This window comes from Ailuropoda melanoleuca, chromosome 16 (assembly GCF_002007445.2).
Source record: "Ailuropoda melanoleuca isolate Jingjing chromosome 16, ASM200744v2, whole genome shotgun sequence".
In the NCBI taxonomy this organism is placed as follows: domain Eukaryota; kingdom Metazoa; phylum Chordata; class Mammalia; order Carnivora; family Ursidae; genus Ailuropoda; species Ailuropoda melanoleuca.
Window position 1 is genome coordinate 40,032,791 of NC_048233.1, and position 70,256 is coordinate 40,103,046.

The window sequence follows — 70,256 nt, forward strand, 5'->3', positions numbered from 1 at the left end:
TGGCCTTGGAGCTAGAAGGCAGGCGTTCTAACCCACCCTCCCCTTGCAGCTCAACAACAACACAACACAGGGCCAGGCTATGGTAGTGGAGCTGATTCTGACCTTCCAGCTGGCCCTCTGCATCTTCTCCTCCACTGACTCCCGCCGCACCAGTCCTGTGGGCTCTCCGGCCCTGTCCATTGGCCTTTCCGTCACACTGGGCCACCTCGTGGGGGTGAGCAATGCTGCCACTTGGCTGGAGTTGCGGGGAGTCAGGGCAAATAATGGGGCCCCAGAGCAGCACCCTTCTGTACCAGGAAACCCAGCAGTGAAGGCCCGGAGTGGGGTTGCTGTACTCTCTCCCAGGCTGGATCCCCCCAAATCTCCTCTAGCCTGAGAGATCATGGCAATAAGTGGGAGTTGGGGTGAAAGGAGGAAATCAAGCCCAAGCACAGGACTTGAGAAGAAGGAAGGGTGCAGGGGGCCCAAGGAGGGAGAGGTCACCAGCCTAGGAACTGGGAGACTGGATTCAGAGACCTGGCTGAGCCCTGAACTTCTGGGTGACTCTGGAAAAGACCGGGCCCTTAGGAGTTGGACAAGCATGTTGCCCTCCTCACCACCTCCCTCCCTCTGTCCAGATCTACTTCACCGGCTGCTCCATGAACCCAGCCCGCTCCTTCGGCCCTGCAGTGGTTATGAATCGCTTCAGCTCTGCTCACTGGGTGAGTGTCAGCCCTACCCTGGCTCCCCGGCAATGAGGGCCTGGAAACCCAGCCAAGAGCCCCTGGACTATCTGGATGCTATGGGCCCAGAGCTTGGGGGTGGCCCCGGGAGGTGTGGCTGGAGATCGAAAGGGATATTGAAGGGGATGGGCCACAGCCAGAACAAGGACGAGGGTAGTTAAATGGCAGAGGACCCTGGTTTGGGGCTGGGGGGTGGGGGGACTACCTGTATCTGTACCTCTGAGGAAGGGAAGGAGATCTGTTCCTCTGTGTAGATCGCTGAGGATTCTGTGTCTGTCCGTCTGGGCTGGGACGGAGGTGGGGGGGTGCACTGCGTCTGTGGGTCTGTCCTCTCTGATGTTTTACTTCCCTGTTCCAGTTGACGGGGTTGAGAGTCTTCCTTCCTGTGGGCCTGTCCCTCTGGACAGTCTATCTGTCGCCTCCTTGTATTCTCTCTCTCCAGGGCCTGTTTCATTTCCTGTGTGGGAGGGAGAGTTCTGTTGTCTCTCCGAGAATCTACATGTCTGTTTCCTTCGAAGAGTCATTTGTCTCTCTTTAGGGTGAGGCTGGGTGGCCCTGTCCTTCTGGGGATCTGTCTCCTTTGAAGATCTGAGTGTCTGGAGGCCAAGTCCCCGTCATCGCGGAATAGGGTGTCAGTATATCTGTTCCTTGGGCAGGAGAAAGTCTCTCTGGAGGTCTGGAGGTCTGGAAGTCTGTATGTCCTCTTCCTCTGGTGGTCCATAGGTCTGTCCTCTGGAGGGGAAGCTGTTGGTCTCTGAGGTCCAAGACTCAGCCCCCTGACCCTGCCATGTCCCCGCCAGGTCTTCTGGGTCGGGCCCATCGTGGGGGCCATCCTGGCCGCCGTCCTCTATTTCTACCTGCTCTTCCCCAACTCCCTGAGCCTGAGCGAGCGCGTGGCCGTCATCAAGGGCACATATGAGCCTGAGGAGGACTGGGAAGAGCAACGAGAGGAGCGAAAGAAGACCATGGAGCTGACTGCCCGCTGACCAGTGTCAGGCAGGGGCCAGCCCCCCAGCCCCTGAACCACAGGGGCAAAAATATTATATATATAGGACAACAAACCTTCCTTCCCCTACAGCTGGGTCCTCTGGGCTAGGGAGGAGGGGCTGGCTCCCCCAGCTTCACAGTTAGGGAGGGGAGCAGGAACCCATGATGGGACGCTTGAGTGGGGACCAGGGGCTGGTGTCTGATGGGGAGGGGGTCTCTCTGGGACAGGGCAGCCTGCTGCCATGAGGTCAGACCTCAGAGACTGTGAAAGTAGCACCAAGCTCACAGGCTGCGCTGGGACCACGCTAGGAAGGGGTGGCCAGCAGTCTGTATGCCCCTACCTTCCCCCACCGCCCCCTCTTAAGAGCCAGAGGGGTCCCAGTCCCTAGGACAGCAGAGGCTGCCCCTCCCCGGATTGCCTTAGGAGGGAGACAGACTGGTTCATTAAATGCTACCTTATTTATTTCTGCTCGAGGATGCACGGGGTAGGGCTGCTGGTGTTTGGGGGCAGGGGCTTACCAATAAACCACTGACATTCATGTTCTGCCTCGTCTCTCCCCAGAGCCTCTCCTTGGGACACTCTGGCTGATCACCTCTGTCCCTCTGGACTGTTTCCTCTTTGTCATCCCCTATGTACTCCATGGTCTGCACAGTTCTCTGTGGAAAGACAGGGAAGCTGAGGCCAGGGGAGGCTTAGGGAGGCAGAGAGATGAGGTTGGGAAGAGAGAGGGAGGGAGAGAAGGAGATCGAAACATAGAAACAGAGCAAGAGGTCAGGAGGGGGTCGTGGGAGTAGAGGAGGGGTCCTCACTAAGCCGCCCTCCTGCTCGCCCCTCCCACCTCAGCTATGTCAAGTCTCTGCCACTTGAGGAGGGCCTGGCCCCAGTGCCAGGGTGTGCCAGGCAGGGTGGAGGAGAATTGAACCAGCTGGCAGCCCCTTGAGATGCCAAGGGGGTGACCAGCCAGATCTGTCATCAGGAAGGAAACACAGCCCTGGACTCCCCTCTCTGCACCTCATTCTTCCAAAAAGGGGCCATGTTGGGAGCCTGTGGTCAGAGGGAGAAACCCCCTGCCTCACCCCCCAACACACCCAGAAGCCACAGCCAGCCCCGCCTTTTTCTGGGTCTCCTCACTCCGGCCTCTGCCAGCCTCTGTTCCCACTGTCTTCCCCTCTGGGCCTGTGGCTCTGCTCTGCCCTTGTCCCCTTGTCACTGACACTGCTTAGGAAGCCGCCTGAAACTCTCTGAGCCTCCGTCTCTTAAGCTAATGAAACAAGGATAAAAAATGCTTCCCTCACAGGGTTGCTGTGGGATGATTTAAGGTTAGGGGAGTGAGGTACCTGGGACCAGTCTGCTCTCTGTAGGGAAAAAGGTGGAAGTCACACAGAAGAGCAGCTCAGGGCACAGCCCTGCCTCATAGTTAAGGAGTCTGGCTTGGAGTTCAAATCCTACTTTGCAACTTTGGGTAACATAGGTTCTCTGAGTTGTTTGGGTTTTTTGGTTGTTTCCGTTTTGGGGCGCTTTTTTTTTCAAGATGTTTTATTTATTTATTTGAGAGAGAGAGCCCCCACATGAGCATGGGCGGGGGGGAGGGCAGAGGGGGAAGCGGACTCCCCACCGAGCAGGGAGCCCTCATCTATAAAATGGACATGCTTGTACCCACCTCATGGGTTGTGGTGAGCACGAACTGAGACAGTGGATGGAAGGAAAACGCTTGTGCAAGCAGGGTCGGGCGCCTCAGAGTGAGCGCTCAATAAACTAGTGTGAAAAGAACACAGCACACACATCTGGGACCCCAGCCACACTCCAGTTCTGGGGCCTGCTCTCCTGTTTGAACCTGAGTTCCTGCTTCCCCGGAATGGGAACCTCTCCGGTGGTCTTACAGTTTTGCCTCCAAAGAGGAGGGGCCAGGACGGTCAGGAGACGGACTGAGAAGAGGTGGAAGAAACCGTAGACCCTGGCTGGCCAGCGTCCGTCCCAGGGAGGGTGGGTGAGGAGGGCCAGACTTCCCAGCCTAGTGTGGGGGAACCAACCGCCCCTGCCCTGCCCGCCCACTGACTTACAGTTAACACCAAATGGCAGTGTGCGTGCGTGTGCGTGTGTGTGTGTGTGTGAGAGAGAGAGAGAGAGAGAGAGAGAGAGAACCTCAGGGTCCCCTTAAAGGAAGATCCTCACCTGCCCCATCCACCCGGCCGCTACCCTCAAACCAGGCCGCAAATACCAGCTCCGACCAGCAGGGGGGGCCCTCGTCCACCGAATCCGCAGCTGCGGGGCTTCCTCTAACACAAATCCTGGGTCTGGGCCCTAGCCACATGGGGGTACGGGGAGTCTCTCAGGCTTGGGTCCCCTAGGCCACCAGGAAGCAGCTACTCCCAGTCCACTATCCGGGAGGGGGTGCAGAAGAGAGGGGATGCCTCTCCCTCTCGTCCCCACAGGACTCAGGTACAGGTACAGACATAAGTGGGAGGCTGGGCTCTCCGTCCAGCCCAGCAAGGTGCGTTCCTTTTTTTGATGGGTCGGAAGGGGAGCATAACGTGGTGAACGGTGGGCCTATGGGAGACAGACCCTCAGGGATGGGCGGGGCACCCAATTCGAGGAAGTTACAGGCCTGGCCTGGCCGGAGGGTGCGGGTCCCCATAGGGCTTTGGGCCTACAAGATGCGACGGCGGCTCGTTTGGCCAGCAGGGGGCGGTGTGTCCCTTGGTGTGTGAACTTCCAGGAGGGTCTGGAGCCCATGGAGGCCCGCGCACACGTGAACACGCACATGGCAGCCCTGCACATCTACACTGACCTTCAGTTGTACTCAAGGGGCTGTGTCTGCTGGGCATAGACTGCTCACTCTGTGTGTGTGTGTGTGTGTGTGTGTGTGTGTGTGTGTGTGTGTGAAGAGCCACACCAACCCTGACCTGTTCTCTCACAGGGCCACAGGGCTGCTGGGGACCAGACCTAGGAACCTGGCTCGGTGTGTTCTCAGAGAGGTATATGTGTGTGTCACACCCAAGTACACACGTGCTCAGTCACCCCTGAGCCTCTGCTCCACGGGGAAATGGAACCCGGGAAAAGCCTTGATTCTCCTATGGGAGGTTTCCTACTCCTCCCCCTCCCCCTCTGCCCAGGGGCTGCTGGTTTTCACCAGGTAGGAAGGTGGACATGGGGACACGATGGGGAGATGGGGGTAAAGGCAGAAAACAGCTGCAGGGTTGGCCGTCTAAGGGGATGGGAGGAGAGGCTCAGGGGTGGGTTAGCTCTGGAAGACCCTCCGGGGCCTCAGCTTCCTCTGTCAGGTGTGATCGGGGCTTCCACAGTCTGGGAGGGTTGGTGAGATGATGTGAGGGAAGATACCTTGATTCTTTTATTTTTTTTTTAAGATTTTATTTATTTATTTATTTGACAGAGAGAGAGACAGCCAGCAAGAGAGGGAACACAAGCAGGGGGGAGTGGGAGAGGAAGAAGCAGGCTCCCAGTGGAGGAGCCTGATGTGGGGCTCGATCCCAGAACGCCAGGATCACACCCTGAGCCAAAGGCAGTTGCCTAACGACTGAGCCACCCTGGTGCCCCTGAATCCTTCCCTTTCTGATGTGCTTCCATTCTCCCTCCTCTTCTTTCCCAGGACCTCCCTCCTTTCCCTCCCTTTTGCTCCCCCTCTGTTCCCCAAGCTGAGAAGACCTCAGTCAGAGCCCACATGGCCCCTTGTGCACACACAGCTACACCCCCCACTCCCCGACGGAGATAGCCCCACAGCAGCTAGACAGGCCTCTAGGAGGTTAAAAGCCCACGGCCACCTGACAGGCAGCTGTAGGCAGCCAGGAGTGGGGCCTTGGCAAAAGGCCTCTGAGCATGAGGGACCCCAGAGCTTAGCAATAGAGCCCAGGACTGACGGGGGAGGGGGTGCTGCCTGGAGCAAAGCCCTGGCCAATGCCCACCTGGCCTCAGGGGGTAAACGACCTTGTCCTGGACCAGACAGCTTCCCAGGAGGCTCTGCTCTAGGCCAGCTGGAGACAAGGGTTGCTGCTGCACTTGATTCTCTTGGCTTCCAGGGCCCAGAGCAGGAACCTCAGGAGCTGTCATAGCAACCAGGACCCTTCCCACCCCAACCCAGCCCTCACACTTGTCGCCCTGGAGGGGTGAAGGAGGGCAATCCTAACAACCAAAATTTTCTTGGCTCAGAGACACTGTCCTAGGTATCAACACATTTACCCCAATGACACATGGGGAAACGGGAATTATCTCCATTTATAAGTGGGGAAACTGAGCTCACAGAAGTTGCCCACTGGTTAGGGGTGCAGTATGCATGGCAATGTGCAAATGCTTTGCCTTATCAAAGGCCCTCGACAGCTAGGCACTAGTGCTGTTGGGTGCTTGGCATACAGGAGCACCTCACCGAGCCTAGGTAGGGTGTAGGGAAGCCCTCTGCGGCCCCGTCTGCAGGAAGGGAAGGAGAGAGATGCCCTGAGGTTCCCTGGGACAGCCCCTAGATACCCCACCGTGCCAGGGAGGAGTGTCACCCCACACTGCTCCCCACGGCCACATTCCTTCATTCCTCGAGCATTTCTTGAAAGCCTCTTTGATACCAGGCAAGCACGGGAGTCTGCACCGGAACAGGGGAGGCACTGAGAGGTCAAAGCCAGAAGTCGCCACTGGCTGGAGAGGAGAATCAGGGCAGCCTTCACAGAGGAACTGGACCTGAGCAAAGTCTTGAAAGAGAGACAAAGAGGAAAGGCGTAACAAACCCATGGTCTCTCCACTACTCGGGGATTACCCAGGCCCCGTTGTCAAGTAGTGGCCAGGAGGGGAGAAGTGAAAACCCCAGATGAGACTGGGACCGGCCCAGAGAGGATCCCAGTCGCTCAAAGGGAGCCAGGAGCACAAGGAAAAGCCCCTGACAGGACACAGGAGAAGGGCCAGAGGGAAGCTGGTGAGGGCATGGAGCAGCTGCGGGTGAGTTTGTGGCTGGGGAAGAAGGATGGGAAGAAGTCTTACCCTCTAGTTTCTCTTTCCAGGTAGGACAGGGGTCAAGCTGAGCTGTGGAAGAAAGCTGGAGTAAGGCACGTGGAGAGCATGGGCAAGGTTGGAAGTTGGCCTTAGGAGAATGGGGAGAGAGAGAGAGCCGACTGAGGACGATGTAAGGATTGCTGAGCAGAGCTGTGACCCCCGCTGAAGCCAGAGGCCATGGACTCGTCATGGCAGCTGTCTGCACGGCTGGGCGAGTTTCTCCAGCAGCGCTCAGCAGTGCAGATCCGGATGGGGGCGGGGGGCTGTGGAGGAGACTGGAACGGAGAGATGCACAGGCTGGGGTAGAGAAAACGGGGAGCCGGGACAGTGGGGGCACTGACGCCAGATGATCGGGCTGGGGAGGGGAGGGTGAGGCCAGGAAGGCTGGAAGAACGGAAAGGGAATGGGGGAGGGTGGGGGGACAGAGCCTGTAAGCAGCGCTGGCTTAGTCCACTAGAAGATTTCAGAGGGCTCAGTCCCAGGTGGGGTAGGTACAAGGAAGAAGAGCTGGCTGGTAGTAAGTAGATATGAAAGCCACCTGCCTCCTGGAGGTCCAGAAGCTTTTATTCATTCTTTCTTTCATTGATAAATATTTATCGAGCGCAGGACGCCTGGGTGTCTCAGTCAGTTAAGCGTCTGCCTTTGGCTCAGGTCGTGATCCCGGGATCCTGGGATCCAGCCCAAGGTGGGCCCCTGTGCCGCAGGGAGCCTGCTTCTCCCTCTGCCCCTACCCCTGCTTGTGCTCTCTCTGTCAAATAAATAAATAAAATCTTTAAAAAATATATTTATCGAGCACCAACTATGGCCAATCCCTGTGCGAGACACTAGATGTAGGGATGAGCGAAATTTGGTTCCTGCCCCCCGAGGGGCTCACTGCCCCATTAAGGAGGCACATTAACACCGTGACAGCTCTTGCGGTGACTGAAGTGTACCGAAGTGCCTGGGTGTGCTGGGAGCACACGGAGGGTCACCACCCAGACAAGGAGACCGGACACTGAAGCTGAGCCTTCGGGATGAGTTAGGAGTTACCCAAGCAAAGACGTGGGAAGGGCTGTGCAAGGAGAAGACTGGGCATCCTCCAAGGAGCAACCAGCATGGCGTGTTCCAGAACCACTGGCCATTTGGTGAGGCCACAGGGTAAAGCAAGGAGTGCGGACAGGTGAGGTGGGAGGAGCAAGATCCTGGAAGGCCTTGGAAGGGATTTTAGCAAGGGGGCAGCAGGATCAGATTTGCATTTTAGAAAGATCACTCAGGCTGCAGTGCGGATAATTGATTGGAGCTGAGTGAGGAAGCCGACAGAGAGAATGGTTCAAGGCCGCAGGGCAGCAGGGGTGGCAAGAAGAGGGCACAGTCAAGAAATATTTAGGATTCCAAATCAGCAGGACTCCATGCCTTTCTTGGTTGGGGGCAGGAGGGAGAGAACTTTCTTGAGGATGCTTCCCAGGTGCCACCAACTGAGCTGGAGAAAACAGGAAGAGTAATTTGGGGGGTGGGGGGGGCCGCAGAGAGATGAGGATCTCATTTGGAGACAGGTCACATTTGAGGAGCCTAAAGACACAGGAGCTGTGGCAGGGGTGGGGGGGTCAGGGCACCCCGATGTGGTGAAGGGTAAGGACTTATTTCAACAGCTCCACAGATCCTTCTTATGGAGGGAACACCTTTGTTTGACGGAATATCTTGATAGGCTGCTGGGGTTTGAAGGGCAGAGCCTAGGGCCTGGGTGACCTTAGGGCCAGCATTGCCACAAAAATGGCTCAGCTGCCCTGTGTGTGGACTTGAGAGAGACTGTTCAGGCCCCTGAGAAGGAGGCAAGCAGGAAGTGGAGGGGAGAGGGGGTGAGAGGGAGGGGGCGGGCAAGGGAGACAGGACGGGGCAAGGACAAGCCAGTGGAAATTCCCAGCTCGCAGGGGAAATTCTCCACTGCCGTGTGTTAGCTGATCAGCTGTGGAATAAGGCCCTCCTCCCTCTGTGCCCCCTGCGCCCACACGGACCTCGGTCCTTAGTAAAGTTGACTCTGTTCACATCTGCTTTCTGTGAGTAGAGATTGAGGTGGGAATGGAGGAAAGAGCTTCCTTTCACATCCGGGTTTATGGGGCATAGAACAGTGTGAGCCCATTTGGAGGCAGAGCCCGCAGGCAGAGGGGGTCAGAACAGAAGCCCCTGGGAAGACACAGGACCCTGGGAAGCAGGCCTTGGACTGGGGGACCTGATGTGCTTGCTGCATCTAAGCGGACACGGGGATGTGAGCACCCTGGAATCCCATGTCCAGCACTCCTGCACCTGCCACCCTCAGGCCTGGCCTCTGCCTGCAGTGGCATTAGGCCTGTCCGGCTCGGGAACCCGGAGGTTCCAGCTCAGCGCCTAGGGGCTGCCCCCCCCCACCAAGCTGCGAGGCAAGCTCAGGGCGGAGCGAGCAGGGAGCACCACTCCTCATACCGGCCTCACGCCTCCCGCCCACCCAGACACACACAGTCTTGTCAGGCTGCTCCCTGCCAGTCTGACCAGCAGGTCCTCGGGTCAGCAGTGAAGGAGCAGGCCAGAGACAAGAGAGCAGAGGAGATAGCCGAGATCGGAGGCCAGAGAAACAGAGTTCCCAGGAGAAATAGAGGCCGCCGCCAAGGCAGCAGGACCCGCGCCCAGGGCAGCCCGGCGGCTGAGGCGGGGCCAGGATGCGGGGGTGCTGGTTCTGGGGGGCTGTCAGCAGGGCGCTGTTCGCAGAGTTCCTGGCCACAGGGCTGTACGTGTTCTTTGGTGTGGGCTCAGCTCTGCCCTGGCCCTCGGCGCTTCCCACCGTGCTGCAAGTCGCCATCACCTTCAACCTGGCCACGGCCGTGGCTGTGCAGATCACCTGGAAGACCAGCGGGGGCCACATCAACCCCGCCGTGACTCTGGCCTTCCTCGTGGGCTCCCAAATCTCCCTGCCCCGTGCTGTGGCCTATGTGGCTGCCCAGCTGGCGGGGGCCACGGTGGGGGCTGCTCTGCTGTATGGGGTCATTCCAGGAGACATCCGAGAGACCCTTGGGGTTAACATGGTAGGTGCAGGGACGGGCACCTGGCGGGGCCGGGAAAGGGATGCCAACACAGGTGGTAAGGGTGGAGGGCCGGGCCTGAGGAGAGGGGACAGGGAGGTGATAACTCAGCCACGTGCTCCTGGCCTGCTCTGGGCTGAGCCCTGGGACCCGGGGAACCAGACCGTGGCCTTAGTGCAGGCAGAGCAGGAATGGGGGTATGGTACAAGGGACAGGGGGAACAGGAGCAGGAGTCAGGCAAGGACCAGGTATTGAAGGGTCGGGGGAGCCAGGGAGGCCTGGGGCTGTGGGGAGTGCCAGGGGACCCGGCCTGCCCTTCCCCTCTCCCCGTCCACCCTGTGCCCTGCTTCTCTGCGTCCCCATGTTCCTCCTTCCCCAGCACCCTGAGGCCTGTCTCACTCCCCCAGATTCCCCTAATTATCTATCCTTCCACCTACTTCCCTAAGTCTCCTCCTTCCACTCCTACCCACGGTCTCCTCCCAGTCTGCTCGAAAACCTGCACACACACCGCCCCCTGCCCAGCTCTGAGCCTTCCCTTCCCCATCAGAGCTGAGCCCCTCACCAACTACTGGCCCCAGCCAACCGGTGGGCTAGGAGGGAGGCCGCTCCGTTCCGCAGGGAGCCGGCGCCCAGGGCTGACCTGAGCTCCACTGCACAGCTCTCCCCACTCCAGCTCCTTGGGCCCTGGACCCGGTGGTGGTGAGGCGTCCCCTCCTTAGAGCAAGGAAGTGAGGCCCAAGGGCGTCACCGAGCCCCCGCAGAACCGCATCACCTCCAGCACAGCCACCTCCCCCAGGTCCGGAGCAACGTCTCGACCGGCCAGGCCGTGGCGGTGGAGCTGGTTCTGACCCTGCAGCTGGTGCTCTGCATTTTTGTTTCGACCGACAGCCGGCAGGCATCGGGCTCCCCGGCCACCATGATAGGGATCTCTCTGGCACTGGGCCACCTCATTGGGGTAAGAGGCGAAGGGGACACCGTGTACCACACTGGTCCCTCCCTGAGGAGGCTGCAGGGTCCCTGAAGGCCAGGAAGGATCCCTCCCTGAGCCCCTCATGCATTGGGTCGAGGCTGTGTTCCCAGGTCCAGGGTGAGGCGCTGCAGTGGCCAAGGCTGGGACCAAGGCTCTAAGCCGGGGCAGAGGGGACTGTCCCCTCCCGGGCCTGCCTTAAGCCTCCTCACACCCCGAACCCGCACTCGCCCCCCAGGTCTACTTCACCGGCTGCTCCATGAACCCGGCCCGCTCCTTCGGCCCCGCCGTCATCATTGGGAAGTTCGAGGTCCACTGGGTGAGAGCCTCTGCGGGCAGCCATGGGGTGGGGCGGGCCTGGGGACAGGGGTGATAGGGACTGTGGCTTTCACCGGCGGGGGGGTCCACAGGGACTTGGGGAGACAGGTTCCCCCCTACCACAGACCATCTTGACCCCCAGTGGAGGTTTCCCTAAGCTTCAGAAGATGGAGGTGAGTATCCTGGCTTGTACTTTGTTTCTTTCTAGCTTCAGTAGCCAAGGGGACCCAGTGGACTGTCGATAAATGGGCCGGGGCGGGAGCTGCAGCCTTGGCCCCGGCCTCAAGTCCTGGCTGTTTCCTTATTCACTTCCTCCAGCTGGACCAGTTTCCAAACTTGGATAAAGCAAAAGACAAACAGAAATAGACACACACACACCAGCAGAAGCAGGAAGATCACTTAGCCGGGGCTCCAGGGAACAGGGGAGGCGAGAGGAGGGAAACAGGAGTGGTGAGGAGACTGGGCCCGCCCTGTGCAAGGCAAGGTCACCTCAACTGTAGCGACTCGGCGGGCAGGACACCTGTTTCTCCATTTTGCCACTGTGTAGACAGCTCGAGGGGTCCTGGGAGACCAAGCCAATGCTCGGGAAGCAGGTGAGGGTCCCAGAGCTACCCTATGATCCTGGTAACTCATGCCGCCTTCTGTCTGCCCCCTCAGATCTTCTGGGTGGGACCCCTGACGGGAGCTGTCCTGGCTTCGCTGACCTACAACTTCATCCTGTTCCCTGACACCAAGACCATGGCCCAGCGACTGGCCATCCTCATGGGTACTGAGGAAGGAGAGAAAGCGACAGAAGCGGAGCCCGAGAAGAGAGAATCCCAGTCCAGTTCGGGGGATACTGAAATGGGCAACGTGTGTCAGATAGTATAGGTTTCTTTGGGTTTCTGAGAGGAGCCCTTAAGGGGGGGTAGCATGCCTTGTACAACCAGACTTCAGGTTTAATAGGGGGTGGGGGCAGGGTGGGGGGATGAGAGCAGGAAGGCTGGGAGGCCAGGCCTCTTGTCCTAACAGGGTGGGCAGGGAATGTCGATCCCTATCCCTGGCATTATATTTCTAGACAGAAAGAATCTGGGGAGCAAATCTGTTCTGTTTCCTCCTCCTCCATCTTTTAATGGGACAGAGCAGAAGGAGGCAGGAAAATGCATGATCGCCCTCCCCATCTCTCATCTGTCTGGATCCTAGTGGGCTTCCCGAGCCTCCAGATTGCCTTGTCTTGGGTATTAGAGCCCAGACAGCCATTCAGCTTAGACACTAAGGGCTATAGAGACCTTGGGGACCCCCAACGTCTCACCCACCCTTGAGGGGAAAGCCAGACTTCCCAGAAGAATCGGGTCCTGGGACAGTCTCTGAGCACCTCGTAGGGCTGTCTCTGCTCTTGGGTATGGTTTGGGGCTACAGACCGGCCCTCAGCCTGGAGGCTTCCTGAAGACAGAGACTGTCCTTCCAATCGATCTTCATTCCTCATGCCTCTAAATGCTCAGGAGAGGACCCCACCCTTGGGAAGAGCTGACCCAGAGAGGAGTCTCTTCTAGGGCAGGCAGTGGGGCAGCATCTGGCGAGGGAGGTTTGGGCCAAACAGGCCTTTTCCAGGCAGGCTCTCCCCAGATGTCTGCCCACCCTCCACCCCACAGCCCCATTCATGGGAAGAATCCTGAGAGGGGGAAGTCCCTATCCCAGCCCCCAGTCCCTGACCTGCGCCACAAGCTGCCTCCAGCCTCATGCTCAATTCTCCCAGGATCCTCAAAAAGCTACTGAATAGGTCCCAAGGATGGTAAGAACTCAGGAATGACCCAAGGAATCAAGGTTGGCTGTCTGGTGCCTCTAAAGGATTACTAGTCTCAGCTGGTTTGTTAATACTGACAAGCTGCTCTAAATATAGTCTCCCCATGACTTGGGGCCCTATCTGGATCTCAGCTTCCTCACCTATAAAATGGGCACAGTTCTTCCTCAGAGCCTGCTGTGAAAACAAACAACAGACTGGAAAATGTTTTCAGAAGTTAAAATGCTAGAAAAACAAACCCAATAAATGATGATTATTGTCGCTGTTACTGTAATTATCGGGTTTGAATACAATTGCTGTTGGTAATGGGAGGGAGGAGGGAAGAAGGGAGAGGGGGATGATTGAGAGGGAGGGAAAAGAGAGTAGGCTTTTCTCCTTTCATCTGTTCCACTGACTCCCACTGCCTCCTTCTCTCCTGGATCTACTGACCCGGGAGCTTTGTGTGTGTGGAGGGGGTTGAGGAGGGCCCCTGGAACAAAGAGACAAGCCAATAAAAGTCAGTTCTTCTCATCTCTATGGTGCCCATCACCATGGTACCCTGAGATACAGCAACCAAATCCATAAAAAAGGTCGTTTTCCATGATGTCTCCAAAGGTGCTGGGGATGGGAGGGGCTACCACAGTCTTTCAAGGGCAGGGTAACAGAGCCCCGCCGGTGACCAGCGCAAGAGCTGAGTCCCCGAGTGCTCATGGCCACAGTGGCCGTGTTCAGGGTTCTGTGATATTGTCGGTGTGGAGTACTATTCACGTCTCTCCAAGCCGGGCCTCACTCCTCCATCTTCAGAATGTCTCCGAGCCCAGGGCTTCTTGTGCCCTTTTAGGAGCATGGACAGCTGGGTGGGGGGGGGGAGGGATGTGATTGACTTGCTAAAGGCCACCGAGCTCAGTACCACAGCCCCCTGAGGTCTCCTCAGCTCCCAGCTTAGAATTTTCCAAAATAGAGCTCCAGGGGGCTTATACAAGCTATAGCTGGAGGAAGGAAGGAAGGAGGGAAGGAGGCAAGAACTAGAAGGTTGACAAGGGCAGGGGGGTGGAGCTCCTGCAGTAGGCTCTGAAGCTCCTAGACAAATCATCTCTGCGTCCCCAGAGCGGAGCCCACACTGGGTGCTCAATGAAAGTTTGATGAATGAATGACTGAGGCTGGGCGACTGGGGAGGGAGGGGAGGCAGTAATTGATCACGAGAATTCAGGAGTTACAACTTCGGATGAGCCAGGATGAGAGCAGCCGAGACGCCTATGCTCGTGGGGAGGGGTAGCTGGGACCAGGGTGCACAGCCGCACTGGGGTCCCCACCCCTACTCCGGAGCGGACTGCAGAACCCGTCTCGGGAACTTCCGGGCCCAAAGGGTCAGGGTGGCTGCTTGGAGGGAGAGCTGGGGCTATTTTCCTGGACAGTTCTTTAAAGCTGTGCTCTGTCAGAACAGACTAGAGCAAGGGGAGACAAGCTTCATGAAAAGTGAGGAAATAGGTTAGAATCTGAAGAGCATCCAAAGTTAGACACGGGAATGAGTAACCAAAGGTTAGCTTCTCCTTCTCTGGAGCCCTTTAATAGGACAGCCAGCCATCTGCTTGGATGAGGGAAGGGCCGGCCCTCAGCCCTCAGGGAGCCGGAGTCACAGGTTCCAGCCAGGGGCAGCAAGGCTTCACAGTCCCGGCCCCTGGGCCTTGGGGCGGGGGAGGGGAGCGTGGGGAGGACGGAGACCCAACCAGGCAGACCCTTGGTGTGAGCTCCCTTCCTGCCGGTTGTCAGGGGAAGTTTTTAATTAATGGTGTGTAATCTGATCTGGCCCTTCTCCCCGCTGAGCACTGCCTTCAATCAGCAGAGCCATCTGCGGTGGCAATTCATAATTCTCCCGAAAGGGGGGGGTGCCTGGGTGATTAATACAATTAGCCTTTTATGTTGATGATTGTCTTAGCAGGAGCAGATGATGCGAGCCCAGAGCCCAGGCTGCCGTGTCCCCACTGGCTGGCAGGAAGCCCCTCTCCACTTCCCACCCCCACTGCTACCTCTGGCTGGAAAGAGGACACACTGGGACCACACTGTGCGGCGGGGGGGTGCGGGGAGCCCACGAAGGGGCCAGGCTCTGGGACACATTTGGGCTGCTTGGACTGAGGGGAGAGGAGAAGAAGACCATGATCCAGAGACTTTCACTTTCTGAAGAAAATCACTTTGACTTAAAGGATTCTGGGCACCATATTAAAAAAAAAAAAAAAGGAAGAAGACTACATAAAGGTATAATAGGGGTTGAGAGGGTTGAAAAAGTTTAAATACAGGCTCAGGCAGTTATAGCTGTGTGAACGCAAGCAAGTTACTTAAGGATCCTGAGCCTCGCTTTCCTCATTTGGAAAATGGGGTTATTCAATAAGGGGGCTGGAACCACACGGATGTATGTGGTTAGCAAGGCAACTAACACAGGTCTCGGTGGGTGGTAGGGTTGTCACCCTCACTGCCGTAGATTGCCATTCCCTCTGCCGATGGTTCAGCTGCTTTCCCGGCAGTTCCTAACACAGCCCAGCCAGCTAGTACTGCAGAAGGACCCACTTCCTCCCCATTCCCCAGCCTTCATTAGCAGAAGCAAAGGAGAGAGACAGAGAGAAAGAGAGAGAGAGAGAGAGAGAGAGAGTGTGTGTGTGTGTGTGTGTGTGTGTGTGTGTGTGCTGGGGGAGGATCCCAGAGGAAAGAGGAGTCAAGAATCACACCCAAAGGGCACCTGGCTGGCTTAATTGGAAGAGCACATGTCTCTCAATCTCTGGGTTGTGAGTTTCAGCCCCACGTTGGCTGTAGAGATTCTTAAAGATAAATACATTTTTTTTAAAAAGAAAAATAAAAAAGGAATCCAACCCAAGAAAGAAAGGAAGGCCTCCCCAGAACAGAGAGGTGGAGCCCTGGAGTGATGGTGGCTGAGGGCTGGTTTGCGGGAAGATCCAGGAAATGAGAGTAAGGAGGCCGGGTGGGTATAAAGGGGTAAAAAGACGCAGGACTTTGAGCATCTGGAATTTCATATGAAAGCTAAGGAAACAAAAGGGGAGCAGCCGTCAGAGCTGAGGGTTGAAGAGGTGGCACAAATCAAAGTCTGAGATCTCTGATCTACCCCAGGTCAAATGATCTGGAACAAGCTGACTGGGGACTTGCTGGGAGGGTGCACTGGGCTGGGAGAGGGTATCGCCTCAGTCCCTCCCAGCCCACAGCACTGCACTCCAGCACCCGGAGCCGCTCCTTCTCCACAGGGATGTTGACCTAGGGCCAATGCCAGGCACCGGCGATGTCAGGGGGAAGGCAGGGAGCAAAGAAGGGAGGGGAGACGTTAAGGGCTAATCAAGAAGAGGCATCCGGCTGAACAGCGGCCACTCTGGCAGCTGGGGCAGGGGGTCTGCACGGCCAAGATGTGCAATCGCTGCTCGGGGAGGGGCAGCTACGCTGAGGAGCATCGGCTGCCAGCGGAGCTAGTGAAGGGGGTTAGGAGCATGTGGAGTCTGACAGCACTAATTAGTAGGCCGCAGGCAGGTAATGGGCAGAAAGGGGGGAAATACGAACCGTTTCAGAGCTCTGATTAAGTCAGCGAATGGGGCAGTTATTGCCAAAACGGGGGCTGGAGGATGCCACTAGCGGCAGCAGGGACCAACAACTCGACCCCAGCTCCGTGGACGGATGGAACAAGGCCCAGCCAGGCCAGGGCTCGGCCTGAGATCAGAGGGGAGGCCGGGACGGACGTCGGGGTGCAGTCATGAGGCACAGGGCTGGAGGTGCCTCGTCGCCCGGAATGTGCCTCCCGGCCCCCTCCAGCTGCCCTGTGCACCCTGAGATGCAGCCATAACGGCATCACCTCTGAGGCTGCTAAGCCTGCAGCCGCTGCCTCCCGGGCACCCCCAGCCCTCTGCACACACCTCCATCCCGGCACGGAACGTACCGCTTCAGTTACTGGAACACGTCTCTCCACCGCAACACGAAGACCTTCTTAAACAAAGTTATATTTTTAGTCCACTGCTCGTCTCAGGGCAACAGTTTCCTTGACTGTCTGTCCTTTTCTTGTTGGTCCCCAAACCATGGCTTTCCAGTGTCACGGGAGGAAAGGCCTCTGGTATTCTGGATTTGGTGAGCAAACTGGGCAAAGGATTGCAATAAACACTCCCAGCTCCCTGCCCGAACAGACCCGTAACCTCCTTTGGGTTAAAGCACCCCAGTGTTTCGGCATTGTTCTCATTTCAGAGCTCCTCCAGGGAGGACTAGTGTTCTGGTCATAGCCTCACTGATTCACAATGGCTTTTTTCCTACACTTCCCTGACTAGGTGGTCACATGTAATGGCTCTAGGGGTCATGGCTGGGACAGATTTTGATTCTGTCCTACATGTTGCCTCTCTGTCTCATTGCCTGTCTGTCTCATTCTTCTTTGAGCCCTGCTTTTCCTATCCTGCAGCTTCCCTCAGACACAGGGAACTCCCTGTTTTAAACTCTTGGACCACAGCTAAGTAGCAGGTTCCCTGACCTCCACATCTGGTCTAGCCAACAGCCTATCTCCCTCGAACAGCTAACGCTTCCAGCCCAAATAACATTGATAATAAGATGCTTGACTATTTTATGAGTCACTAAAGAAGAAAAAACACTGCATTGTTTTTGTAAGATGCAACGGATTAAAAGATATTCCAAGTCTCAGAAATATTAAAACATGTTTTAAGTGCATCTTACAACCAAGGAAATGATCATTTCTCCTTCATATCTTCGCTCTTCATCGTTTTTTAGTATTTACTTATTGGAGAGAAAGAGTGCGCTCACAGGCACGCGAGTAGACAGAGGATCAGAGGGGGAAGGAGGGGAGAGGGAAAGAATCTCAAGCAGACTCCGTGCTGAGCAAAGAGCCCAACACCGGCCTCTATCCCACAACCCTGAGATCATGACCTGAGCTGAAACCAAGAGTTGGATGCTTAACCAACTGAGCCACCCAGGTGCCCCAGATCTTGGCTCTTTAAATCAGATTTTAAAGTGAAGGGGAGGGGTGCCTGGGTGGCTCAGTTGGTTAAGTGTCTGAGTCTTGATCTCAAGGTCTTGAGTTCGAGCCCCGCATTAGGCTACATGCCGGGTGTGGAGCCTACTATGAATGAATGAATGAATGAAGCGAAGCGGAATGTAAGGCCAAAGTGGGGACCTCACTTTGGTGAGGTCTCAGGTCTTCTTCCTCTAAGGGGGATGGGCACCATTGCCCTCATATGCTCTCAGCTCTATTGCAGTGTTTCAATACCCATCCAAGATGGCTAACATTCCTTCTCAGGGCCAGGGAGGCCAGTGAAGAAAAACCCACTTTTTTTAAGGAGACAAAATAAGACACAAACCATGCCAAGCAGGGAACACCATTTTTGAGGGGATAATCGCCTAGCCCTCCAACACCATTTATCCAACCACTTCCCACCCTACCGGCTTATCTTCCCCAGAGCCTCCAGGCCAGAGCCATGAGAAGATGCCGAGATTAGTCATTTCCTCCTAATCGGGCTAAGACAGCTCCTTTAAGCTGCCGACTGCAGGCAGTTCCCGTTAAAGCAAAGCAGCTGGAAAGGGCTTAGCCCTTTAATGCCAGCAGCTGTATCTCCACAGTGCGGCTTCTCTGCTGAGGGGCTGGACTCTGTCCAGAAGCATCAGGCATTTAGCCCCAGTCAACATACATTAACCCAGGAGGAGAGAGCAGCCAGCTCCCTGGGACGAGGAGAGGTGGTTCATGTAAGCACCCCACCTGAGGCCTTGCTTTCCAACGAGGAAGAAAAACCCCGGCCCCTTCATATGTCTTGCTCTACTATACCCGGACAAACTACCATCTTACAGGCAGGGGGGTGGTTCTCTACGGCAGGGGCAACTCCATTTTAAAAACTCACCTAAGGACAGATCCACTTGTTAGTTTTGACAACAAAAGACTTCAGGCCACTAACCACACAGGCGCATTCTTCTTTGAGCTGTTTTTTTTCCCTCTGAGGTCGAAAGTATTCTTCTGATCCCGGGCGTGCATATGTGTGGACACAACAGACTGACTACTTCTTCTTGGAGAGCACTGGGCCCTGGGGTTGCTGAGGAAGAAAGCCGAACAGCCCTCAGAAAGCCCTGGCACAGAGCAGGCTGCTGAAGAGAGATCACTCGACGACTTCTTACTCAAAGCCAGATGGTGAACATGAGACGGGGTGAGAGCTAATGCCACTCAGGGGGAAAGCCAATAAGCTAATCCACTGACACGTTTCTAGAAGCAGGCTGATGGCTTTGGCTCAGAGACCTGCCTGTTCTTGGCTCTGAGCTTCAGAGCCCACAAGATGCACCTGGGGGACTGGGGAACGGACCCCCACTGGGAGGGGCCTCAAACACTCACACCAGCCCCTCCACCTCCTTCCACACAGAAAGCAGCCCTGGGTCACCAACCAAGCCCAGGGCTCCCATTCGACAGGACAATAAAGCCCAACCATTATGAAATTTCATTCTCCTGTCCCAAATGTTTTTCCCAGCAGTCTGGGCCTCCCTGCTCCTTCTGGGTCATCTGTCAATAAGCACATCCGCAAACAGTCTTGAGAGGAATCATTTCTGTACCTAATAATGTATCAACAGACCCCACAATGCTCACCGCAGCTGAGCTCCAGGAGGAGCGGTAATCCCCAGGTTCTTATCCCCGCTAGACTATAGATTAGTTTGTGGGAATTTAAGCTGAATCACCCCTCTGAATTTGTCAACTGGGATAAGATTACCTGCCCACCCCACATGGATGTGGCGACATCAGGTAAGATGATGACTGAGAGCACTTGGTATACGGTCAATCACCATATTACATTTCCTAGAGACTTTACGAGGAATCGGTTAATTCCATCTTCACTGAAGACCAGAGAAGATATTAACTGACAAGTGCTTTATTAGAAATCTAAATATCCATTTATACGTGTCTGAGCCTAGCACGCAGATGGTGTCCAACTGTGTGAGATGTGCGAGCAATCTGTAGCAAAACAATGCTAAATGAAGCTGGCGAGAGTTATAGAGGGAGAAGGTAGACAAAAGGAAAATTCCTGCCTCCAACTCTGAGTCCCTGAAAAGTGGCCTCCTTTCCCATCCCACACGACTGCGGAGGACAAGGCTCCCACACACTACAAGGTTATTCCTAGTGACGTCAAACTGCCTTCTGCCTGACTTCGTGAATAGAAACCATCAACAAATACAGGCTCTGAGAACCAGAGTCTAATAAGTTATACAAGTGAAGGGTCCTGGCCCCTGGCCTGGGGCCTTCACTTATTTACAAAACAGATCAGCTACAGGGAGCAGATCTTTTTTAAAATCACTAAATTCCTAGGTTAAGTGACCATTCTCCAAATCCTGTTTATACAAAAAGCAATGACTAACATGCCCCAACTCTGCAGGCTTAAAAGCTTTTCGCACCAGTGGCTGAAACCGAGTCATGATCAGGCTATCATCGAAGCACGTGGATCGAGACCCTACTGTATGAACTGTGCCGACTTAAACACTGAACTCGGTGCCTCCCTTGCTTCTCAGATCTGGACCCCATAACAGCCCCTTCCTTGCGCCTTGCAGAACCTCAGAAAAGATGACGCCTGAGTAAGCAAACCACTGCTCGGTACCCCAGGCTCACCACAGTGGGTCTCCCAAATATTTTTCCAGTGGGAAATCACACAGTGTTTCACATACCGTATGTATAGGCATATGTCTGTGTGAAGCTTGAGGTGGGCAGGGGGGCTGGGACCAACCCAGCAGGGCTGACGGCTTTGCTCCCTGCACTCGGCACTCCCCGTCACTTTGTGCTGCCCAATAACTCAGGCAGGAATTTAAGAATTCAAGACCCCTTTCGATGCCACAGGTGCAGTTCATAGCCAAAAATGGCCATTTTTGTCATGGCAAATCACTTGAACACTCTATAGTCCTCTGATGGAAACTCAGATGCCTTCTATTTCTGCAATGAATTCACCTTCTTAAGGAGAAATCATTAGACACCTAGTAATAAATGCAAATTGTTGCTGCTGAATCAAACCATGTAATGCTTGCCCAGTTAAATATACATCAAACTTAGGAGTCTTACCTACACGGATGGAGAACGGACTTAAAACTTTTGATTCTGGTTATTAGCAAGTGAGAGAGTATTAAACTGCATTAAAGGCGGGGTAAGAGGCAGCATCAGAAAGGGTTAGAGGCGGGAGCCTCCCCTGTTTCTCCAAAGCACTGGACCCTTTCCTTAGATCTCACATCAAAGAAACACAATTTAATTAAGAAAACCCTCGAAAGTCAAGCTGTTCCACATGAAGTACTATTAAAGAAGTTGAAGGTGGGTACATATTTCCCTTTGCTAATATCAGAATTATTTTCATGGCTGAGGTCTCTTGGCCTAGCCCGAAACTGAGCAACTGGCTGCCAACATTTGACACACAGGACCATTTCCTTTTTTGTTAATGGGCCATCAGTTCCTGCATAGGGTAGTTTGCCCTCACGAACATTATACAATCCATTGACTTCCTCCACATTAGTGACGTAAAATGCACCTTGGGGAGATACTACAGAAAAGCAAATATGGAGCCAGGCCAACACCAGGCTTGCAAAGACATAAGGAAAGAGATGGCATCTAGGACAAAGTTAAAAAAATAAAATAAAATAAAACTTAACAGGCACATGCGTGTGTGTGTGTGTGTGTGTGTGTGTGTGTGTAAAGAGGGGGTAAAAGGAGAGGGAACCCGTCCTCTTTCAATTTGCTGAGGCAAAATCTCCCTGCTGTGAGAGCTGCCACCTCCTGGGAAAAAGCCGGTAGGTTGCCTCCTCTCTCCGTGGCTACATATTAAGCCTGCAACTGTTTCCGCTCGATCTCAGACACAGGCTGCTCCCCGGCTTCTGAGCTGCAAGTGCAAGTGCCCTCGGTTAATCACCCCACTCACTCCAGAGGCACTTCCAGCAGTGACGGATGTTCCAGGTGGCCAGCCAGCCAGAGGCATCTTTTTTTTTTTTTTTTTTTTTTTTAACTGCACCATTCTGGTCCCTAAAGACTTGTTTAAAAAGTTCGGTTTTGGGGCGCCTGGGTGGCGCAGTTGTTAAGTGTCTGCCTTTGGCTCAGGGTGTGATCCTGGCGTTCCGGGATCGAGCCCCACATCAGGGTCCTCCGCTGGGAGCCTGCTTCTTCCTCTCCCACTCCCCCTGTTTGTGTTCCCTCTCTCGCTGGCTGTCTCTCTCTAATAAAGAAATAAATAAATAAATCTTTAAAAAAAAAAAAGTTTGGTTTTTGTCTAAAGTAGTTTCTTCAAATGAGAGGATAACAGTCAAAGGACAAATCTAGGACTTCAATTTGGACAATGAAAGAGACTGAATGAGAAACGAAGAAACAAATTCCTGGTGGCGGCCGCACTGGGGGAGGGGAGAGAATGAAAAGGAATAATAGACCAAAACACCGAGGAAAAATATTTTCTTTAAAAAGGCATTGAAGGTTACCTTCCAGGACAAGAAAACCAACCTCGCAGTCCTTCTGAAAAAACAATTTACTTTTTTTCCAAGTATTATTCTAAATATGTGTTTTACAGACAAAGGTCACTATGGGTCAAAAGCATTCTACAGAAGAGAGCATTTTTATAGACATTGGAAATAATTTTAATAAAAGAAAAAGTTCATATTTATCTAGATGTGGCTATGTTCCATAGGAAGAGTTTAGCAACCAAAGTGCAAAGACAAAATGACTGTGACTTTTCTTGCCACACAAAATATTGACAATCTCCCCTTAGGGCCTACTCTTAATTGTGAACTGGGACCCCAAATAGACGGCATATGACCTTTAGAAGTAGGGCTCCAATGGACAAAGGGACAGGAGGCTCAAGCATCAGCACGAGTTCAACTGAAATACACACTGGCTTTGACCCCAACCAAACCCGAAGTCCAGCCAGAGGCCCATCAAGTGGAGTATCACTTTTACAAGTTGTGCCACGTAACACTATTAAACCTACTCAATCCAAATCAAGGCTAAGCACAGCCCCATCACTAGTTCTGTCCTCGTCCTATCCCATCTTTAGGAAAGCTCCACGTTACAGCTTAGTTCCTACTGGGGGAAGGGGACCTCCAAGTTCTCAGAAGGAGCCATCCTAAATCTTCTGCCCAACCTTTCTGTACCCTGCCCTCCCACCTCCCACCCTGAGACAAGTCAGTCTCACCAAAGAGGTGCAGCTTCTGTCATTGTCTCACGGAAATTAGTTCTAAATAACACCAGAGAAAGATCAGTCCATGAGCAGCATTTGGCTTTAAGCCAGAGGGAAGCGCCGCCCTTGGCCGCCCCACCCCCTAAATCACAATGAATTCCATAGTCTCCCTTCTACCGCCGTACAGAGCTCTCATCTAAAAGCTCCCAACAACGACAGCACAAGGTGTTGATATTACATTCCTTGAGGAGAAAGAGAGGGAGATATATATAGTTTTAATAAAACCCCCATGCACAATTAAACTTGATTAAAAGCCTGGAGAATGCTAAAAGTGGTAATGAGTACAGGTACGCCCTTCCTCGCCGTCAGTAAACGCTGGCAAGTAACAGGACACGGGACTTCACTTGAGCATTGGAGAAGCAAAAAAGTTGCCTTGTCGTCCTAGGTTGGTGGCAGACTTGCTTTTGCTCCCAAATCTACAGAGAATGAACCAAAAAAGTATTCTATGAAAAGAAGGTAAATAAATAACCAACTCTAATGTTACTTGACATTACCAGCGACAAACAGGAAACCCTCAACAACTACCCTGCAAACTACTCTCGGTCACGTGAGATGAGAGAGGGGAAACAAAACCTTTAGGCCCTTTCCAAAAAGGGGTCGTTATGGCTCCAGATTAGCTTTTAATGGCTAGCTGCTAGCTTAAGGCCTCATCCAATTTTCCCTTCAATAAGCTTCGGAATGCTGGAAGAGAGGTCTCGGGAAAGAGTCCTTTTTCAGTTCCCAAGCCGGCCAGTCCCACATACCTGGGCGTGTTCTTGGTGAGGGTGGAGCGCACTCTCTGCGATAGGGAACTAGATGAAGGCGTCTTGAGAAGCTGATGCTCAGGAGTGGTCACGGGCCCCAGCAAACTCACTTCAAAGTTAAGACATATTTTTAAAGGAAGGGCAAAAAGGAAAGCACCCTTGTGGGTGGCCAGTTTTAAGCTGAACACCCTATGAAGCCCTTAAGACCTAAGGTTAGAGACGCAAGCAAAGTCACAGCGATCAGTTTGGCCATCATCTGTAACAGGCAGTCTATCTTTGGAACTATGCAGGCAACTGCTCGATGAACAGTTGACATTCGCTGCCTGATTTTGGCCATTCGCAAACTCCAACATTCACAAATCTAATGTCTGACCACTCAATTCTTACCTACATTAGAAAAAACAACGTTCTTTCTTAAAATGATCTTGCAAAAATGAGAGGTCAAGTCTCCAACTCCAGTAAAGTCGGAAGAAACCAACCTCCAACATTTCTGATGGCAATACAAATTGGCAAAAGCCTTTAAGAAATCAAATTGGTGGGGGCACCTGGGTGGCACAGCGGTTAAGCGTCTGCCTTCGGCTCAGGGCGTGATCCCAGCGTTGTGGGATCGAGTCCCGCATCAGGCTCCTCTGCTATGAGCCTGCTTCTTCCTCTCCCACTCCCCCTGCTTGTGTTCCCTCTCTCGCTGGCTGTCTCTATCTCTGTCGAATAAATAAACAAAATCTTTAAAAAAAAAGAAAAAAAGAAATCAAATTGGTGGGGCGCCTGGGTGGCACAGCGGTTAAGCATCTGCCTTCGGCTCAGGGCGTGATCCCGGCGTTATGGGATCGAGCCCCACATCAGGCTCCTCCGCTATGAGCCTGCTTCTTCCTCTCCCACTCCCCCTGCTTGTGTTCCCTCTCTCGCTGGCTGTCTCTATCTCTGTCAAATAAATAAATAAAATCTTTAAAAAAAAAAAAAAAGAAAAAAGAAATCAAATTGGTGAAACATAAAAATGTCCAAGCCCTTTAATTCAGCGATTTCCACTCCTGGGAATTTAACATTAGGGGAAACAGAGGTATATACATATAATGCTGATGGCAGCACTATTTAATAACTATGGAAAACTAAAAAATAACATCAATTCCTAATAGAACATGTTAAGTAAATTACAGTTTACAACCATAAAAATGGTAAAATTATATAGTAACAGAAAGAGTTCCTACAATATGCTAAGTGAAATAAGATCAAATTATCTCTGAATTTTTATATTTCTAAAATATCCATATATTATATAAGGAAAAGGAGAACCATGTTCCATAAAAGTGAAAAAACAGTCAGAATGGTAGAACTGTACAGATTTTCTTTTAATGTAAGAATCCTCATAATGAATTTAATTTTTATTGAAGAATATGAATTCCAAACAGCTCTAGCAAAGGCAGGGAGAGGGTACATGGCCAAAACCAGAGAGGGAATCAGGTCCCTTAAGGAAACACAACTCGGGCCTTACCTTTAATATCTGGTGTCTGTGGCGTTGAAAAGGCATTTGAGTTTTCAATCACATGCATGGGGTCAATGTTCTCTTGTTCCACCATCATGAACTGACTCCAGTATTCCAGGGGCAGGGAAAGCAGGCGCTCTACCACCTAAACAGCCACCGAACCGGTTAGCACACTTCCAAAGCTCGGGCTTTACTTCTCACCACTCTCTCATGTTATCACGTCACACAGGTTTATATGTTATAGATATGGTGCACTTGCCTACCTTGGGCTGACGCTTGATGTCCTGTAACATTACCACTGGATCTGGATTGGGCACAGCATGGGCAACGATGGTAGGCCCGAAGACTTTAGCCAGATTGGCCACATCCATTTTAGTGTTTGGGCTCTGAGCCACTCTAAGCAAGAGAACATTCAATTAGAAGACTTGCTCTTCCACTTAAACGCAGACCAAAATATAAGATCTACCAGAAAACAACCCACCCTTCACGCTCCCTCCCTAACGCCCAGCCCACATTCTGTTCCCCGCGGCAAACCCCCAAACTCCCAGAAGCAAGTCTCTGCTGTAGTCACCTCTGCAGGTGAATCACGAGGAAAGCCAGTGTGTCTCTGTTGGCCTGGGGCAGTTCACCGACAGCCTGGTACATGGCAGCTATGCTGTTGTCCTCATCTGTGATTTCTGTAAATGAAAAGAAAACACCAAGAGGCCTAGACTTCTTTCCCCTGACAGCGTGCTTCCAAGTGATCGACCACAAAGTCTCATCTATACAGTAAGCGTCTGAAACTTCTGATTGGGTTCATGACTGCATCAAACTCCAGTTTCATTAACAAGCAGAACACTGGCCAACAGCTCAATATTAGAAATCAGAACCTTTAAAAAAAAAAACTCGGCTCCCGCAGTTAGGGAAGGCAGCTAGCAACCCGTGTGCGGGGAAGGCAGGCACACAGCTGCAGTGACAATTACCAAGGTGTTCGTTTATAAACCCTGGTCAGGGGCCTACTATGGACCTGGTACTATTCCAAGTGCTCAGGTAAAGCAGAATTAAACAAAGACCTTGCCTCATGGAACTTACATTCTATTGGAGGAGTTAGTCAAAAAGCAGGTATCTATCAGGCAGTGCTATTTAGTAGAAGCTAGAAAGTAATGGGAGCAGTCATTTTGGACAAGATGATCAGGAAAGGTGTTTCTGAGGACAAGATGCCCAAAAAGAAACCTGAAAGAAACAAAGGACCAAATCATGCAAATACATCCCAGGCTGAGACAATAACAAATGCAACAAGAGGGGAGTAAGCGTGGTTATGTGCTAAGAACGGCAAGCATTCCAGCTTAACGGGAGAAGAAAGAAAGAAGGGAAGGGTATTGAGAGAAATGATGCTAGGGACGTAACCAGGAGCCAAATCCTACAGGTGGGTTCTTTGGGGCCATGTGAAGGACTGTGGATTTTTATTCTGAGAGCAATGGGAAGTCACTGGAGAATACTAAGGACAGAAGAGACATCATCTAGAATGGATAAAAAAGATGTGGTATATATATCCACAATGGAATATCATGCAGCCATCAAAAAAAGAAATCTTGCCATTTGCAATGACGTGGGTGGAACTAGAGGGTATTGTGCTGAGAAATAAATCAGAGAAAGACAACTATCATATGATCTCACTAATACATGGAATTTGAGAAACAAGGTAGAGGATCCTAGGGGAAGAGAGGAAAAAATGAAACAAGAAACCAGAGACGGAGACAAACCATAAGTGACTCTTAATCTCAGGAAACAAACTGAGGATTGCTGGAGGGGAGGGGGGTGGAGGGAGAGGGTGGCTGGGTGATGGACACTGGGGAGGGTATGTGCTATAGTGAGCGCTGTGAATTGTGTAAGACTGATGAATCACAAACCTGTACCCCTGAAACAAATGATACATTATATGTTAATAAAAAAAAAAAAAGGAGAGACATCATCTAATTTAAATTTTAGAAGGACCCCTCTAGATACTGTTTGAGGATCATAGTGTAGAGGGCCAAGAATAGAAAGAGGAAAATCAGCAGGTTCTTTTCTCACTCCGGGATGAGAGATGTCAAGAGTGGTAGTAGTAGGAGTGGCAAATTTCAATTTTAAGATAAATTTTACAAGACCTTTGCTGACAAGATTTGTCAATGGATTAAATGTGGTGTGGGGAAAAGGAATCAAAGATGGCTCCAAGTTCAAAAGGACAGCCTCAAACTTGACCAAAAATAACAAAAAACCCCGAGTTAGTAGCCTATACAGTTTGACAGGAAGAAGACAGGCACGAGAACACGGATATGGTTATTCTTCCATCAGAGCGTGTGTCATCACAACGTTGCATGCACTGGACCGGGCGGTACACGAAGAGCCAAAAATTCCCGCCCCTGGGGGACTCACACTCTAGTATTAAGATTTGCTCTTGGGGCGCCTGGGTGGCACAGCGGTTAAGCGTCTGCCTTCGGCTCAGGCTGTGATCCCGGAGTTCTGGGATCGAGCCCCACATCAGGGTCCTCTGCTATGAGCCTGCTTCTTCCTCTCCCATTCCCCTGCTTGTGTTCCCTCTCTTGCTGGCTGTCTCTATCTCTGTCAAATAAATAAAATCTTTAAAAAAAAAAAAAAAAAGATCTGCTCTTACCTGCTGCCTCCATGAAAGTCTTGTTTAGCCGAAAGGTCAGAAGGGGTTCTTTGAGGTTTCGGAGGAAGTCCTTCAGGAGGCTACAGACAGCGTGGATATCATCCACTTTGCTGAGGAGGGGTACCGTTTTCACTCTGAGGAATTTCTCTTTCAGTTCTTTAACTGTCCGGTCACAGCCAGAGATCCGATACAGGCCTGTCTATTACCAAGGTGACACTTTCAGTTAAGAAGTCCTAAATTAACACAAATAACAAATTCATGCTCTCTGAAGGTAGACTTTTTTTTTTTTTTGAGAGCGCAGGGCAGAGGGAGCGGGAGAGAGAATCTAAAGCAGATTCCACATCCAACTCGGAGACTGACACAGGCTCGATCTCACAGATGACCTGAGCTGGTATCAGGAGTTGGTCATTTAACTAACCGAGCCACCCAGGAGCCCCTGAAGGTTGACTCTTACCTCAGTCAGCCCTCTCTGCTCAATCTCATTTACGCAATGGACAACAATGGAGGGGATCATTGGAGAAGTCTGGGACACATAATCTGCCAGCATTCCCTGGAAAGGGAGAGTTTTAAATTATTATTTATACGACTTAGACCAGCAAATCAAGACGAGTAGGAAAAACCATCTTCAAACTAATACTAAGGCTGGGACGTCATGTTTACTTGTAAATTCCTACTCCCAAAAGCATATATTAGAACAGAGACTCTCAGCTATATTTTTCCTACAACCACTACAGGACTGATTTATGGTCACATATACCGCACTCGTGCATGAACAAGCTATAACTCTGCCCCCACTTGTCCTCTACTCAAGGGTCTCAGAAAGCAAGCAATAATGAGATTACAGGTACGGCCTTTAATATGAACTAATTTATTATTCTAAAAAAGAAAGCCTTTTTTACCCTTTAATTGTTCTTTTTTTTTTTTTTTAAGATTTTATTTATTTATTTGACATACAGACAGCCAGCGACAGAGGGAACACAAGCAGGGGGAGTGGGAGAGAAAGAAGCAGGCTCCCAGTGGAGGAGCCTGATGCGGGGCTCAATCCCAGAACGCTGGGATCACGCCCTGAGCTGAAGGCAGATGCTTAACGACTGCGCTACCCAGGCGCCCCTACCCTTTAATTATTCTTAAGTAAGAAAAATTATTTAACACAACTCACAGTTGATCAGGACACAAACCTATCTGTAGGGGAGAATTCCATGGTTCTCTATCAGAGTAGAGAAAATTTGTAACCAATTACACGCACAAATAAGAACCGTTAAGATTAAAGAAAAGCAACACTTGATTTGCTGGGGGCTGGACAGCAGCATAATCGTTTTGTTTTGAATCTTGTTAATGTTGTTCATACAATAAATAATTTCTTATTAGATTGAATCAGTTTTTAGAAATAAGGAATCTAATCTTAATAGCTTAATATGGGATACCTCTAACATAAGAGGAAGTACATTCACAGATGAAATTACATGATGGCTGGTATTTGTTTCAAGATAATTCACTGGACAGGACCAGGAGGAGGACATGGGGGTACTGATAAATCGAGATTGGACATGAACTAGTAATCACAGATGTTGAGAGATAGGAACAAGGGGTTAGTTATCCTAATCTCTCTACTTCTGTATATGTTTGGATTTTATAAAACAGGAATAGGATGTGGAGGGGAAGGAAGAGAAGAGGAGGAAAGGAAAGGGGAGGGAGGAAGAAGGAAGGAAAGAAGGAAAGGGAGGGAGGGAGGAGGAGTAGGTAAGAAGGGAGAGGGTGGAACAAGGGAAGGAAAGTCTGGTGTAGAAAAGTTACCAAACAGACAAACTCAAGCAGGACTCGGCTGCAAGTTAAGATTTGATCATTTCTCTTCATCATTCGTGGGAAAAACTATCTTAGGATAAAAACTGACATTAAGCTTTGAAAAAGCTAAAGAAGCCATAACACAAGGATGGCCCCCACAGGTCCTACCTCTCCAATCTTGACAGGTGTTCCTATCAGAGTAGGAATGCAGGGAAGGGGACAGCGGTCCCGACATTCTGGGTGAGAGACCACACGACAGTCTCGACACTTCAGAGACAGCTTGCCAAACTTTATCCGCTTTCCACATGGAACACAAGACTCAGGTTTAATAACCTGGGGGCAAAAGAGGACGGAAATAACAGAGTGGTCTGAATTAGAAAATTATCATCATCAACAACCCACATTTATTAAGCACTTAGTATGTGCCAAACCACCTCCTAACCCCTTTACACATACGTATGTAATTCTCACAATCATCCTGTAACGTAGGTTTTGTTCTTTAAGCTAAGGACACAGAAGCCAAAAGAGGCCGTGTAATTTGCATCATAAGGTCATCCAGCTGGAAGCGGGCAGCGTACAGTAGCGGAAAGAACCTGGTGACGAGGAGTCACAAAATCGCCATGTTAACACTGCCACTGACTGTCCTGTGGCCCAAACAAGGCAGTTAACTCTTTGGAGCCTCAGGTTGCTTGGGTTTTTATGAGGAAATCCAATGGGACAAAGGTAAAGTCTGCTATATTCAAGCATACTATGTAAATATGTATCATTAAAAAGCATCAACAACTGCTTCTGAAAAGCTGCTTTAACGTAATGTTACTCACAGAATGGAAAGCCAGACACCCTCTGTAACCAGTAGTTAGCCTTGAAGAGTGGAACCGAAAGGAGATCTGACATTTAACTTTCTAACACTAAGTTATTTAAATCTGTTCCTGGTATCTATTACTTTCACAATCAAAAAATTCAGTGTGCCCAAAAGAAGAAACAGCGATCACAGATCTACCGTCTTAGAGACAAAGTCATGCAGGCGCATCCCTCCATTACTCTGTGGAGTGCCAGAACTCTCTGTCTCAGTCCTTGGCTCCAGCTGCCTGTTGCTCAAGGTGGAGTCGCTATTCCAAGGTTGTAAAGTACCTAGAAAACAAGCAACTTTAAGCTTTTTAATTTTTTGTTCCTTCTGAATTTTAACCCCAACTTTAATATAACTGGTAGACAACCGGTAATCTGTAACCATAATCAGAAGCGACTACAATGACTATGCAGAAAAATCATTTCAAGAATAATGAGTTATGGGGCACCTGGGTGGCTTAGTCAGTTGAGCATCTGACTCCGGGTTTTGGCTCAGGTCAGGTTCTCATGGGTCATGGGATCAAGCCCCGCATGGGTTCCACGCTCATCAGGGCATCTGCCTGAAGGTCCTCTCCCTCTGCCCCTCCCCCCACCACTCTCTCACAAATAAATAAAAAAATCTTTAAAAAAAAAAAAAAAAAAAGGAATAACATATTATGTGTGAGTGACGTCGGCCAGGCTAGCAATCCAAAGGTAGAGAATGACATGGTGCTCTGGCCGTCAGCAAGGGCAGTAAGAAACTACCCACGATATCCAATCCCTGCCTCAAAGGGCTCTAAAAAGCCAAGTCTCCCCAAATTCTACCAGTTGTTTTACACAGGCAGTATAGCTACAAAGCTAACGGACCTGTTTTCCTTTGGCTTCTTGTCCGGTATGGCACAGTCTCAATTGTGGACACAGCTTCGATGGGCCCACCATCATTGGGAACAGTCACTGTAGTTTTTGCAACTATGGATTCATTCCCCTGAAACAAAAGTAGAAATGAGGGAAGGACAAACATGTGAATCTAATTTCCCCTCTACTATAGGGTAATCTTGGAGTGGCTGAAAAATTTCCTGCATCTTGGTCAGGACTTACAGCCCCAGCTCAAAAACACTCAGATGAAACCTCATACTTTAGAACAGAAATATAGGTCACAGAGGCATACATACAAGCAACTAAGAATCAAATACAAAGCTGACAGTTTACTCAATCAGAGTGATTTCATTCATATGGATGATAAGGACCCTATTATGACAGAAAAACTCACCAAATCTCTCTCTCAAAATAACGTTGCAGCATTGACTCAGGATTCTATTTATTTTATATTTTATTTTATTTTATTTTATTTTATTTTATTTTATTTTATTTATTTGAGGGAGACAAAGCAAGCACAAGCAGGGGGAGGGGCAGAAGGGGAGGGAAAGGACAGGGAGATTCCCCACTGAGCAAGGAGCCCCACTCGGGGCTTGACCCCAACCCCGAGATCATGACCTGAGCCAAAGTCAAATGCTTAACTGACTAAGTCACCCAGGTGCCCCTTGACTCAGAATTCTTAATGGTTGGGGCCACTAACCTCTGATGTGTTTCACAACCACAATTCTCTTGACCTGATTATTCTTACCTGGTCTACTGTGGAGCCAATGGAACGAGTCTTCTTTACAGGTCCAGGGGGACCATCGACGAACTGTCGGCTACTAGAGCGCTGGAAAGGAGACAAAGACCAAGGAGTTTAGTGCCAAACAGAAGATCTGAAGCACAGAAGATAAAACTTTTCCATTAGACAACTTGAGGGCAAGTCCTAGGTACCAGCGCTATGGTAAATAACAACATGCTCTCTCTCATTCTATTTCCACATGAAGCTTAAGCTGTACCCACATAAAAATGCCCTCAGTGCCCTGAAAGAAACAAGCACGATTTGGAAAAATTTAGATGACAGCACCAGAAAAAGTAGAGCTATAATCCTATCTAAGGACATGCAGTCTTTGGAAACATATTAAGTACCCTAAACAAGCACACACAGACAGAGGTCCGCATATCCTATTACACACACATTTCATCTGAACATTATATTAGAGTACTAAAGTCCTGCATAAAAATTCCCACGGCAACTCAAAACAAACTCAAGTGTATCCTCTTCCACTCCTTGAATGAACTGAGGCAGCCAGAACAGTGCAATAGGACAAGATTCTGTCCTGAGTTACGACCTCGAGGAGGGTCCATACAGCCCCCCAGCAGGAACTCATTTGCAATAGGTGTTTAACAAAGTCAGGAATGCTGTATCATGGAAAAATTTCTAGAGAAAACTCCTTTATTGTAATTTTGTAAAAACAACAACAACAAAAACTAAACAAAACCATACGTACCCTCTTTTCTCTCTTCTTCAGTTTGAAAGTCTTTACCAAAGAAGAATCCCAATCCTGTTGACAATTACATTGTATTAATTTCTTTCTGTGGTTAGGGCTCCCCTAAACCCCGTGCAAATAAATTCACAGAGAACTTTAAAGGCTTTTTGAGTTAGACTACCTAACTTACAGTTTGGAGAGTGGGGGAAGGGAGGGTCTCAAGTGCCGCAGCTACAGAGCTATGGTAAATTAACTTGCTTTCTTTCCAGAACTGAAGCTATTGTAATAGAGTCAGGAGTCAATACCACAGAGGCAAGAAAAGGTTAAAGAATCAGCTTCTGCCGTGATTCTCTCCAGTGCCTGGTCCTTTATTTCTGACTGTTCCTGTAGTTAGTTGTGGAACTCACAGACTCTCAGGCACTAGAGTGATCGGGTTAGATGTCCTTCTCACTCTTAAGGGACTGCAGTCTAATCAAACGTTCTGTACAATGTAGCCACTTAAAAAGTTGTAGTTCGGGTTTCACATCTCTCAAACATCCATCTTCCTTGAGCCCCAACAAAGACATTCACCACTGAAGAATTATATTTTTTACCATGCTCTAGTTTCACTTCACTTATTTTAACCATTTAATTCATGAGACTTCCCTACTCCTGATAATCCCTGAAATCACAAAACCCAGAAACAGTAGTACATAGCCAATGGTAGCTTAGCTAAATGAAATCTAATCGCTCCAACTCCTGGTCAAGTAATTTAATTTAGCTACTGATTATTTGATTCAGTTTGGATTACAACAGATACACCACAAGTAGGTCTAGCTCCAAAATCAGCTATTGATATGTTCTAGTTTTTTAATATATCCCAGACCTATTCATATCATTCCTTATTTCAAAAAGGTGACACCTATTATTTATATCTATAAAATAGCAATGATTTCCCCAAAAACTGATTTGGGACAGAACGCTCCTAGCCCACGTTAACAAGTAGTCGTCACTTGTTTCACTACCAGAAAACCAGCCACGAGAACCTCCTGATTTATTGCTTTGTTTGCTAGCTTTCAGCCAGTAAAACAGGAAAGATACACAAACCGATAAACCACCAATCTCTGAACATCAAAGATTGAAATATCAGGAGATGACCTTTTATGCAGAAACACCACCGTAAGTTAAGAAAAGGGTGCCACCCCACAAAGCAGGGTGACAAAGAGTTTAAGCCAGTTAACCATTGTGTAACAAAGCATTATAGAGTGCCTGGAAACTTTGTCAGTCTTCAGGCTGAAGTTCCAGAGCACCAGTTTCCTTCTAATTGTGAAGTATGACTAAGTTTTCTTCAAGAACCAAACTAATTCTGAAATAAGGCACAAGTCTATTCTCTCCAAGAGCAGCAAATAAACCCTGCCTGGGTAGAATCTTGCTAATTTTTTTTTTTTATTGCTAGCTGGAGCTGTAAGCCACGACACAGTCAATTAGCACTCGTAGTTCGCAGATCCGTTAAATAAATTTAACCTCATACCAAATCCTGAGTTCTATATTCTCACTTCCAGAAACTAAACATATAAGCCAGTCTCTTATAGCCTGTGTGGATTTTTATTTTACAATGCTAGCTCATGGGGCGCCTGGGTGGCTCAGTCATTAAGCGTCTGCCTTCGGCTCAGGTTATGATCTCAGGGTCCTGGGATCAAGCCCTGCATTGGGCTCCCTGCTCAAGCGGGAGTTTGCTTCCCCCCCTCCCACTCTCCCTCCTTGTGTTCCCTCTCTTGCTGTCTCTCTGTCAAATAAATAAATAAAATCTTAAAAAAAAAAAATTGCTAGTTCAGGGACGCCCAAGTGGTGCAGTTGGTTAAGCGTCTGACTCTTGGTTTTGGCTAAGGTCATGATCTCAGGGTCCTGAGATCGGGCTCCACTGCGTCAGGCTCCACGCTCAGTGGAATCTGCATAAAGACACTTTCTTGGGGTGCCTGGGTGGCTCAGTGGTTGTCTCCCTTCAGCTCAGGGCGTGATCCCAGGGTGCTGGGATCGAGCCCCACATCGGGCTCTCTGCTCTGCTGGGAGCCTGCTTCTTCCTCTCCCACTCCCCCTGCTTGTGTTCCCTCTCTCACTGGCTGTCTCACTCTCTGTCAAATAAATAAAATCTTTAAAAAAAAAAAATAGAAAAGAAAAAAAAGAGGAGAACCACGACACCTTAAAAAAAAAAAACACTTCTCCCTCTCCTTCCCCTGCACTGTGCGCTCTCTGTGTCTCTCTCATAAATAAATAAAGTCTTTAAATAAATTAATTAATAAAATAAAATGCTAGCTCAAAATCTGTAACACATCAACTAATAAAACAGTAATAAAGGGGGGGGTGCCTGGGTAGCTCAGTCGGTTAAGTGTCTGGCTTCAGCTCAGGTCATGATCCCAGAGTCCTGGGATCGAGCCCCACATCGGGCTCCCTGCTCAGCAGAGAGCCTGCTTCTCCCTCTGTCTGCTGCTCCCCCTGCTTGTGCTCTCTCTCTGTCAAATAAATAAATAAACATCTTTAAAAAAACAAAAGAAAACAGTAATAAAGGAATTCCAGAAGAGAGGACAGGAGAGAGATTCCTGAGGGAGAAGGGGTAAGAAAAATAGACAATTCTCAGAGATCAAACGTTTATTACCAGAGATTCGTCAGTCTTGTCAAAGCTGATATCAGATAAAATTGAACCAGATTCGTCAATAGTTGACAACCTAGATGAAAGAAACAACACAGTATTAGATACAGAAGACTCTGGAAATTAAAATGCACGAACGCCCAGAATGAGTCACAGTGGTTAGGTAACACGAGCAATTTCATAGCAGTGCCTTCCTATGGAGACAATTACAAGTTCAAAGCCTAGTCGTGGTGGCCGCTTGCTATGGTTTCCGTGGGAGAGCACGGCTGTGCACGCGTGAGGACACACGCAGCACAGCTGCTTTTTCAGCAAAGACCTCACAACAGCAGTTGAAAGTTACAGTCGGGAGCATGGGTGCTACTCCCTGCTGAGAAGGCTACTAAAAATGCATAGGCTGAACAAAGAGTGAAGTTTAATCTGATCCCAATTGTGGTTGCTTTCTACAAGAAAGAGTATCACCTAGCATTAGCTTTTGANGCCAGGCTAGCAATCCAAAGGTAGAGAATGACATGGTGCTCTGGCCGTCAGCAAGGGCAGTAAGAAACTACCCACGATATCCAATCCCTGCCTCAAAGGGCTCTAAAAAGCCAAGTCTCCCCAAATTCTACCAGTTGTTTTACACAGGCAGTATAGCTACAAAGCTAACGGACCTGTTTTCCTTTGGCTTCTTGTCCGGTATGGCACAGTCTCAATTGTGGACACAGCTTCGATGGGCCCACCATCATTGGGAACAGTCACTGTAGTTTTTGCAACTATGGATTCATTCCCCTGAAACAAAAGTAGAAATGAGGGAAGGACAAACATGTGAATCTAATTTCCCCTCTACTATAGGGTAATCTTGGAGTGGCTGAAAAATTTCCTGCATCTTGGTCAGGACTTACAGCCCCAGCTCAAAAACACTCAGATGAAACCTCATACTTTAGAACAGAAATATAGGTCACAGAGGCATACATACAAGCAACTAAGAATCAAATACAAAGCTGACAGTTTACTCAATCAGAGTGATTTCATTCATATGGATGATAAGGACCCTATTATGACAGAAAAACTCACCAAATCTCTCTCTCAAAATAACGTTGCAGCATTGACTCAGGATTCTATTTATTTTATTTTTTTATTTTATTTTATTTTATTTTATTTTATTTTATTTTATTTTATTTTATTTTATTTTATTGAGGGAGACAAAGCAAGCACAAGCAGGGGGAGGGGCAGAAGGGGAGGGAAAGGACAGGGAGATTCCCCACTGAGCAAGGAGCCCCACTCGGGGCTTGACCCCAACCCCGAGATCATGACCTGAGCCAAAGTCAAATGCTTAACTGACTAAGTCACCCAGGTGCCCCTTGACTCAGAATTCTTAATGGTTGGGGCCACTAACCTCTGATGTGTTTCACAACCACAATTCTCTTGACCTGATTATTCTTACCTGGTCTACTGTGGAGCCAATGGAACGAGTCTTCTTTACAGGTCCAGGGGGACCATCGACGAACTGTCGGCTACTAGAGCGCTGGAAAGGAGACAAAGACCAAGGAGTTTAGTGCCAAACAGAAGATCTGAAGCACAGAAGATAAAAGTTTTCCATTAGACAACTTGAGGGCAAGTCCTAGGTACCAGCGCTATGGTAAATAACAACATGCTCTCTCTCATTCTATTTCCACATGAAGCTTAAGCTGTACCCACATAAAAATGCCCTCAGTGCCCTGAAAGAAACAAGCACGATTTGGAAAAATTTAGATGACAGCACCAGAAAAAGTAGAGCTATAATCCTATCTAAGGACATGCAGTCTTTGGAAACATATTAAGTACCCTAAACAAGCACACACAGACAGAGGTCCGCATATCCTATTACACACACATTTCATCTGAACATTATATTAGAGTACTAAAGTCCTGCATAAAAATTCCCACGGCAACTCAAAACAAACTCAAGTGTATCCTCTTCCACTCCTTGAATGAACTGAGGCAGCCAGAACTGCAATAGGACAAGATTCTGTCCTGAGTTACGACCTCGAGGAGGGTCCATACAGCCCCCCAGCAGGAACTCATTTGCAATAGGTGTTTAACAAAGTCAGGAATGCTGTATCATGGAAAAATTTCTAGAGAAAACTCCTTTATTGTAATTTTGTAAAAACAACAACAACAAAAACTAAACAAAACCATACGTACCCTCTTTTCTCTCTTCTTCAGTTTGAAAGTCTTTACCAAAGAAGAATCCCAATCCTGTTGACAATTACATTGTATTAATTTCTTTCTGTGGTTAGGGCTCCCCTAAACCCCGTGCAAATAAATTCACAGAGAACTTTAAAGGCTTTTTGAGTTAGACTACCTAACTTACAGTTTGGAGAGTGGGGGAAGGGAGGGTCTCAAGTGCCGCAGCTACAGAGCTATGGTAAATTAACTTGCTTTCTTTCCAGAACTGAAGCTATTGTAATAGAGTCAGGAGTCAATACCACAGAGGCAAGAAAAGGTTAAAGAATCAGCTTCTGCCGTGATTCTCTCCAGTGCCTGGTCCTTTATTTCTGACTGTTCCTGTAGTTAGTTGTGGAACTCACAGACTCTCAGGCACTAGAGTGATCGGGTTAGATGTCCTTCTCACTCTTAAGGGACTGCAGTCTAATCAAACGTTCTGTACAATGTAGCCACTTAAAAAGTTGTAGTTCGGGTTTCACATCTCTCAAACATCCATCTTCCTTGAGCCCCAACAAAGACATTCACCACTGAAGAATTATATTTTTTACCATGCTCTAGTTTCACTTCACTTATTTTAACCATTTAATTCATGAGACTTCCCTACTCCTGATAATCCCTGAAATCACAAAACCCAGAAACAGTAGTACATAGCCAATGGTAGCTTAGCTAAATGAAATCTAATCGCTCCAACTCCTGGTCAAGTAATTTAATTTAGCTACTGATTATTTGATTCAGTTTGGATTACAACAGATACACCACAAGTAGGTCTAGCTCCAAAATCAGCTATTGATATGTTCTAGTTTTTTAATATATCCCAGACCTATTCATATCATTCCTTATTTCAAAAAGGTGACACCTATTATTTATATCTATAAAATAGCAATGATTTCCCCAAAAACTGATTTGGGACAGAACGCTCCTAGCCCACGTTAACAAGTAGTCGTCACTTGTTTCACTACCAGAAAACCAGCCACGAGAACCTCCTGATTTATTGCTTTGTTTGCTAGCTTTCAGCCAGTAAAACAGGAAAGATACACAAACCGATAAACCACCAATCTCTGAACATCAAAGATTGAAATATCAGGAGATGACCTTTTATGCAGAAACACCACCGTAAGTTAAGAAAAGGGTGCCACCCCACAAAGCAGGGTGACAAAGAGTTTAAGCCAGTTAACCATTGTGTAACAAAGCATTATAGAGTGCCTGGAAACTTTGTCAGTCTTCAGGCTGAAGTTCCAGAGCACCAGTTTCCTTCTAATTGTGAAGTATGACTAAGTTTTCTTCAAGAACCAAACTAATTCTGAAATAAGGCACAAGTCTATTCTCTCCAAGAGCAGCAAATAAACCCTGCCTGGGTAGAATCTTGCTAATTTTTTTTTTTTATTGCTAGCTGGAGCTGTAAGCCACGACACAGTCAATTAGCACTCGTAGTTCGCAGATCCGTTAAATAAATTTAACCTCATACCAAATCCTGAGTTCTATATTCTCACTTCCAGAAACTAAACATATAAGCCAGTCTCTTATAGCCTGTGTGGATTTTTATTTTACAATGCTAGCTCATGGGGCGCCTGGGTGGCTCAGTCATTAAGCGTCTGCCTTCGGCTCAGGTTATGATCTCAGGGTCCTGGGATCAAGCCCTGCATTGGGCTCCCTGCTCAAGCGGGAGTTTGCTTCCCCCCCTCCCACTCTCCCTCCTTGTGTTCCCTCTCTTGCTGTCTCTCTGTCAAATAAATAAATAAAATCTTAAAAAAAAAAAATTGCTAGTTCAGGGACGCCCAAGTGGTGCAGTTGGTTAAGCGTCTGACTCTTGGTTTTGGCTAAGGTCATGATCTCAGGGTCCTGAGATCGGGCTCCACTGCGTCAGGCTCCACGCTCAGTGGAATCTGCATAAAGACACTTTCTTGGGGTGCCTGGGTGGCTCAGTGGTTGTCTCCCTTCAGCTCAGGGCGTGATCCCAGGGTGCTGGGATCGAGCCCCACATCGGGCTCTCTGCTCTGCTGGGAGCCTGCTTCTTCCTCTCCCACTCCCCCTGCTTGTGTTCCCTCTCTCACTGGCTGTCTCACTCTCTGTCAAATAAATAAAATCTTTAAAAAAAAAAAATAGAAAAGAAAAAAAAGAGGAGAACCACGACACCTTAAAAAAAAAAAACACTTCTCCCTCTCCTTCCCCTGCACTGTGCGCTCTCTGTGTCTCTCTCATAAATAAATAAAGTCTTTAAATAAATTAATTAATAAAATAAAATGCTAGCTCAAAATCTGTAACACATCAACTAATAAAACAGTAATAAAGGGGGGGGTGCCTGGGTAGCTCAGTCGGTTAAGTGTCTGGCTTCAGCTCAGGTCATGATCCCAGAGTCCTGGGATCGAGCCCCACATCGGGCTCCCTGCTCAGCAGAGAGCCTGCTTCTCCCTCTGTCTGCTGCTCCCCCTGCTTGTGCTCTCTCTCTGTCAAATAAATAAATAAACATCTTTAAAAAAACAAAAGAAAACAGTAATAAAGGAATTCCAGAAGAGAGGACAGGAGAGAGATTCCTGAGGGAGAAGGGGTAAGAAAAATAGACAATTCTCAGAGATCAAACGTTTATTACCAGAGATTCGTCAGTCTTGTCAAAGCTGATATCAGATAAAATTGAACCAGATTCGTCAATAGTTGACAACCTAGATGAAAGAAACAACACAGTATTAGATACAGAAGACTCTGGAAATTAAAATGCACGAACGCCCAGAATGAGTCACAGTGGTTAGGTAACACGAGCAATTTCATAGCAGTGCCTTCCTATGGAGACAATTACAAGTTCAAAGCCTAGTCGTGGTGGCCGCTTGCTATGGTTTCCGTGGGAGAGCACGGCTGTGCACGCGTGAGGACACACGCAGCACAGCTGCTTTTTCAGCAAAGACCTCACAACAGCAGTTGAAAGTTACAGTCGGGAGCATGGGTGCTACTCCCTGCTGAGAAGGCTACTAAAAATGCATAGGCTGAACAAAGAGTGAAGTTTAATCTGATCCCAATTGTGGTTGCTTTCTACAAGAAAGAGTATCACCTAGCATTAGCTTTTGAAGAAATTAAGCCCATATATCTTCTCAGTTATAAAGATTCCCCATAAAACAACCAGGCAACAAAATGAATAGCTCTAAGAGTGCTGATCTTTCCCTACGTATTGTATTGGGGGTGTTCAATTCAAGGGCTGGGTGAGACTCTTTTAAATAGTGATGCAGGGGAACCAAAGTTATTGTCTGGCCTTGGCTCACAGAAGGCCTTCTAAACCAGAAGAGCCGCACGAGCTCTCTGGAGAGTAAACACTGCAAGTATTGCTGAACTGCCACTTTCACCTTTCGTTTTCTTAGCAATGAGCGGGATTAGTTCTTGACGTGTAATTTAGCACCAACATCAAAATTTTACCCACGGTGAAACAACATCCTAAGGAAAGATCAAACACAAAAGAAGATAAAAGAAATTGGGAGGCCCTTGTGCCTTCATTTCCCACCCACCCTTCCTCCCAAGTCTTTTTCTGCTTTATTCAGCACACATTCCAGAAACAGTCTATTTGAGAGTTCGGATAACAAGAACTTCTGACGGCAGCGCTGCTCGTGATGCGGTTCCCCACCTTTTGCCCGCAGCATTGCCGCTGGACGGCTGGCCTCTGTTGAGAAAAGCCAGGGCTGATTTCTGCTCCTCGCTTAGCTGAATGCTGCCAGATGTGTCACACATGAGCATCTCCCGAATCAGCTGAATCTGCCTTTCCTGCAGACCAAAGCAGAGTAAAACATCCTCACTAACCAGGAAAGAAAGCTTCACCTCAAATTTATGGGACGGGCAGACCAGAAGACATTAAAATACAGCATTATGCAAATGAGCCTTGAGGAAGGCTGCTACACTGATAGCATATTAATTCACATCAAGCCCAGATTGTGTCTCTGATTTCTGACTGGTAAAATGAACTCCATCCAGAATAGTGGGCTTTCTGCTACAAGACTTTTGGGTCAAGCTGCTAATCCAAGACATTACTGCAAAATGAAGAGTCCCAAAATAGATTTTGCATAGCGAAAACAATTTAGTGTCATTTTATCAGGACAATTATTGGCTTCCTCTATGGATCAAAGCAGCCACCCACCTTTCTAAATGGTGGAGCAAAATGCATTAAAATGGATACAAAGCTGTGACACACTGGAACCAGTCAATTTGAGCTTACTGAGGCATTTAACACTGTACCAAGATGGATTAGTGCTTCCTCGAAAAGGCTTTCCTTTGTACCATGACCCACGCTGGTACATCAAAATGATAGTGTTCCACGTTAGTCACATTGCTCAACTGGCTGAATACATCTAGCCCCTTCCCCTGAATTAGGAGCAGTAATGATGGAAAACCTTAGACTTGTCTTGCCTGTATCAGTAACAAAGTACTAGCTATTGACAAAAGGATGAGGATATTCTGGGTGGCATGAGAGACAGCCAACATCTTGAGACAGATCAAGCATGCTAGGCATTCCCTGCCTAATTCTTTAAATTCTCATCTGAAATCTATTAAGTCATAGTTCCAAGTCTAAAAGAGAAAAAAAAATTCAAATTTCAGCCTATGAAGAACAGGATTCCTACGATGCAATTTCGGTTCCAATCAAGGCCAACTTGTCAGTGGACAGGTTGCTTTTAGTTCTTTAACATGGAAGAAGAAACTGAGTATAACTGGCAGGTGGAAACATGACCAGATGATGCCGCCCCCTCCCCCCACGGCCACAGTTCTGGCGTAGAGAACAATACACACCAGCTTTTCACAGTCAGCCTCAGCTCGCTGTCTCCGTTTGATCTCGACATCCACCTGATTGCGTGCGTGCTTCAGTTTAACATCCAGAGCACTACGCTCGGTCTCTGCTTTCATCAAAAGATCCTTGTACTTCCCCAGCTCGTGGTCTGTTCTCTGCCACTTTTTACGGAAATCTTCAAAGTCCTTTGCCAATTGGATGAATTCTAAGGAAAGGGGGAAACTTCAATAATTGGAGCATCAAACACAGTCCTAATGCTCGAAAGATTGAGTCCTCTAGTTAGTTTTCCTCCAAATATATAATTAAGGGACCAGCTAAACTCGGGGCAAAGCCAGCTGAAAATAACCAGGAGAAGACCCTGGATATATGTTCATCACCCTGCATGACAGCTTTGTGGAGAGCAATTCCTGTTTCGATAGGCCACTCACTTTGGCTTAGCCAGTGGCATCTGCTATGGAATAAGGAACTCATTAGTCACCTGGCTCCAGATGTAATACCAACACTGGAAGCTCCTGAACAGAAGGCAATCAGAGGGGGATACCTTTGGGGCAGCTGTCACGCACCAGGACAGTTACAGCTATAAAACAAAAACAGCCTCCTTTAGAGTCACGCATTGCTGCGCCAGAGAGACGTTAAACAGCGAATTAAAATATAACTGCTGTAATATGCTCCAGTAGATGCAGATTAATATTACAGATGTCTAGGCCTGCAATTCCATTCAACTATATAATTATACAAATATTGATTTGAAAGAGCCAATTTGCTTGTGCTGTTTAACACTGCCCTGAAGGGTGTATAAACATTTCAGCGGGAAAGACACAGTAAGAACAGATCATACTAACTTTGGGTGAGTCACCGATGGCAGAATGTGGACTCTTTCCACGTGTCTCCTAGAGACAGCATCACTTCCAAGGCAGTGCCTCAAAGCATGATGACCCTGGTGGCGTTCACACTTGCCACCTGCTATTGGCAAAGACTGTTCTACACTGCCTTCCTATTTTCTCATTACCCTCAATCTACCTCTAGGCATCACTCCCCACCACCTCCATGGAGGAAGTTCCCAAGGTGTACATCTGCTGCTGGCCAAACTAACCCAGTTTACAACTGAAACTAGGCCACAGGCACACAAAGCTAGCAGATTCTTGGGTAGTAAGGGCACTTTTCCTAATTGAATTTAACCTGAGAACACAGAAGCAATGAATATAGTGCCCTTTTCAGTCTTAATAATTTGACTGAATTTCAAACTTACAAAATAGGACGCCAATTCAATCTGGAGAAAGCAAGTCTTATGCATAAGGACACTTCAGTTTGTAACAAATAACAGGTTTTAGCAGAACAGGATATTATGACCTAGTTATCTTAGACGATGCAACTATCAAAAATAAATATATATACACACACGTACATACACACAGATATATATACGGCTGCAATTCAAATAGCTTTAAATAGTATGTTCGTTTTGTTAAGTTTAGAACACATAACTAAATTTTTTCCTTCTTAATTTAAAGAAAAAGGAAATATATCCTTTTGCCAATTAAACTATTTCAACAATGCAGATTCACAAAAATTTTTTTTAAAGAGCTGGTTCTTAGCCATGTTCACTCCGGCAATTCATCAAGTACCGTACTTAGGATTCGTGTACTTTTCTGATGTATGTAATGGTACTTCAATTTCAAATATATAAAACACAAGAAATATACTTTTCGGGGCTCCTGGGTGGCACAGCGGTTAAGCGTCTGCCTTCAGCTCAGGGCGTGATCCCGGCGTTGTGGGATCGAGCCCCATGTCAGGCTCCTCCGCTGTGAGCCTGCTTCTTCCTCTCCCACTCCCCCTGCTTGTGTTCCCTCTCTCGCTGGCTGTCTCTATCCCTGTCAAATAAATAAGTAAAATCTTTAAAAAAAAAAGGGGGGGGGGCGCCTGGGTGGTACAGCGGTTAGGCGTCTGCCTTCGGTTCAGGGCGTGATCCCGGCGTTGTGGGATCGGGCCCCACATCAGGCTCCTCCGCTATGGGCCTGCATCTTCCTCTCCCACTCCCCCTGCTTGTGTTCCCTCTCTCACTGGCTGTCTCTATCTCTGTCGAATAAATAAATAAAATCTTAAAAAAAAAAAAAAAAAGAAAGAAATATACTTTTCAACTACATGTCTAAAAACTTTCTAGCTCCACACTGTGGTCAATTAAATGTTTCTAAATATAGTGCCACATACACACTCAAATATCTACTGAATTGAAAAACAATTTTGAGAATGAACAAGATTTCCATTGGACCTAATTTTGCTCGTTTGTTCTTTAGGACACCCCTTTAAAAAAAAAAAGATTCTTTAAATTTATTTGAGAGAGAGAGAGAGAGCAGGAGCAGGGGGGGAGGGACAGAAGGAGAGGGAGAAGCAGGCTCCCTGCTGAGTAGGGAGCCTGACGTGGGGGTCCATCCCAGGACCCTGAGATCATGACCTGAGCCACCCAAGTGCCCCAAGGACACTACTTGATAAATCTTATTAAATTTGGGGTTTAATCCCTATTAATTGTTAATTGGCATATATTATAAGTCTAACGGAACTGGACGATGGAACTCAAACCAAGTAAAGTATCAGTTCATCTCCAGGACAGTTCCTATTTTAATAGTATGGATGATTCAACTTGGTTTATATTAGACCAAACCAGAACATTTGCATACCTAAGATATTACTTAGGTACAATTCTGTTATGAACTAAGTTTGCTAGGATGGGTCAAAACGGCACGTTAGATCACAGATCAGGAAAAATTCTGATATTGGAGATCAAAAAACATGGTATTTTTTTGGGTCAGTTTGTGAATCACAATTCCAACTTGGTACCAGCCCCCTTCATGAAGTACATACACGTTAGAAATATTTATTAACTTCAAATTACCTCCCTTAAAAAGTTATGTATATATTAAACTATAAAATGAATCTATCAAAAAGCAATTAAGGGAAATTTCCTTAAAACAAATTAAGGATAATCTCGGATTCATTAAAAACAAAACAAAACGAAACAAAACAGGATTTGGTTCATAGTTCAGCAAATAGATTAAAACCATCCCAGAGATCTTGTTTTCTCAGCTCACTCCTCCTGGGGCCTTTGCATAGGCTCTTCCCTTTGTTTTCCCCACCACTCTCTAAGCTTCTTAAGGACAAGGGCGCTGTGTCTCTTTTATCTCCAGTGCCTTGTAGCACACAGTAGGCACTTAAATATTCATTGAACAAATAAATGAAGAATTGCTGTTTAGATCAAATTTAAACTCCAGGCATCCAAGCCCACCTCACCAGTCTATTCAAACTTACCTCCCACCACTACACAATACCCTTTCTTGTCCCTGCCCCCAGAACAGACCCATGCTTATTTCTGCCTTCTCCCTTGTGATCAAGCTGTGTACTCCAAACAGAATGCTCTACCTACACTCTTCTTTATGTATCCATTCTTCTAGTCCCATCTGTTCTATGAATCCTTTCCTAATCTGTTTGTTCCACATTACATTTTTCCATACTTCCCAAAAGTATATATCTTGACACTGTAATCTTCTGTTTCATAAGAAACCTATCTCTGAAACTTAAATACCATAAGCTTCTTGAAGATAGGCACAAAGTCATATACGCTGTAGTATCACCTACTGTATACAGCATAACACAAACCTAGCATTGTGTTGGCACACAACAGGTACCTGATAAAAATTAAGTTATACTTATTCCCAATTTACACACCAAGGGCATTAAAAAAATTCAGGCAGCTCACAATTAGAAGATAAAAACAATGTAGACTGGGGAAATCAAAGATAAGGAGGTTATTAAAGTCATTTTATTTGAATATTAACCTTCACTCTGATCTTTCAGGAACCTTGGACTTAGCTAAAAGCAAGATGAACAAACCTATACAAAAAGGAGAGAGAAGAATGAAGTAACTGACGAAAGACAAGAATAAGAAGTCAGGATACTTAATCATGGGAGGAATTCCTAAGATCAAAGAAGAGGACAGAGACTGAGATGGTTGTAGAAAGGAGATTCTAGAGTCTAGAAAACATGAAGCCACTCTATTTCCTCCAAAGCCAACATTCCAAATTAGGGATCTGGAGAGGGAGGCAAAACATACCTCTATTTTATAACAGGAATCAATGGGAAGATAGAAATGTGTTTATAAAACAAGGATACTTGTAAAAATAAATATCTATTTTTGGGGGCATAATTATTCCAAAGTATTTTCACAACTAACTAGTATCTTGTTTTTATCCCCAAACACTCACAGCACTCCCTCAAAGATAAAGACATTTGAATTCCTATTTTACAGATGGAGAAATAGACACAGAAATAAGTTGAAAGCCTGTACTAGTTATTGAGACTCCAAACCTCAGATTCCTCCCTGTACCCCCACATCCTATTGGCTGCCTCCTCGTAGAAATCTTATCACAGTCTCTTATACCCATTTCCCCTGATTTCCGTCTTCACAAACACCATTCTAGCTAGGGCTCCTTCTGCCTCTTCCCTGAGCTATGGCAACCACATCCTCATCGGTCTCCCAGCATCCCCCTCTGCCAGGGTCATCTTCCAAAAGCTCCGCTCTGATTATGCCACTCCCCCCTTACTCCTACTCCCCTCAAGCCCCACACTCACTTGCCTCTACCCTAAATGCTCTCTTTCGTCTGTGTCTGTTGGGATCTCGCCCTCCATCTACGGCTCCACCCTACTTTTGCCCATGAGCCCATTTAGTCATCCCTTCCCCTCAACTCAACATGTGCTAGAAGCTGTTTTAGGTTCTTGCTAAATATTTGCTGAATGAGCCTGAATTTTAAGATCTCTTATCCAATACTCTTCCCCACTGGGCTCCAAAGTAATCCATCTTCTGAGATGATGTGACCTCAAAGAGAAGCCTAATTAGTATGCCATCATGGTTACTGAGCTGGTATCAGATGATAGGGTCATGCAACAGCTACTAAGAGAGAGAAAATAGAATATTGTTTTAAAAGGCCTGTAAGTGGATAAGAGCTATTAAAAACATCAAATTAAAGAAAATGCTGAATGGCATAAGCAGGACACCATACTAAGTACTGTGAAGATCTTAAAAAAAAAAAAAAGTTGGAGACACAGTTCTTACATTACTTTTATACCAGAGGCTGACTTAAGAGCAATGCTTACTAAATTAGGTATTAATGAAAATCTGAAATGGAAGACGATGGCAACCCAAAGAAAAGCTGATAAAAAAAAATAATTCCTTAGATCACTTAAGTCAGGGCCATCAGCCCCCCTCCTTCTTCACTAATCTACTTCCCAGACCACCATCCTATCACCACCTCCTTTTTCTCCCCAGCTCTATACCCAATTTCTTACTAAGAATCAAATGCACGAAATAGGTGAAAGCAGATGAATAGTCCCTTCTTCAAAAAGAAATTATGACGTTTTTCCCCTCTCTCTCTTCAAGTGAAAATGTATAGCACAGAGGGAAAGCCCAGGATAAAAAATATAGACAACAACCACTCTAAAGAAAGAAGCAACATCCTTGGAACTTCAGATTTTACCCAGTTCTTGGTATAAACGTGAATTGGCAACTAATGCCAAATAGTCAATGGAAAGAGAATCTTGATAATGAAAGCAACCTGGGTGCACCCACTTAAGAACAACTATAGAAAAAAGTGACCAGTTAGAATGAGTGTCCATTAAGCTTTGAGCATGGATAAGTGACAGTCATCTTTTTTTTAGGAAGCCCAAATGAAAAAAAATTTTAAGATTGGAATACATTTCAGCTTTGCAGAAAACCCGAATCTGAAATCTGTTTTTTCTCTTCATGTAGGCCAGCTCAGGATGACTTACGGAGTTCATTTCCTTCACTGAGAATCTCCACCCGGCGTACAAGCTGCTCAAACAGATTCCGCAAATTCAGCATCGTCGTATCCATCTTTCTGCCAAGAAATCAAATATACATTAGGGGTCCTGCCTTCTCCCCCAGACAAAAGATTCAGCAGCAATCCCATACAGCCATCGGTGACTAACATCTGGACTCTTCCATTTGTAAGCTACCATTATAAGGATCTCAAGCCAACGATCAGTGTTTTGTACTATCTTTAATACAAAAACAAAGCTGGAATGTTTAACACTCATTTGAAAATCAGAAAAGCATTTCAGACCTCCAAATATAACACGCCCTTCCTGCCTACGTCTTTTCCTCCACTCTGCAATCACTCTGGAGCTGTGAGGAAAGCAATTAAGGACAAGCATGTCAGTTGATTACTAGGTGACCAACTATGAAATGTGGCTCTTAGTCTATTGATTAATATAATGCTTTTGCCACTTTAATCCTTCTGGACTTTGAAGACCTCCAACACAATTTAAAAGGTTTATTTTTAATTTCATTTTTAGCTAGTACCCTTATTGCAACTGCCTTTTAAAATGCAGCACATGGTCAGCACATTTCCTACCAACGGCACAGATGACGTCACACGAGTGATTAAGTGAGGAAATCGCCAGCTCAGCAACACAAGAATTATTTCTGTAATGCAGGGCTCTCTGCTGGACTGTGTGCAGGGACTATGTCTAATAAATTTATACTAAGTATAGGCAAAGGATTATGTTGTACCACATTCTGGCATCAAGGAGACAATACACCACCTTCACAGTTAGAAGGGCAAAGGAAAAAAAATCATTTGCTACTGTGTTCTGTATAGCGAATTTCTGGCTTCATATTTCCCCCCAAGACCTGCTGATATCACAGTAAAAACGGTGTCCTCACCAACAGTTCTGTTCTGAATAGACTTTAACTGGAAACACTTTGAGGAAATAAGATCTTCATTTAACAGTCAAGAAAAAAAGACATCGGGGCGCCTGGGTGGCACAGCGGTTGAGCGTCTGCCTTCGGCTCAGGGCGTGATCCCGGCGTTATGGGATCGAGCCCCACATCAGGCTCTTCCGCTATGAGCCTGCTTCTTCCTCTCCCACTCACCCTGCTTGTGTTCCCTCTCTCCCTGGCTGTCTCTATCTCTGTTGAATAAAAAAAAAAAAAGAAAGAAAAGAAAAGAAAAAAAGACATCAACTGGACGTTACAAAAATTATCAAGGAAATGAAACAAAAATTAAATTTCATTTGAAAACTGAATGTCCTTAGAAATACCATTAAAGAATTCTTGTGTTTCTCCAAATCACCCTTCGACATTCTAGTCTAGGCCCTTATTTCATGCATCTAAATAAAATTTTAAGAACTCTTTTATGGGGGCGCCAGTGTGGCTCAGTTGGCTGAGCATTTGCCTTCCGCTGAGGTCATGATCCCAGAGTCCTGGGATGGAGCCCTGTGTCTGGCTCCCTGCTCAGCTGGGAGCCTGCTTCTCCCTCTCCCTCTGCCTGCAGCTCTGCCTGCTTGTGTTCTCGCTCTGTCTAAATAAATAAATAATTAATTAATTAATTAATTAATTAAAATCTTTAGGGGAAAAAAAGAAAAGAAATAACTCTTTTATGAAGGTTTAGTGATTTTACAATGTTTATGATTGTACCATAAGCTATGAGGATAGAACAGAGTTAAAAAAGAAAAAACAAAAAACCCACGAAGGACAAAGGAATATATAAACATAAAGATATTATCTACTAAATGCTACAAGAGTTATTTATTTGTACTCGAACGATGATTGGTCTAATAGCCAAAAACCTTTCAATTCGAAGCTTGGAAGCAACGTATACCTGAATCAGGGCCGGAAACCAAGATTTTCAAATGGCAATGTATCTGTTCCAAGCTACATAATCACAGCGAGCTGCTAAGCAACCAGACTAACAAATTTATTACAAAGATCTTTCTCTAAACTAAGAACAAAACTAAAAGAATAGCATTAAAACTGGCAGGAAGAGATCTGGAAGTTGTGGAGATGCCCGTGGATTTAAGAGTACGACAAAACGGGCACATACACCCAAATGCTACAGGACAGGAGCAGGGCACTAAGTAGTTTATTCAAACGATGATTTCCTTTGGCTCCAGTAAAAATGGGAAGAGACTGATCCGTTTTAATGTAGGGCACTGATTTCCATTATCTCAGCAGTCATCTATGCATTCTAAGACTCTAAGACTGTGAGCTCCACACATAGGAAAACTTCTAACTGCCCAAGAATGCAGAAAAAGGAAGATTTCACAGTGCAACTAGAATATTAAAAACTGGTTCTTAAAAAAAAAAAAAAATCAGAAGGTTTGATTTTTTTTTTCCCTTTTTTTTAAGATTTTATTTATTCATTGGACAGAGAGACAGCCAGCGAGAGAGGGAACACAAGCAGGGGGAGTGGGAGAGGAAGAAGCAGGCTCACAGCAGAGGAGCCTGATATGGGGCTCGATCCCACAACGCCAGGATCACGCCCTGAGCCGAAGGCAGTCGCTCAACCGCTGTGCCACCCAGGCGCCCCCAGAAGGTTTGATGTTTTAAATGACAATACAACAACCTGATTCTTTGTCCCCTTTAAAAGAAATTCTCACATTTCCTCAAGTTCTTCTAGCCCACTATTCTTCTTGGCTATGTTCTTTGTGCATACCACTCCCCAGAGTGAGGGCTGTGGGGAGGTACGTTCTTGAAAACACAACCAGATGCCTAAAAAGACTAAAGACACAGAGAACCTACCTGGGGACATCTGCTCATTGTAGTAACAGTTATCTCATACAACTACCTCCATCGACATTATTGTCCAAACATGATGCCTGGTACCCAGGAGGCAGATGTCTAACTGAACTCCCAGTGCTCTGCTATAAAACAACAGAGGGTAACCCTCAACTGTCAGACCATCAGAGTCTCCAGATTTAGAGTTTTACGAAGGGTTTATGGATTTTTTTCTATTCTTCCCTCTCAACACCAGATATTCCCTAAAATTCAATCCTGCAGAGTATCCTGGGAAAATCTCTCGAAGAACTTATCAAAACTATCCGACCTTAGTCATCACAGCTCTCCAGATGATCACCCATCCCACTCCAGCCTCTCTCCTAACTGTAGTCCTGTAGGTCTTAATTTGCTTAGGATGCCCTGGAGGGGAAGCTTGATTCTGAGCCTTCGCTCTATCCTTCCCCATCATATATATTAGCAACAACTCTACTCACTGACCTACTCTACCAACTCCCAATTTTGATTTCCTTATCATTCACTCAGTTCCAAACCTCAGAATCACTGTAAGTTCCTCTCTTTCTGACAAGTATGATCATCATACCCATGGACTTTTCTCTCATGTTCTCTACCCAACCCCTAATCACTTGGCAGGCTGTCATCATTCACTTCAACTGACCTTTCCCCCACTGCTTTGCTCAGTTGGCACTCAGACACATACACCTTGCCCTCTAATTTAACTTTACCACATTTCTACCCTATATCCCAGGTAGACTGTATACGTGAGAGGAGAAACGTTACCTTTGACACTATTGTATTACACACACTCAATATTTAAAAATAAATATTTGATACGGGTGCCTGGCTGGCTCAGTCAGGGTCTTACTCTTGATCTCAGGGTCATGGGTGGGAGCCCCACGTTGGGCGTAGAATTTACTAAATAAATAAATGATAAATGGAAACCAGAGAACACATACACACAACCATGAGTCTATTGTCAAAAGAATTTCCATTCTATCTGAACATCAATGTGTAATAAAGATGAAAACTGAAACAACAGTTTAAAAAAGGTGTGGCTTGGACAGAAGCCCTGCGATAAAGTTTTAGTTCTTCTATTTGCTAGTATAACCCGGGGTAAGTCGAATTCTGAGACTCATTTATAAGCGGGAACAATAACACTTGGCCTATTTACCTCACAGGATAGCATCAATACACGTAGGTAAAAGTTTTATAATGTATAAATTGAACCTTACTATAGGGTATTATAGTGGGTATGACATTTTTTTGTTTTTTGTTTTGGCCTGATAATTGTTATTTACATCATACCCCAGTGATTACCAAATCATAGCTGGAACCCAGACCAAGAGAATGGAGAAGATAGCAAAATTTGACCAGGTCTAGGCTCTTTAGCAAGCTGTCTTACATGAGGCTTGTAGCATCTGAAAATAGCTTTTCCTCTAACACAGGTTTACTTAGGGTAATCCAAAAACGGCACTAGCAAAATATAATCCTCTTCTCTTTATATGCCAGGGGACCATGTATTTTTATTAATGTTCTATAGAAGTGACATTCGGGAATTATTTATAGATGACAAAAATATCTTTCTGCATCAGTACTAACTGATATCTCAGCCAAATTGTAACTCAAAAAGCTAAAATTTACTCATCCTATTCAATGGCAATTAAAAATGGTCTTAATTTTCCTGTTGGGTCACATTTTCACCCACATGAACACTCCTTTATTTCTCCCCCTTTATTATTTAGTTCCATAGCTAGGAGATACACTAATGTGAAAGGAAACAAAAACAAAGTCATATTGTAGTACATTGCTTTGCAGCTGTAAAACAGCTGTCACTTTTCACTACAGAGGCAGCTGCCTTTTGGGAAAGCTGAAATGATCCCTGTGTGTAGCAAGGAAATCAGTTTGCGGAGCACTTTAAACAAAAAGGTGCTAGAGAATCTCAGTTGTTATTGATGAGAAGCCCCAGAGGTGGAGAAGTCACTATGTTACAGACTCCCAATCTGTGAGTATCCCTGAGGGAGCAATTTCACATCACCAGGAAAGAGTCTCAGCTTGATGTGATTGCTTTGAGTCCCCAATTTAATTTCAATCACCCAGCCAAGAGACAGACATCGTCCTTCAGAATAACAGACTATTACAGATCTTAACTGCAGAGTATCCTGGGAAAAGTCTCTATCCTCTTCTTCCTCCTAGAAACAACACTATTAAGAGATCTATACATCACGTTTTAGAAGCATCAAGGGTGTTAAATATTGTAAGACAAAGCAATGGAAGGTTGTCTGAGTTTTTCAGGAAAGAGTTTTAATGAAAAACATTCTTACAAACATTACTCAATCTGGAGATTCCCAAGAATTCAGCAATACAGGTTTTCCACTGCCAAAGAAAACCATCTCCTAAGACAGTCTCAATACTACAAGATTCTTTCATATGAAAGCATTTCAGAGCAATTCTTTTTCCTAAACGTCCAGCTTCTGCTTTCCTGTATCAGAAGCCTCTATACACCTGGCAGACAGAAGGAATATCTTGAAACCAAATGTTCTTATGAACAAATAAATTGCAGAATGAGTAAAAAGAATGTTCTCAGTCCAATGTGAATGAAGACTAAACTAAAAAGAGGAGTTGAATTATTATTTCTTGGAAAATTATTACCAGTTTAGTATACTAAGGTCTCTTTTTTTCCTTCTTATTCTGTGGATTCTTCCCATTCTGCAGGGTTCCATTCTTCAAGGTCTAGTGTCTTATCAATTCGCTAAAGCATTCCCTAACAATTTCAATCCTAAACAATTATATGCATCTCCTTATCTAATCTTTGCCCTCTATATACTTATATCTCATAATATTGCAACCATAGGTTGATACAATGTTGTGTTTTGCTTTTCTCCAACCATGTTTCCATTAAGTTACAAGAAGCTGATTAACAATTATGTAACCATTCTCTTCTTTGGATATTAATGTAATTTTCAGTTTTTCAGTTACATCTACCTGGGATTTTTTGTATGGTCACTCCCTCACCTCCTAAAGGGATTTATTCAAATGTCATATTCTCATTAAGGTCTTTCCTAACTACCCAATTTTCAATTGCAGCCTTTACCCTCAACACTTCTCTGCTTTATTTTCCTCCAAAACACTTACCTCCATCTAACATACTTACATATTAACTTGTTTATTGTCTGCTTCCCCAACAGTTTAAATTCTAAGAATGCACGGATTTTTGTCTGTTGTGTTCACTGCTGAGCCCCTGTACCCAGAATAGGGCCTGACATTTGGCAAATGATCAATATACATTCACTGAATGAATGAACTGAACATCACTGTGAACAGGTTTTTTTCTTTAGGTGGCTGTATTCCTTAGAGTAGATTTCCAAGGCTGGGATTATCGCAAGGTAAAAACCTCTAATAGCTCTTGATAAATATTGCCAAACTATTTTCTAAAAGGGCTCTACGAATGTACAGTATACTCAATAGTGTAGAGGCCTACTAGATTCACCTCAGTCATCTTAAGTTCTATCAGCCCAAATAAAGTGCAAGCTCCTTTAACGCTAAATAAGATTGTATTGTACTTATATTATGCACTGATTAAATATCTGTTGAATGATTAAGCTATAGGAAAGGCGCCTTCTCTAAACACTTTCAATAACTCGAAAAGCTCACCCCACACATTCAAGGGAATGATAATGACATTTCTTAAAAAAGAAAAAAAAAAAAGGGCTTATCATCTCACCCACCCCACGTTGCTCAACACTCCCTCCGCCTACAAACGAAATTCAGTGAAGAGAAACGTACGTGAAATTTTAAGAGTAAGGCCTCGTTTTTCCTAAGGCTGAGAATTAGGACGGGCCGGGCAAGATGTCATTACCTCGGCCAGCCTACCCGGATACACACAGCCCACAAGGGAGAGAGGCTGCCCGTCAAGCCGCCCCGGCCTCTCAGATACCACGGCTTCTCCCACCCAAAACTCCTTGCTCTTCCAAAGAGAATGGGGGTATTACCCCACCCACTCCCAAACTCTGTATTTAAGTGAAAGTCACTTCTTGGGGGTGGTTCCTGCCCTGTTCAAGCCACCACCTCAAGAAGACGCCCCCAGCTTTCCGCAAAACACAGCTAGGAGAAAGAAGCCCTCCACTCCCAGCCACCGCCCATTCGGGCGGCTGCCCCCCCCGGCCCGAGGAGAGCCCCAGAGCAGGGGCTGTAGGTGCCGGTCTTCTCCCTGAATCCGCGGTGGCCACGGCTCACCACCTCGGACACACTCCCTCCTACCACACACCCAGAGTCAGACGCACCTGTTCTCGCAGCCCCTAGCGCCCACCTGGCCGGGTCCGCCTGGCCCCACTTGGGCCGCCTTCCACTTACTTCCCTCCGCGCCTCACCCAACGGCAGAGGGGCGACGCGCCTCCAGCTCGGGTTTGAAATCCTGCACCAACCAATCACAGAGAAATTTATTCCTCCCGCGCTATCCCGCTACGCTGCGACGCACGCATCAGCGACACGGGGTGGAGGGGGCGGGGCCAGGACCAGGCATGCGCATACTTATAAAACGACGCCAAAGGTAGCCATTTTGACTAAGGTTAGCAGATGGGCGGGGGCGTTGTTTGTTTTTAGGGTCCCCCGCCCCAGATCCCTTTTCTGAAGCCCTTCAGGATACCATGTTGACTAAGGGCAAGTGATACTTCTTGAATGCAGATTATGCCTGGCCTTGCAGTTTCCCCCAGGCAAGAAAATAGGGCTTTGGGAAATTCTCAATTAAACAGTGTCAGGTCCTGCTGTTAAATAGGAGGAATTCCAGAAGGAGATAGAATAGTCATTTGTAACCATATTTATTGCGCTATATAATGCCTTCATTCATTGATACATTCATCCAGGTTTTCACTTGACACACATTTAGAGTGCAAGCGTAACAGGCGCTCTACAAGGTATCAGAAAAATAAAGATGAGGGGCGCCTGCGTGGCTCCGTTGGTTTTAGATATCTGCCATAGGCTCAGGTCATGATCCTGGGTCCTGGGATCCAGCCCCAAGTGGGGCTCCCTGATCAGTGGGGAGTGTGGATTTTCCCTCTCCCTCGGCCCCTCCCCCCCGGTCGTGCGCGTGCGCTCTCTCTCTCTCTCTAATAAATAAATAAAATCTTAAAAAAAAAAAGATGATATGATCTCTGCTTTCCAGTAGCCAAGAATGGAAGAGACAGCCCAGGGGAAAAAAAATAAATGCAAAATGAAAGTGCTATAATTCCGTTTAATAAGTGTTCACTTAGAACTTGGCATTGTGCTAAGCACGGGGCTTTCTTACTTTTTCATGCAGACTCACAGTGAGAAATACATTTTACATTACAACCAAATATCACAGAATTCCGCTCATCCTTACTACAATGTAATGTACTCTGAACTTCTCTATTCTCCCCCACCCCCACATCCATGTTGGTTGTCTCTACGTCATTGGATTCATTACTCAATAATGAGTGGCTACCCGCAATTTGAAAAAATACTGGCTAACGCATAAAGAAGCAGTGTGGTCTAAAGGAAAGGTCACAGCTTTTATAACCAGAAAACCTGATTCCATTTAAACATTTTAAACAAATACAGTTGGAGCCCTTCTGTGCAGCAGGCATACCACTGAACCAGTTGCATTATCACTTTGTAACCCTTCTGTACTTCATGTTCTCCAACTATAGAACAGAAATAATAGTACTATCCGTATCTCACAGTTTAGTCCCAGATCAAACAAAAGCGTATGTGGAAAGCTATCAAAGTTTACACTTTGTAAGCTGTAATACAGATTGTTACTAATATTATTAGGGAAGATATGATGAAAGTAAATATTGACTGTACAGGTATTATCCCACTTAATCCTCCCCACAACCCTTTAAGATCAGGAGCATGCATTGATTGCATTAGTCTGTGGCTCTTTGGACACCTACCATACGGTAAGTATCAGGACACAGTATGTGTAAAGTGCTTCAGAAGTACGGACGCGGAAGCAGTTAATCCTATCTGGGGAGTGGGAGTGTTAGTAAAGCTTACAGAGACTTGATGTCTGAGCTAGGACTTGAAATGTGAATAGGAATTTACCAGACAGAAGGGGGTGGCACATTCCTAGCAATGGGAGGATCCTGTGACCTCTCAGGAATGAGTCATGTGTATATTTAATAAATACACAAGCAAACAATTTATGAACGTTTAGGGCTGTGCAGGAACATTTACCTCACCACTCAGGTGACATTGGGGGTTCAGTGAGTGGGTTGCCTTCTTAAGCAGCTCCGGCTTGAGGAAGGGAAGAAGCAGCTAGCAAAATATGTAGAGACCAGACTAGAAAGGAATTGGACTTTGTCCTGTAATTGACACAATGACAAGACAATGGGGTTCAGACTGACTTTGACTAGGTTTGCATTTTACGTGGGTCATATGCGCAGCTGGCATGGAGGATTGTCTGGAGAGGGAAAAATCTGAAAGTAGAAAGGCTCTTCCTGTGTCGTTAGGGAAAAAAAGACAAGAGCCAAATTAGGCCAGTGGCAGGAGGGATGGAAAGGAGGGGACGATGGGAAAGATATTCATGAAATGAAGTGCATTTATTAAACGATTGGACCTAATGATTGGAAAAAGAGAAGAGGGTGTAAAATGACTCAGCTTTCTCCCTCTCCCTGTCACCTCTTGTCCAGTTACTGAGCGCAACTCTTAAGTATCTCCTGTGTGCACACTTTTCTCCTTCCTACCCGTCACCACCCTAGTCCAATTCAGTAGTCCTAACCACCAATGAAATTGTTTACCCCCTCTTGCATTCTTCACACCCGAGTGATCTTTTAAAAATGCAACTCTAATCATGTCTCTGTCTTGTTTAAAATCATTAATGATTTCAACTTCCTCCTTTGTAAAGACCAAAATCCCTACCAAGGCTCCCCTAACCTGGCCTGGCTTGCCCCTGGAACTGCACTAGCTGACACTTCTGTCATTTATTTGCACTTCTTCCTCCCCACCCTCACTGCCTTTTCACCTGGCTAAGTTCTACTCACCCTCCTTCCAGGGCAGCTTAAGAGTTTTCTATCTGTTTCAGAGGTCTCTGAGGCCTGGAGCCATGCCTTTGTTAGAAGCTCCCCCAGCACCCTGTCCTCGGCCTGTTCACACGTCACCTCATTCGTAGTGGGGTTCTTCCAGTTACCAGTTCCATTGCCTTTCATAAGTCATCTGTGCCTTTGCTCACTCGTCTATAAATGGAAATCATAATAGTACCTATTTCATAGAGTTGTTGAGAGGAATAAATGAGATACAACCTAAAGCACGTAGCATAGTGCCTGGCAAACAGTAAGTGCTCAGTAAATATTCCTTATCTTCCCTACTAAACTATAAACTCCCAGCGAACTAAAGATGGTATTCCTCTCATTTACTGCTATATTCTCTTGCTTTTGCAGCTCCAGTAGCCATCTGAGTGAACAGAAGTGAGTTCAGTGGGATGGTGGTAGCCATGAAGGTTGGAGACACTGTCTGCCCGCCTACACCTCCCTCCGCCCAAGGCACCACCACACCCCTCCCGTTCCACTCAAGCCCCTTTCGTGTCGCACAAGCCCGGTGAGAAGACACAGAAAAGGTGAGGTTGTGTGTGTGTGTTGGGGGGTGGGGGAAAGAGGAAGGTTCTTAACCCCCCTTTCTTCCCAAACTACAGTTCTCTGGGGAGGGAAGCATCCTGGGCTGCACCTGCTAAGGGAAAAGCGTGAAAGCTGGTGCCAAAAAGCATGGGTTTGATTCCCGGCTCTGCCACTTATTGGAGGCGAGATCTGGGCTTGGTTATTTAATCTCCTGCTTCTCGAGTCTCACTCGCCTGGTGGTTCTGCGGTGCCAGCGAGGTAATGGCTGTAAAAGGGCCTCTGCCTCCTAACGCGCCGTCGGAGGACGCGTGAGCCCCGGGCCCGCCGCCCTCGCCGCCGGCGGGGGAGGGCGGTCACCTGAGCCCGCTCCCCCCACCCCCGCCGCCCGCGCCGCCGCCTCGCGCCGGGAGCAGCTAATGGGATTTATGCTAATGACGAGGACGCGGGTGACCGCCCGAGCGCGCCCGCGCCCCGCCGCCCCCGCGCCCCACCTCTCCAGGGCTCGGCCGCCTGCCCAGAAGTCGCGACAGAGGAACTGTCACCGTGCGTCCCCGGGCGTTGGGAAGAGGCCGGCGGGGCGACGGGAGACCCTCTCCCTGGCTGCGGTCCGTCTAATCACACCCCGGTGCTCGTCTTCACCGTTTCTGCCGGTCTCGGTTTCAGCCTACCCGTTCCTTCTCGGATCTCCGTCTCTAGAGGCCTCACTCCCTACCTCCATTCGAGGGATGTTCTCCCTGTCAATTAAGCCGAGATGCTGGGAGCACTTCGGCGTTCCAGGCAGTGTGCTAAGCACGGAGGTGGGGGTGCGCTGGGGGTACAAAGCGCGCAGAAGTGCAGAGGTGGGCATTGTGTTCTGGGGTTCAGGGAGAGCCAGCCCCACTTCTGGCTGAGGATCAGGAAAGTCAGCCCGGAAGAAGAGGCATTTGAGCTGAGCTTTGAAGTTTGGATAGGAGCCCAACGGGGAAGGGAGTAGGAAGTGAAGTGGTCCGGGAGTTTTAAGAGAAAACGGAGAAGTGAGTTGATCCAGTGTGGCGAAGTACAAGAATCCTGTTTGGTGAGTAGGGGTAAAATGGAAAGAATTTTGACTTCACAGTGTGAGGGACCTTGAATACCGCACCAAATAAGTTCAATTTCATTCTCGAGGCACTAGTGAGCCATTGAAGGTTTCTGAGCAAATGGCAGGACTATTAAGATTTTATTTATTTATTTATTTGAAAATGGGGGGGGGTGAGGGGCAGAAGGAGCAGTGGACTGTCTGCTAAGGGGGAGGCCCCATCCATCCCAGGACCTTGAGATCATGACCAGAGCCGAAGTCAGCCACTTAATCTTCACCGACTGAGCCACCCAGATGCCCCGTCAGCCTTACTTCTTCCTATTTCTCTAAAAGAAGCAGGAAAGTATGGTAGTTAAATGGGTGAACTCTGGGATTATACCGGCCCTGTTTCAAAGTCTACTTCCATCACTTCTGACCTGTGTGATGGGCAACTTGACTTCTCTGTGCCTCTATTTCCCTATGTATTAAATGGGGATAAGAATGATAGTCTGAAGGGCTGTTGGGAGGATTCAATGAAACAGTGTTTGCAAAACTCTCAGCACATTGCCTGGCACATAGTTAGTGCTCCTGAGTATCCCTTACAATTATTTTGTGTCTCCCTGTCCTCCTCTCTGTTTCTTTTGTCTCTTTCATCTTTTTTTAGACAGTTTTTTAAGACTTTATTTATTTATTTGAGAGAGAACGCACAGAGGGAGAGGGAAAAGCAGACTCCCTGCTGAGCAGGAAGCCCAGGGGCCCGACACAGGACTCTATCCTAAGACCCTGGGATCATGACCTGAGTGGAAGGCAGAGGCTTAACTGACTGAGCCACCCAGGTGCCCCTTGTCTCTTTCTTCTGATGACACTTCTCCCTCTCATCAAAGCAAAAACAAAAACAAATCTTCCCCAATCCATGGTTTCCCTACTTCATGCCTAGGAATCACCCTCTCACAATGAATAAAGTGTCCAACGAAATCAGACCATAATAGAACCGAGGCCCCTTCAGAAACACACCAGGGCCTCTCCCAAGCACCCAGGAGCCTTGCTTAGAGGAGGGCTGTAGTTACTGTACTGAGCTCAACTCCCCCAGATTCCAGTCTCTTTAAAAAACAGAGACCACAGCTCATTCGACCCCACTTTGTGTCATCTCTGATAACGTGCCTGACCTTCAGTAGGTCCCTGCTCTCTACCAGTGGTTTTCAGACGTAGGTGTGCATTAGAATCCCTTCCAGAGCTCTTGTTAAACACAGACTGCTGGGTCCCACCATTAGAATTTTCTTTTCTTTTCTTTTTTTTTTTTTTTTTTTTTTTGCCCACCATTAGAATTTCTGATTCACTGGATCTTTGGTGGGGCTTGAGAATTTGCGTTTCTAACACATTTCCAGGTGATGCCAATGCTACTAGTCTGCGGACCACACTTTGAGAACCACTGCGCTCCAATAGCTATGGAATGAGAGGAAAATAACTGGTTCTTTAAAAAGACCAGAGATTTATGTAAATCATAGCAAGTATGGTGCAACACCCTCACTCGCTATGTGAATTTAAACAGATCTCTTCCCTTCTAGCTTGTTTCATCATCTGTGGCCTGAGGAGTGGTTTCAATCTGTGGTTCCCAAACTGTAGAGGCTGTAGACGGATCACAGGAGACTCAGCTCCTGACCCCATGAAGACTCTGAGGAACTCTGTGTGTAACTGTGTGATTGCTGGGGGGAGAATAAAATACAAATGAGTTTTGATGATGCAGTCCAAAATTCAGTCTTTATGTATTTTCTCAACCAACAGATATCAAAAATACAACTGTTGGGACACCTGGCTGGCTCAGACGGTAGAGCATTCAACTCTTGATCTTGGGTCATGAGTGTGAGCCCCACGTTGGGCGTAGAGTTTACTTAAAAAATACGACTGTTGGGGCGCCTGGGTGGCTCAGTCGTTAAGCATCTGCCTTCGGCCCAGGGCGTGATCCCGGAGTCCTAGGATCGAGTCATCGGGCTCCTCTGCTGGGAGCCTGCTTCTTCCTCTCTACTCCCCCTGCTTGTGTTCCTTCTCTCGCTGGCTGCCTCTCTCTCTGTCAAATAAATAAATGAAATCTTTAAAAAAAAAATACGACTGTTAACGTGTCAGGATCATGGAAATTTTTTTTTGGAATTAAAACAGTTGGAAACCTCTGGGCTAAGTATCCTCTGATTGCCCTTGCAACTACCACCATGAGCAGCTGCACCGTGAATGGGCTTTAGACCACCAGGGGGCGCTGAAGCCCTGTACAGTGTGGAAATTGAGGCCCAAAGGCCAGAGGGCTGTACCAAACTGAGAGAGGGTGGGACCAAGGTTCGAGTCCTGGGTCTAGAGACCACAGCTGAGACCTGTTACATATAGGCTCTGTAAGAGAGATGTATCTCCAGGGTTGGGGGAGGTAAGGGACCCAGAGGGGACAGTGACCTGGGTCCCAGGGCACTTAACACTGTGTGTGCACCTGTCGTAGAAAGTGGTAATTCCCATCTGGTTGGACCTGGAGCTCCAGTTCCTAGCCTGCCACGTGGAAGGGTCCTCACATTTCACCTCAGCTATCCTGGGGTTCCTCACATTTCACCTCAGCTATCCTGGGGCAAGGGAAGGGGACTGAGGGGAGAAAAGGTACCAAACAAGGCACAGATGGCCCTCCTGAGTGGCTTTGGCACTCAGCTCAGGGGTGCAGGGAATGGATGAAGACCCGTGGAGGCAGAGAAGCCTTTCTGAAGGTGGGGCTGAGGACAGAGAGGAACAGGAAGGTTAGTTCAGGCAGGGAGTTCTGTATAAAAAGGGAAATAATTATCTCTTGAGAAGAGGAGGCAGCAGCTCTGGGCAAGAGGGGAAGACAGGCGAGGCCAGCACCCTCCCTCCACTCTCTCACCACAGCCCCCACCCCACTCCAGCCCTGTGGAACCCTGGGCAGAGCTCTGACGCAGCTCAGCCTCTCCAGTCAGGGATTTCTCCCTGGCAAGGGCCAGAGGGAAGGGGGCTTCCACACACAAACCCCAGAGACTGAGACTGTCATACTCAAATTGTCAGGGTCCAGAAGACTTTCCAGCCCCACCTGAAGGTAAACACAGACAGGTGCTCACCGTGATGGGACACAGAGACTCTACGCCCCCCCAGGACTGACTCTTTCTCTCTCTCTCTCTCTCTCTCTCTCTCTCTCTCAGGCTTGATCTTAGCAGAACAAATGAAGAAGGACCCAGGGCTCCCAGCCCCCTTGGGCCAGAGCACTGGACCCTCACCCCTTACTGCCTTACTCTTGCTCTAGATGGGCCAACCCTTCTCCTTCCTGGCCAAGCTCCACTCATCTTCTGTTCCTCTCTTACATATCCCAGCTGGCTCTAAGCAGTGAATTCCTTCCCACAACCACTCTGCCCTACACGGCCCCTCTTCCCCTTTACCTGGGCTCTGGGTCCCAGCCCTGACCCCCAGGCTGCATGTCTCCCAAGCCTTTTTCCTTCTGCCCTCCCACACCTCTGGCCCTTCCACAATACCTTCCTGAGGTGTGCCAAGCCTGTGCTCATCTAAGCAGAAAAGACCAGAAGGAGAGGCAGAAAAGAAGGGGGCATTCATATTGGCAAGGCTTCTCTGGACAGCAGAGTAGACAGCAGGACAGGCGGGGCAGGCCGGTCACTCCGGAGAGGGTGCACCCACCCTGCCTTCCTCCATCTCAACAGGACCATCTCCCAAGCTTAGAATTTTGGCTCCAACACACAAGCGTATGTATACAAACACACGCACACAGCAGGCCTGTCTGCTCTGCAGAAGTCTGCTTCCCTGGGGCCCCTAGGGCCTGTTTCCCCGTTGCCCACCAAGCCTTTCCCATCTGCTTTCATGAGGGACCCCTCAGTCATGGGTTCCCCCCAGACATCTCTCAATTTTTTAATCTTCCAGCCTTCTAGAGAGACAAGGCCATATCAAATCTGGGATCACTGCAGCTGCCCCATTTACAGCCGAGCCCCTGCACCTCCCTCCCACCCCAGCGCACCCCTCCCGCCTCTGTGAAGCCTTCAAAGCTGGGAGGGAGGTCAGAATGGAGCCCATCGTGGCAAAATGAGAAAAGATTAGAGCAATACATTTGCTGTCAATGGCAATAAGGCTGCCTGAAGAGGGGAAGAGGAATATTTGATTTCAGGCTCTCCAGGGGTCTTGGCGGAGGAACACTGGCAGCAGGCAGCCTCAGGCCTGATGGAGTGGGGAGGGCTGGTCCCAGGCCCAGCCAGCTGGGGACCCCGGAGTCCCAGCCCTCCCATCTCCATATCGACCCCATCCTCTGCAAGTCACCGGCAGGGTTGTAGCTCCCCCCCCTTCCTCTCCCCTCCCCTCCCCTCCCATCAGTTCTCCCTTCCCACTGCCAAACTTGTGCTTCCCCGAAGCAGTTTTTCTACCGGGTGCAGGGTGATGGAGCAGAAAGAACACTGCTCTAGGGGCTGGAGAGGAGGCCTGGGTTCTAGCCCCCCTGCTGCATCTACAAGGGACTTCAGGCAAGTCACTGAGCGTCTCTGAGCCTGGGGCAGAGTGGGGTTGGGGGACCACATGGCATTTGGCATCCTGAGGTCAGCTCAGCCATTCACCACTTCAGTGGTCTTGGGTCACGTCACTTCACCTCTTTGAGCTCACATTTGTTCATCTGTGAAATGGAAATGAAGCAGGTAGTAAGGCCTATCTATGTCCTAGGGCAGTGGTGAGAGTCAACAAAGCCTCAGGATAAGAAAACCTGGTAGCGTTGTCTCCGTGTTCATGGGGATTCGTGGTATGTTCCCTGGCCAGGATGGGCCTGCGCTTCATCCAGAAGCTCTAGAGGGTTCTTTCGAGTTCTAGGATCATGGCTCTGGGCCCCACCCTCCCCAGTGAGCAGAGGGAGTAGTTTCTCTGGAAAAGGTGGATGATGGGTTTTTGTTTTGTTTTGTTTTGTTTTGTTGGGCAAAGGGCCTGAACTGAGGAGTTGACTCCCCCGGTCCAATCCTGAAAGACATCCCGGAGAGGGAGGTTTTAGAAGTAGCTGGTCAATAAGTGTCTCTTTCCAACCTTCTACCCTCGCGTTTATAGGCTAACTGCCCCCTGGAGGTGTGCAGTGGATGCAAACGAGGTGACTTCTGCCCAGCTTCCAGGCAAATGGACAAGGCGTTAGGCAGGAGAGCGCCGCAGGGAGCCTGGGGGATGGGATTAATATTCCTCTCCAGGCTGCCTGGAAACATCTGCAGTGTTTTTCATATGATATCTGGTCTCTACATCAGCTTGAGAAGGGGGTGTAACCAACATAAGGTTGGATAACTTGACAATTTTTATATGCTGGAAGGAACTGTGACTCAGGTGGGCTGGACAACACCATTCCATGCTGCCTCCGACTGGAGCAAAAGGTTTGAAGCTTCAGTCCCAGGCCTGGTTCCTTTGGCTGAGCTGGGAACCTGGGCAGGGCTTTAAGAGGAAGGCACTACTTACCCAACTGAGCACAGAGAATGTTTTGGAAAGCGTAGAGCCCTGCACAAATGCATGGTACCTTCATATGCTTCTTTTCTGGTTCCAGCTTCGTTTCCCACTAACCCCCTGCATGGTTCTCCCCTCTGGCCAGATCTCACTTTATTTTCTGCTGACACATCAGGCTGATTCATGTCTTCGCCTCCCCCATTGCCTATCCAGATCTCACCCATCCGTCGAGGCCTCCACGAAGCCTTGCCTACCATGCGAAGTGGCAGTAAGACTAGACTTCCTTGACTTACTGTTCACTTTTTATGAATGTGTCCTGATCCCACAAGAGAGTCTCCAACTGATTCTCTGAGGGCCCAGACTGTGGCCTTATCTCCTACCTCTTTGTACTCTCAGGGCTTGCAGAGAGTCTGGTACATACTGGGTGTTAGGAAAACATTTACAGCTGGAGGTGATTGTGGGGGTGGTGCTCATGAGAGAATCCACATTTGAGTTTAAAGCAGAGGTGAGTGAAGGGGGCACTTGGATGGCTCGGTCAGTTAAAGGGAATGCAATTACTGGATCGTAGAGAAGTTCTGTTTTTAACTTTTTGAGGAAACTCCATACTGTTTCCCACAGTGGCTGCACTGGCTTGCATTCCCACCAACAGTGCACGAGGGTTCCTTTTTCTCCACATTCTCGACAACACTAATACAGCCCTACTTGAGGGGATAGGATTACACAAGGGCATGAATACTGGGAGTGGCCAGCGGGAGTCACCTCAAAGGCTGCCTACTACAATGATAAATATCGTAATGATGATGGTGGCGGAGGAAAGATGGAGAATATGATTGCATCCGGGATGGTAGGGTAACAGAGAGGGAAAGTATTCGTGTCCATATTAGAGCTGAAAAGTGAATCCTCCAAATCAGATCTGGGCAGAGGAGTGCCGCTGACTAGGGCCAGATATACAAGACCCACTCTTCTCCCCTGCACCCCAGCCCATCCCAGGTCCAGGTCCATATCCATTCCCCTAGAGTCCTCCCTCCCCATTGCTTTCTTTGCCAATCACCCCCACCCTAGGCTGATGTTCTCCTGTAGGCAATTAATGAGCTAAGTAATGGCCAAATGGAGAGCAATTACCACCAGCAATCAAAGGAAGGAAGGAGAAGAGAGTGGTCAGAGGCCCGGGGGAGACAGAGAGGTGCTGCCAGTTTGGGGGCTGGGCTGCAGTTCTCACAAGTGAGATAAGGCCATCCTCCAATCCTACACTGTGTCCTCACATCCATGTTCCCACAGGACAAAGCCCACCAGCAGCATCACTGTATCTTCCCTCTCTCAATTCTTCGCGTAGGCTTTAGGCTAGAGCTTTGCTAAGCTCAGGCTAGTCCATCCTCTCCAATCCCCCTGCCTCTAGCTCCTTCCTCTAATCTTTCCCCACTTCGGACTACTTGCTATTTCTTAAAATCCCCCCGATATTACCTCTGTTCTTTGACAAGCACAGAAGAGGTTCATCTCTTCTGATGTCTCATACCTTCCATGACTATCACTAAGCCCCCTAATCCCACCCCAATGCCAAGGTTTTTAGGTCTGGTAAGCCAAAATAAAGCCTATTATCTGGAAAAGTCTCTTTAAGCAGACAGGTGATATTGGGTGCCACGGACCCAAGTCCTCTGGAAGTAGAACCATCGGGTTGAGTGACAGGGGAGAAGTATATTAGATTGGGAGGAGGAAGGCCAGGATTCTAATCCCAGATTTGTCACTCACTAACCGTGCCTCTTCTGCTCAATGTCCTCATCTGTTTAATGGTGGTAGTTGGAGGTGGAGGGTAGATCAGATGACCTCTGAAGACCCTGCCAGTTCTGAACTTCTCTGATTCAAATTCCCATGAGAATGGTAGGGGTTGAGTGGATGATGGCCAGGCTAGAAGGCCAAGGGCCATGTGGCTGACAGAATAGTGTCTGTTTGCAAAGGATAATCAAACCTAGTCATAGTGGGGGGCCTTCAGTCTGTGTACCATAGGACCCCGGGCCACCCCAACCTTCCTTTCCTGCATCTGCCCAGTCTCCCCACCCCCCAGGTGCATGACCTTAGAATTGCAACTCCCCCTCTGGCCCTCATCAGCCTGTCCGGACACTCCGCATCTGCCACTTCAGTCCCTTAAGATACCACTCACCTCTTTTGTTTCTTTTCCTCCTCCCAACACACCCATATTGTCCCCACCCTAGTTCAGACCTTAGCCTCTTCCCTCCTGGGCCTCTGGAAGATACACCTGGCCATGCTCATGCTTCCCACGTGCTTGGTCTGCATGACACCTCTCTCTCCTGGTTCTTCTCTCTGACCGATCTTCCTCAGTTCCCTTTCTCTTCCAGCCTCCTTTCCTGCCTCTGGTCCTGCAGCGCGCCCCTTAAATTTGGGTGAACTCCCTAAGGCTTTGTCCCTGGCCGTCTCATAATGGTAACATAACAAAGGCAAAAACAACTCGGATTTAGTGGTTCTTACATGCCACAAAGGACCTTCACATGTATTTTTATTTGATTCTATGAGGTAAACTATTCTCTTCCATTTAATAGAAGTCAATTTTGCCTTCATGGAGTCTCTGAAAACTGTCCTTTCCTTTTTATTTCCATTGCCACTGCTTTAATTCAAGCCTTTAATGCCTCGTCTTAGACCCTTGCTTCAGTGCCCTAGCTCACAATAGTGCAGGTCGTAGCGGCAGAGAAGGGAAGGCTGTAGTTCCAGTTAACCAATTGACCAAGGGCTTAGATTTAGCTGAACCAGACCAGGCCCCACTCAGAACACAGTGGGCTGTACTGTAAAGATAAGGCACTCAGAAGTAGAATCATTCTGGGGAAAAGATTAGGGTCACACACAGAAATTCAGAATCTGTGATTGGTCCAAGCATGAAGAGGACGGTTCCTAATGGAATAGGTGAAGGGCTGCATAATGAAGTCCGGGAGAATCTCTCTGGAACCCCCCCCAGACAGGACCTTGTGCCTGGTCCCAGATCAACTCCAGGCAACTCAATCTGCACCCTCAGCCTGCTGGAACAGGTAAACCTTGACTTTCTAGGTTAAGCCAGAAAAATCCTACCCCAGGAAGAAAAGAGAGTAAGAATGAAGAAAATAATATTACAAATATTGAACAAAGAAATTTAAATTAAAGATATTGTTTTTGTAATGGGCTTTTGGGGGGATGATCATTGTAATATTGGTTTTTTTTTTAATTTTATTTTTGAGATTGAGAGAGAGAAAGAGAGAGCACAAGTGGGGGGAGGGGCAGAGGGAGAAACAGACTCCCTGCTGAGCAGGGAGCCTGAGGCGGGATGGCAAGACTCCATCCCAGGACCCTGGGATCCTGACCTGAAGGCAGACACTTAACAGACTGAGCCATCCCAGTGCCCAGTAATATTGTTTGTTTTGTCTGCACTTTAAGATGTTGCAAGTTTTTAAGAAAACCTGATTTATGAAGAGTTTAATTTCACTTGCAGTCGATGTTTAAATATTTGAGGAAATACAATTTGCCAAATTCATAGGTTTTTGATTTATTGGTTGTATAAGTGGCATGAGAATATTTAGAGGAATGTTAATAATTGAATAAAGATTAATAAACTGGACATCAAAGTAGAAAAAAATAATGAGTATTCCCCTCCATGCCCAAAAGTGCTTGAGACATTAAAGAACTTCTCATCCTAAACTTCCCATCTGTGATTTCTGGTTTCTTCAATTAATTCCCATCCTCTTGCCAAGGCTTCTGTGACCCCATTTGCTCATCTATAAAATGGGGTAATATTACTACCTACTTAGAGGGTAGCTGTGAGGATTAAATGAGAGAATTGCTCCCCTAGCACTTAGAACGATACCCAGTGCACAACAGCTCAATAATGTTGGCTATCTTTATCTTCCCCCGGTACCACTTTAATCCTGCTCAGAAGCCTGCAGCTGCTCTCCAATGACCCCAGACAAATGCAAGCTCCTTCCGTATGTCAAGAACCTTCATGTCCTCACCTCCGCCTGCTTCCCAGCCTTGGGTCTCACGATTCCCCGTCACCCACCACACAAGGTTACTATCTATTTGCTTCACTCTCATCCTCTATGATCATTTCTCCCATCTCTTCCTCCTCCTAAAATGCCTTGCCTCCTTACTATGCCATTATGGCTAATTCGAACTCCTACCCATGCTTCAAAACCCATCTCAAATGCTCCATCCTCCAGGACATTTTCTTGGTCATCGTTGATTCTCTTCCTCCTTGGAGCACTTGATTAGTAGTTCTTTCCTGGCAAACATCACATTCTGTCGTGCATCACGTCTTCCTTATGTGTCTGGTCCTCCCAGTTGGTCCATAAGCTCCTTGAAGGTGAGACTCACTTCTAATATTGATCTTGGGGAGCACAGGGCTGCCCTGCCCAGGTCCTGGCACGTAATAAACGCTCAGTGAACAGGTGTTAGAGTCCTTTAGCTCGGGGTGGTTGTGTCATCTAAGCAGAAGCTGCAGGGACCTCCAGGCTCCCCAGGCCAGTGTCCCCACCCTCACTGGCCTATGTAGACCATAGACACACAGGACACCGAAGGAGCCCACAGTCTGTGTGTGCTGGGGCCCACGGAGCGGATGAAAAATGGCAGAGCCACGTTCCAGGACCATGTGGCGCTCTATCTGCTCAGCTCACCAGCATTCTCCCAGACAGTCAACCCTTCAGTCAGTCAACATTGTTTTCGGACTCTTGCATGCCAGGCCCCATGTGAGGTGTGACAGACACCAGTGCTGGTGCCACTTCCCTAAGAGGTACGCCCGTGGGCCCGGAACTTCCATGTGTACACATGTGTGTGCCCACACGTGTGCCCCACGTGCCCGACTCTCTTCTCCTGACTAGCCGAGCAGTCTGTAAGCCCAGGCTGAGAGGACTGCCTTTTACCCTGTTTCCAAACAACTCCCTTTTCTGCGCCAGAGCCCTGCTTCTCCCTTCTGTTTGCCCCTCGCCTCCTCCTCCCTCTGTTGGGGCTGCCGCTGATGATGAAATTTGGCTTGCAACACCCTCTTCCTCCCCTTCCTGCAGGCCTGGGAGAGGATTAAGCCGCTGGAGTCTGAAATCGGAAAGATCCCAGCTTCTGCTCCCCGGCACCTCCCCACGCCCCCTCCTCCTCCCCGCCCATGCAAAACCAGAAAATTAATCTCCCCTTCTGCCTGTGATATGGCGGGCTGCATTACAAGCTGGGCGTCGAGATAAAGCGGGGAGCCGCGGGACAGCAGCCCGGCGCAGGGGCCCTGGGTGGGGCCGGCCTGGGAGATAAGGGCC

At 47.8% G+C, this 70,256-nt stretch overlaps 4 protein-coding genes across 4 annotated transcripts in view; 3 read left to right on the forward strand and 1 right to left on the reverse strand.

The window, feature by feature from the left end:
- Positions 1-2,231, forward strand: part of AQP5 (aquaporin 5) — a 3,670-nt gene extending 1,439 nt beyond the window's left edge. The window contains exons 2-4 of the mRNA XM_034646390.1: positions 50-214; positions 618-701; positions 1,523-2,231. Of these exons, the coding sequence (XP_034502281.1) occupies positions 50-214; positions 618-701; positions 1,523-1,708 (435 nt within the window). The 3' untranslated portion in view covers positions 1,709-2,231. The remainder of the gene's footprint in view (positions 1-49; positions 215-617; positions 702-1,522) is intronic.
- Positions 2,232-9,330: 7,099 nt separating this feature from the next.
- Positions 9,331-11,914, forward strand: AQP6 (aquaporin 6). The gene is made up of 4 exons (XM_002922366.2): positions 9,331-9,731; positions 10,525-10,683; positions 10,934-11,014; positions 11,671-11,914. Exons 1-4 carry the CDS (start codon positions 9,369-9,371, stop codon positions 11,881-11,883), a joined length of 816 nt encoding a protein of 271 aa, XP_002922412.1. The 5' UTR covers positions 9,331-9,368; the 3' UTR covers positions 11,884-11,914.
- Positions 11,915-22,260: 10,346 nt separating this feature from the next.
- RACGAP1 (Rac GTPase activating protein 1) lies at positions 22,261-55,376 on the reverse strand. Its single transcript, XM_011228877.3, has 17 exons — positions 55,224-55,376; positions 48,177-48,265; positions 42,362-42,564; positions 41,208-41,344; positions 40,191-40,260; positions 37,580-37,633; positions 36,840-36,920; positions 36,067-36,184; positions 30,621-30,751; positions 29,789-29,953; positions 28,293-28,388; positions 27,839-28,037; positions 25,778-25,883; positions 25,470-25,602; positions 25,216-25,351; positions 23,727-23,835; positions 22,261-23,399 (listed from the first exon to the last, which is right to left on the reverse strand). Exons 2-17 carry the CDS (start codon positions 48,259-48,261, stop codon positions 23,324-23,326), a joined length of 1,899 nt encoding a protein of 632 aa, XP_011227179.1. The 5' UTR covers positions 48,262-48,265; positions 55,224-55,376; the 3' UTR covers positions 22,261-23,323.
- Positions 55,377-68,920: 13,544 nt separating this feature from the next.
- Positions 68,921-70,256, forward strand: part of ASIC1 (acid sensing ion channel subunit 1) — a 35,566-nt gene continuing 34,230 nt past the window's right edge. Inside the window, exon 1 of the mRNA XM_002922385.4 lies at positions 68,921-69,024. Coding sequence (XP_002922431.2) covers positions 68,945-69,024 — 80 coding nt within the window. The 5' untranslated portion in view covers positions 68,921-68,944. The remainder of the gene's footprint in view (positions 69,025-70,256) is intronic.

Excerpts from the sequence above, each read along its gene's own strand:
- RACGAP1 (XM_011228877.3), bottom strand. The coding sequence starts at position 48,261 with ATGGATACGACGATGCTGAATTTGCGGAATCTGTTTGAGCAGCTTGTA. Across the intron at positions 36,921-37,579 it reads TGAAGAAGAGAGAAAAGAGG|CGCTCTAGTAGCCGACAGTT; the intron begins GTACGTATGGTT and ends TCTCCTTTCCAG. Across the intron at positions 28,038-28,292 it reads AGCAGAGAGGGCTGACTGAG|ACAGGCCTGTATCGGATCTC; the intron begins GTAAGAGTCAAC and ends CCTTGGTAATAG.
- AQP6 (XM_002922366.2), top strand. The coding sequence starts at position 9,369 with ATGCGGGGGTGCTGGTTCTGGGGGGCTGTCAGCAGGGCGCTGTTCGCA. Across the intron at positions 10,684-10,933 it reads CACTGGGCCACCTCATTGGG|GTCTACTTCACCGGCTGCTC; the intron begins GTAAGAGGCGAA and ends CTCGCCCCCCAG. Across the intron at positions 11,015-11,670 it reads GGAAGTTCGAGGTCCACTGG|ATCTTCTGGGTGGGACCCCT; the intron begins GTGAGAGCCTCT and ends CTGCCCCCTCAG.